The sequence below is a fragment of the Archocentrus centrarchus genome, chromosome 6 (assembly GCF_007364275.1).
Source record: "Archocentrus centrarchus isolate MPI-CPG fArcCen1 chromosome 6, fArcCen1, whole genome shotgun sequence".
NCBI lineage: Eukaryota > Metazoa > Chordata > Actinopteri > Cichliformes > Cichlidae > Archocentrus > Archocentrus centrarchus.
The window spans coordinates 35,743,460-35,804,407 of NC_044351.1; the positions used below are offsets into that span (position 1 = coordinate 35,743,460).

General features: G+C 43.1%; 1 protein-coding gene across 3 annotated transcripts; it reads right to left on the reverse strand.

Moving 5' to 3' along the window:
• Positions 1–5,661: 5,661 nt before the first annotated feature.
• On the reverse strand, positions 5,662–60,412 carry kiaa0513 (KIAA0513 ortholog). Of its 3 annotated transcripts, none has more exons than XM_030731673.1 (13): positions 60,316–60,412; positions 49,514–50,100; positions 30,559–30,658; positions 26,082–26,155; positions 23,809–23,879; positions 22,475–22,682; positions 22,370–22,386; positions 22,185–22,257; positions 19,728–19,805; positions 19,345–19,374; positions 9,158–9,238; positions 8,311–8,405; positions 5,662–8,016 (listed from the first exon to the last, which is right to left on the reverse strand). In XM_030731673.1, exons 2-13 carry the CDS (start codon positions 49,897–49,899, stop codon positions 7,967–7,969), a joined length of 1,263 nt encoding a protein of 420 aa, XP_030587533.1. In that variant the 5' UTR covers positions 49,900–50,100; positions 60,316–60,412; the 3' UTR covers positions 5,662–7,966. The 3 variants fall into 3 exon arrangements, with proteins under 3 accessions (XP_030587533.1, XP_030587535.1, XP_030587532.1); XM_030731672.1 differs by having other exon boundaries at positions 5,663–8,016; positions 22,346–22,386; XM_030731675.1 differs by lacking the exon at positions 19,345–19,374 and having other exon boundaries at positions 22,346–22,386.
• Positions 60,413–60,948: the final 536 nt, after the last annotated feature.

Sequence of the window (60,948 nt, forward strand, 5' to 3'; positions counted from 1 at the left end):
CCGCGGGCCGCTTCCGGCCCCGCCCACTTCCGGTCCGCAAATTGATTTCAAAAATAGCATACAATTTGGCCCTTTAAGTTACTTTTTTGACATTTCGCTTAACTGTCTTAATTGGAGGGGAAGGCGAAATGTCAAAAAAGTAACTTAAAGGGCCAGATTGTACGTTATTTTTGACATCAATTCGCAGACCGGAAGTGGGTGGGGCCGGAAGCGGCCCGCGGGCCGCCAGTTTGGAAACCCCTGGCGTACAGTTTCCATTTTTGCAACAATGCTTCCACTTCCTTGTTGAATTTCTCTCCGGCGGATTTGGCTGCTTTCCACACCTGCTGCGCTGCACTCACAGCTTGTTCCTGTCTAATATCGACAGTAGAGTCATTTTATGAATTGATGATGGCCTATTTTAGAGAATTCAATGAGGCTTTTGAACTGATCCGCCAGACCGGAGGCCACATCGCTGCTGACCAAGCAGTAGTGCAGTGGTGTACAAGTGAACGAGAGTGGATGCCTCAGGCATTGGTGGTCATGCAGCAGTGCTCAATTTACATAGTTCTGACCGACATTTTCTAACTGCTTGAAAAGCGTACGTTGGGTTTTAATCCCCTCCCACCGTTTGTACGCTTTGGAAAATGTTGATAATTGTGAATGATCCCTTACACACAAATGCAAAGGAAGAAGCTAAAAGCACCTTTTTTTCAAATGTAGTTTGTAATTTCTGCCACCTCTCTCTTAACAACAGTCATAGTGAAGATGCACAAATCTGTGTCAATTCTTGTGTGGTTCACGCAAATGTTCTGCTGACTGTGCAAAATAATGTTTGATTATTTTTCTAAAACTAAAAATCTAAAAATAAAAATAACAGCAACAAAATTAATACATTAAATATAAAGAACATAAAATATTCACCTAAGTATATTCATATCATTAACATGAACTATATACCTCAATATTCTGCATTCCAAAGAATAAATAAAGTGGTTGTGTCCACTGGTTCACGTTGCATCCACACTGCCTGTTGTTGCCATGCTGCTTCACAGAAAACAGTGAAGTTGCTGAATTACACAAAGAGTAATCTCCCAGCTGATATTAGAGCTCTGATTCAGATTCAGATCCAGTTAAGTCAAAGAAATTTGACTGGAAGTGTTTTATGTGATGATCCCCTCTGGGGTATTTTAGAGTGAAGGACAAACAATGTTTTGCCTTCTTGTATTGTAACTACACAACAACCTTAACCTCTGCTTCCCACTCAGCCCTCATCCCTAATAGGAAATCCTATTAAGGATGAGGGCTGCATTACAGCATACCTGAACTCCTCTTAGCTTCTTCGAGACAATGCTGATCTAAATGACTTCTTCATGTCTGAATTCTTCAGTCACTTTAGACTACTGTGACCCTGCACAGACAGACACCCCAGAAGTATACTTATTACTTACTAAAAATACTTATTTATCTTACTTCTAACTTAAAAAATACTTCTGGAATCACGTTTCTTCTTTCTTTTAAAACTGCTCCTTGTTCTGCTGTACTTACCACCAAAAAATACACCTTAAACTCCAAAAAAAGATGTACTAAATGTTAGAAAAATACACTTGAATAAAGACGTTTCACCTCTCATCCGAAAGGCTTCTTCAGTTCTCAACCAAATGGTGGAGAGACCCAGGTATTTAAACCCCTGTGGGCGTAGTCCCCTGGAGGTGGTTATGACCCTCTATTGATCATGTGCGTGAACACATGTGCCCAGGTGTGAAGGGGGCGTGGGTCATATTTAATCAGTGGTTTCAGTTGAAACCAATTTAGGACTCCGCTCCATTGTTTCCTGTGGCCTATTGAGGTCACTGGAACAAAGGTGTGAATGGGGGTTGAGACGTCTGGGAAGGGAGCTCAGGACAGCACTGTAAGCGGGGGAAAGTTGGTGACGTAATCCACCTCCTCTGTTCAATGATGGTTGTTCACAGTGGACATAGATGGCTTCTTTCACTCCTCTTTCAAACCATCTGTTTTCCCTGTCCAAAATGTGGACATTGGCATCCTCAAAAGAGTGCCCTTTTTCCTTCAGATGCAGATGTACTGCTGAATCTTGTCCTGTCGAAGTGGCTCTTCTATGTTGTGCCATTCGTTTGTGAAGAGGCTGTTTGGTTTCACCAATGTAGAGGTCCGAGCACTCTTCACTGCACTGAACAGCATACACTACATCGCTGATCTTGTGTTTGGCGGGTTTGTCCTTGGGATGAACCAGTTTTTGTCTTAGGGTGTGACTTGGTTTGAAGTATACTGAGATGTCATGCTTGGAGAAAATTCTTCTGAGTTTCTCTGACAAGCCTGACACATATGGGATGACAATGTTGTTCCTCTTGTCCTTCCTATTCTCTGTAGTTTGTGTTTGGCCTTCATTCCTGTGCATCTTAGCTGATTTGATGAAGGCCCAGTTGGGGTAACCGCATGTTTTGAGGGCTTTCTTAATGTGTGTGTGTTCCTTATGCTTCCCTTCTGCCTTAGAGGGAACACTTTCCGCACGGTGTTGTAGGGTCCTGATCACCCCAAGTTTGTGTTCCAGAGGGTGGTGGGAGTCAAAGAGGAGATACTGGTCTGTGTGTGTGGGCTTCCGGTAAACTTCAATGTTGAGGCTTCCATCTTCCTCGATAAGCACCGCACAGTCCAGGAATGGTAACTTGTTATCTCTGGTGTCCTCCCTGGTAAAACGTATGTATTTATCCACTGAGTTAATGTGACGAGTGAAGGCTTCTACTTCTTGGGTTTTGATTTTGACCCAGGTGTCATCTACATATCTGTACCAGTGGCTAGGTGCCTTCCCTTTGAAAGAACCAAGAGCTTTACTTTCCACTTCCTCCATGTAAAGGTTGGCTACAATGGGAGACACTGGGGAGCCCATGGCACATCCATGCTTCTGTCTGTAGAATCCCTCATTGTATTTAAAATATGTTGTGGTAAGGCAGAGATCTAAAAGTGCACAAATCTGATCTGGGGTGAAGCTGGTTCTGTTCAGTAAGGAATCGTCTTCCTGTAGTCGTCTTCTGACGGTCTCCACTGCCTCAGTTGTAGGTATGCAAGTGAAAAGTGAAACCACATCAAAGGACACCATGGTTTCATCTGGATCCAGTACAAGATTCTGGACCTTGTTAGTAAAATCTGTAGAGTTTTCAATGTGGTGGGGTGTGATGCCAACAAGCGGTGATAAGATGGTGGCGAGGTGTTTGGAAATGTTGTAGGTGACCGAGTTTATACTGCTGATAATGGGTCGAAGTGGGACTCCTTCTTTGTGGATCTTTGGGAGTCCATAAATGCATGGAGTGGCTTCTCCAGGGTACAGGCGGGTAGTAAGTGGGGCGGTCAATGGCTTTTTCCTTTTCAAGTTGTTGCAGGCAGCAAACAACTTTTTTCTTGTAGTTGCTTGTGGGATCACGTCTCAAGACCTGATTAGTATTGTTGTCACTGAGGAGTGTAGTAATTTTGTTGTGGTAATCCGATGAATTCAGCACAACCGTGCACCTCCCCTTGTCGGCTGGCAGTATGGTGATGTTTTGATCCTTGCTTAGGGCTGTGATGGCCTTCTTCTCCTGAATGGTGAGGTTGGATGGAGGAAGTCTTGCACTGGAGAGAGTGGCTGAAACTTTCATCCTGATCTGTTCTGCTACAGGATGAGAAAGTTTGTTATTTCTTATAGCGGTTTCTGTTGCTGTGATGAGGTCTACTATAGGAAGCTGTTGTGGGGCTATGGCAAAGTTGAGTCCTTTGGCTAGCACATTTTCTTCTGGTTTGGTGAGGACCCTGTCTGATAGGTTCTTCACCCACTTTCCTTGGTTTCCATTGCTTATCGTGTCGTCCTGTTTGTTAACAGATGAATGGTATGCCTTGGTTTGCAGAGTTTGAAATTTACGTAGTTGTCTTTCCTTGCCTTTGATGTGTTGTGCGAGCTGGGCTTTGTCCACAAATGTAGAAACTTCTTCTGCGATGGTGTGAGGTAAGAGTGATGAGAGTTTCTGCTGAGTCTGGTGGATTTTGTTCTGGAGTGCATCTATGGTGAAATGGACCTGTCTTATCCTTTCACTTAAAAGGTGGTTCTGTGCTCTCCATAGAATTTGGTCAGCTCTATGTCCTTTTACTGTGGACCCAAGGTGCAAACTCTTGGGAACCAGTCTGGACTGTCTGCATCTCAAGTTGAAACGAAGGTGGTTCCTGTAGTCCGCTAGCTTTCTTGAGTCCCTTTCATACTCCCGCACCAATTGAAGGGTGTTCCTCCCAAAGTGCAAGGCAATATGTCTGTGTAGATTCTCAGTTATCCAGGTCATAGTAGTCTCTGGAGCTTGAAAAAGGCGACTGGACTTCTTTTTGTTTCTTGAAGACGTTTCACCTCTCATCCGAAAGGCTTCTTCAGTTCTCAACCAAATGGTGGAGAGACCCAGATATTTAAACCCCTGTGGGCGTAGTCCCCTGGAGGTGGTTATGACCCTCTATTGATCATGTGCTTGAACACATGTGCCCAGGTGTGAAGGGGGCGTGGGTCATATTTAATCAGTGGTTTCAGTTGAAACCAATTTAGGACTCCGCTCCATTGTTTCCTGTGGCCTATTGAGGTCACTGGAACAAAGGTGTGAATGGGGGTTGAGACGTCTGGGAAGCACCTCCAGGGGACTCCAGGGGACTTTTTCAAGCTCCAGAGACTACTATGACCTGGATAACTGAGAATCTACACAGACACACTTGAATAAAGTGCAACCAAAGCTTTCATACTCTGTCAGATATGTATGGGCCTTTGTTTTCAATTGAGGTTTTTTTTATCATTCAGATTAATTTAGTTATGAGCTTGTTTTTGCTTTTTTTGGCTGCACTAGCTCTCTGATTTCTTCTCATTTCATATAGTTAACTATACTCTTTATCATCTACTATCATTCCTGCACTCTTGACCTTAGAGCAGCTTGTTGATCACTTTTAAAGCACTTTGAAGTGACCTGTGTGAAAGTTAAAGGTCAGCGAATGAATGCTGACATGTAAGCAAAGCACCAACCCAGCACACATGGATGGTTTCCACATTCACATCACAACAACATAAAAGTGCTTTAAGGACACATTTCACACAAACTTTATCTGGTTCATCCATGAGCTTTCACAACAGTCCTGCTGCATGTGGAGCAAATATAGATAGGTGTTAAACTACAAGCATCCATTACTCTGTGTGTGTGTGTGTGTGTGTGGTATTTTCAGTGAGGATGAAAGCAGAGATGTTTGGGTTAATGATGGTCAGCTGTGCCTCTGACAGACGAAGGTCGTCTGCATGAATCTGGAGGTTATTCCATGGAAACAGTAACAAACAGCTTTGAGGAACAGCTGATTCCAGCAAAAACCACCCAAACTTTATGATTTATTGTGCTGCAATCAGAAGAACAACACTACAAGTGTCTGACTGTGTAACTGAATTTGTGCAGTAAACTTTGTAGAGGTGTGATTGCTTTATGACCCCTGCATGAAGTGCCTGATCTGCATACCTCTATTGAGCTCCACAAGGTTCAACAATATAAATAATTAAATATGAAATTAATCACAATTTGGAAAATATATATATAATTCAAACACTTATCTGTATAATAATTTATAATCATTAAATAAATAAATTGTTCCAGCTCATGAGCTTCTAAAAGGTTATTTCATCATATTTTTGTAACAGGAAGGTTTTATTTTCTTTTATGATGGAATTAAAAGTGTAACTATGGAAACTTGTTTCTGCACTGATTTATTTTTTGCCATCTCGAAATCAAAATGTATCAATTTCTTCTTAACTCAAAATTTTGAGTTACTCATGAGTAACTTACATTTTTCCCAGAGGCAGAAACAACTTTCCATTATAATCTTTTTCATTTCAATGTAACACATTTTACAGACATTTATAATTATTTGTATTCATCATTCAGTTTTTTTATGGTGTTTAAACAAAAAAGTCTGATAGTATGAATCACCTTCATGGGTTTTAAAATTACATCATTATTTATTGGGTCATTGTTACCACTGAACACTTTGGGGCACCTTCACTTACACCTGCATTTGTCTATACGTGGATATGTTGAGAATAAATGTAGTGCAAACGGCTCATGCTTGACTGAGAAGCACAACCTACAGGATAATATTTAAAGTCAGAGGAGTGTCCAAAGTTTTGGTATGAGGAAAAATACAATAGTTAAGTCAGTGTGCACAAAGTCTAAGAACATATTTCAAAGGGAAGAATGGGCACATGCAAAGAACTCAGTTCTGCATATGATCAAAACTGCTGTGAAGCAATGATTTACATCTACATCAGTATCTGCACGAGGAACACAGGCGGGATGAACACGGGTCACATTACAGTTAGACATTACAGTCAAGGTCCACAATTACATCTATTATTCATTTATGATTAACTGCATACAGAGAAATATACAGTATATACATAACAGCTTCACTATGAATCTAAAATGGGATTCATCCTGCCTGAATGTGCATCATCATATATTCCTCTCTGAATTCTGCCACTGAGCGCTGCAGACAATACTGCCCCTCAGTGGCAGACTAAAGGAATGCAAGTAATGCAGAGTTCAGTATGGACACACATGCAGCAGGGTCCAGGCAACATGCTCAAATCTGTTAGCATTACACCTCAACCACATGGAAACACACTACTGCACACACCCATCACTGGAGACACAGAGGCGCACAGTGAAGTATTCGAGCAGAGGAGAGTCACTAACGCTGGGTCAAGTGAGTGAGGGCAGAAGAACAGGATAAAGGAGACATCCATGGAAGGCACTTTGGAAAGATAAGGAGTTCCACAGTTACATAGCAATAAAAAGAAAATATAACTGGATTGTAAATGTGTGGCAGAAGGGATGAGATAATCATTTGATATGAAATCAGAGCAAAAAGATAGTTAACTTAAATTCCTTGCTGAGGTGGATTTTTGCCATGTTTGGACCATGTGAGGCTTCCGGTTTTCCTCTAATCCCAGTCTCTATCATTAAGCCTTTGCTGTGACTTCATATTTAGTATGAATGGATTACTTAAGCATTTTACCCCCAAAATGACTCTTCTGACTATTACCACTCCTGGTTAGCTTAGCTTGACATGAAGAAGTGCTGCCTGCACAACACATACAGCTTCTTTAGGAAGTTTACATCTTTTAGGTTTCACTGTAAAAATTGAGTTGATTCTTATTTTTACATTTTCTTTTTGGGTTAATTAAAATCTATCTGCTGATGCTGGCAGCCACAGATCAGCCTCTGAACACTGACACCACAGCATAGCATAAAGCTACCTGCACTGAGGTCACAATTCCCTTTTTTCTGTGGACTAAAAACTAAAAACTTGCCAGCAGACCCAAAACCTGGATATTCAGCCAGCCGCAGTCCTTACGCTCAGCTAAGCACCCCCTTCACTAATGCTTAGTAATTCGTTTTCATACATGAAGATGGCATAAATCTTTGCGTACATCCCCTTAAAGAGAACACATGGGAAAATATTGTAATAAAGTTATAAATTTAAATTTCAAAGATTTTGTGTGTATTTCCAGAAAAAGTCTGATAAATAAAAAGTGACCTAAACAGCAGATTAAAATGAATTCTTATTGCCATGAATGCTGTTAGATACTCTCACATAATAAATAAGGTCACAGAATAACATCATGCCTAACATACATGTCATAGATAGAACACATGAATTCAGTGGATCTGAGGCTGTTTATACTGGATGGTTTACACCTTTAGTTTATGTGTAGCAGACAGATCATGACGGCCTTGTATTATTGCTGGTCCAGCACATGGTGCAGGTGGGAGGGGCTTGCTACAGGTATGGAACAGCTCAGTGTTTTTCAGCAGTGCACCACACAAAAGCAGCAGGAAATGAAAGGAGCCGGTGGGAGAGTCGGTTAGTGTGACGTGGAGCTGGACGGGGACGGCCAACGTGCTGCCGTCAGATCGTCACCTCGAACTCACTCTGCCGCCGTTTTCTCGATGTGGTCAGTCAGCAGCTTGTACTGTTCTGCAGAGGGATCAAACACATGTCACAGGAAACACCTTCACATTATTTACACACAGTGTCTGATCACAGACCACATGCGCATCTAAAATTAAAAATTATGAAATGATGTTTGAGGCAGTTGGTTACGTTTTTGGTTACTGTATAATAATTCAAAAGTTACCCGTTTCTATGAGACGGTAACAAAAACACATTGTTGCCTTAAACTAGAGGATTTGAGCTGATAATCCAGCAGGACAAAGACAACATCACTGCTGAGTGTAGAACATAGAGATCCAGGAGCTCTGCACGCTTTACCTTCGTTCAGGTTCCCGATGACCGCCTGCTTCTTCAGGAAGTCATTGCAGAGCTTCTTACTGAGACCAAACGCCAGCATGTTATGAGTGAACGTGCTGAAAGCACACACAGTACCACCTCCTTTCAGTACAAACACAATCAATATTCACTTTTTACCATCATGCACATTCTCAGGGCTGTCACCATAACTGAAACAAATCAATGATAATATATTTTAGCTTATATAATATTATACATGATAATGGATAAATGTTTGAAAACCTTCATACACCCAGATACAGATGTTTTCTATAACATTAATCACTTTAGTGATGAAAAAAAGAGTCGAACCTCACATTTAGTTTGAGCAGGTTTACATCAGAATTCTATATGGATAAAAATATTGAGCCCCGCCTCTTAATCTTCAGGTGTTTGAGTCTCATTGCTGCAGGTGTATTAGAATCAAGAAGCTAGCCGTCCAGTCGGCAGTTCAGCACTGTAAGGCGGCCCTGATATTCCACAATCAGCTGAGCGATGCTACTGCAACACTTTCAGGAACCACAGCAGCTCAGACACTAAGATCAGATCATGTAACGTTACAGCGTGCTGAGGCTCACCAACTCACTGCTGACTGAGCTCCAAACCTCCTACAGTGTGTGTCTGGAGCTTTATGGATGGCTCCGTATGAGCAACAGAAACGTGATGAGACAATCCCAATGTTATTTAAAGGTTTTGGTTTTTAAGGCTCTAATGAGGAGCTCAGATTAGTAATTGATGCAAACATGTTTATTAACGTACTATCACTTCTGTTTGTGTTTTTATTAGTATTTCTGTGATTATGCAGAAATCACTGTGCTGCTTTGGTTACCCCAGCTGGCCGAAGGCGATGTTCTCATCGATTTTGTAGCTGTCCTTCTTCTCCTCGTCCGTCATGTGACACCACTTCTCTCTGCAGCAAAAACACAGCTGGAGTCAGACTTCAGATTCCTCTGACCTTCAGCTGCTCCACAGAAACAGGTCAGGGGTGGGTGTCAAACAACATCACCTGTCACTGCCTGCTGGCTCGTTACAGCCACAGCAACAAAAGAAATGGAGGATTTTATCATTTTACACTGTGAACTAAAGAAAAGCCAAAAAACTAAACCAATGACATCCAACCCTGTAACTGTCACTTTGTGTCAGGATGCAACACAACCAGCCATAAAAATACAACAACAAACGATTCATTCACAAAGAATCATCATTAAGAAACACACGAACAAACATTCAGAAACCTGGAAATGTTTCCACACGTCAATATAACCAAAACATGAGGACATTATTATTATTTCTGATGTGTTCATTTTCTCTCACATGTAGCTCTGCGTGCTCTCTTATTAGGACACTTCTGACTCATTTAGACGTTTGTCCTGAGTTGGATTTTTTTTTTTCTAATACTGGATAAAATAACTAAATAAAAAACTAAAATCAAAGAGTAATGAAATCTCATCTGAGTACCAACAGCTTCTGTCCTGGAAAAAAATGTAATTATAAGATGAAAGTAATATTAATTATTTCCCTTACACCCAGATGGCTGTATGCAAATATTTATTAGATCTATTATTATTATTTTCATTACTATTATAATTGGTTGTATGGAAGTCCAACATGTACAAAACAGTATTTAGAAAGAGGGTATCATTTATCATGTTTATTTATTTAATAACACTTTGAAGTTTCTTAGATTTATTTTCCTCTCATTCCTTTTGCTGCTGCAGGTTTTTCTTAATCTTAATTTCTTTAATATCTACTTTCTAATAATGTTTTGAGACATTTTAATTTTATTGCTGTATATTTAATTACCTGTGTCATGTATGTAACACCTATCCATGCTGTATATTTTATTAAAATAGAAAAACAGAACAAAAAAGTTATGCAGAGTATGTAATAGATTTGGGTCACCCTGCTATCATTTACATGCAACCATTCCGATAATATAAGTGATAGTTTGGAGTCAGCAATGCATTCAATTTACTCAATCAACTGTAAATATCTCAATTTGAGATATCTGCAGCATATTCGTCAAGGTAGAAGTGAAAGAAAACACGTCTCCAAAGATCAAAGTTGTCATGTTTTTAGATACTGTATGTATTTATCTCACGTCCTGGTAATCAGTCTGCAGTGGAAACAGAAGCAAGCACACATAGTGAAACCATTTTTAAACACAGGAAAAGGGAGCATGCAGATGGAGTCAGAAAAAATATCACATGCAAGCAGATTAATGGTGTGAGCATGCAGTGAGCTGTGAAGGATCTGCTGCTCCATCTATAAATACCATCGCAGACATTATACAAGCCCTCTTTGCACATTCCAGATATTAACTGTGGGTGTGATACTTTCACTCGTCAAAGGGAGGCTCAAAAATCACATCACCAGCAGCGTGACAGGACTGCACCAACAAGCCAACAGAAACCAGAAAAATATCAATTATCATCACAAGCAATACAACATCCAGTCTTGCCGTGATTATTATTATGCAGATCTCAGCACAGCCTCTCATTCCACTCTGGTCATACAGTCTGGGGATTCACTAATCGAGGATATCCTCTCACAGTTCACTGGAGCGCATGTGACAAAACAGACCTAGGGCCACTGTCAGACCTCGAGACTCAACCCAATCCTTGCAGGGCTAAACACCAAGCTGCTCTCACATCAAGCCTCAGTAATCGGTCAATTTCTGACATCTTAGATTTTTGATTCCCCGTCTGTCTCTGATTCACCCATCAGAACATCTGGAGAACACGGCTGTCTTGCAGAGAAACTGAAGGTCATCTATCCTGACAACTATGGAGTGTCAGAGTAATCAGCCTGGCACAATATGGTGATGCATTTTAAAAAGCTACCATACAAAGGAATGTAAAGAAAAAGGACAAATCATTGGCTGCTGCCATTCATTGGCCCAGCATGGCCAACATCTTACTGAAATTATGTGATACATCATCCAATTTTCCACTTTTTTAGTCTGCTATAGGTGGGAGATATGCATCAATGATGGAGCACAATTTAATAAATTAAAAATTTGGGTTTTCAAGCCACAGCAATAAAGGTATCCTCAATGTTTAATTAACTGACAGTATATTTTACTTCTGTTTCAAATGGTGGAAAGTTACATAAAAATTATGCAGATACAGATTGGCTTTTTTTGTACAGATGAGGACAGCATTATTAGCCCTCCCATGAATATAATTTCCCAAGTGCTGTTCCACAGATCAAGGAATTTTTAAACACAGGTTTTCCAAACATCCTAGTTTTATTTTGAAGGCTTACATTATGTTACGTTGCACACAAAAACAAAATCCATCCATCCAGGTCAGAAGTTTCAGCCAACCTGATGCTAACAGTCAACTGTGTGTCCTTTTTGCTGGATAATAGCCTGCAGTCGTTTATTGGACTTTTCAACAAGTCTCACACATGTCTCCTGAGCAAACCCAGCCCATTCTTCTTTGGCAGATCTCTCAAGCTCCTCCAGATCTGGTGGCCTTCAGGCACAGATTTTCTGTGGGATTCAAGTCAGATCTTTGTGTAGGTCAATAAAAAAATAAGAACCCCCCCCCCCCAGGTTTCTCTTCAGCACTGTAGCCAGGCTGACAAAGAGTCAGAGATCTGTTGAGCTGAGTATTCCTTTAAATTTAACTAATAAAGACTTCATGAATTTCTTTACAAATAAATTTTTAAACATTAGAGCAGGGGTATTCAACTCCAGGCCTCGAGGGCCGGTGTCCTGCAGGTTTTAGATGTGTCCCTGATCCAGTACACCTGACTCAAATGACTGAATTACCTCCTCAGTCTGCAGTCAAGTTCTCCAGAGTCCTGCTAATGACTTCTATATGTGATTCAGGTGTGTTCCCTACCCCTGCTCCAGAGACTAATGACCTGGATGACTGAGAACCTACACAGACATACAGAGGTTACAGCTACTGCACTGCACTGGTTTGAATCATATTTATCTAATAGACTCCAATTTGTTTATGTAAATGGGGAGTCTTCTTCACACACTAAGGTTAATTATGGAGTTCCACAGGGTTCTGTGCTAGGACCAATTTTATTCACATTATACATGCTTCCCTTAGGCAGTATTATTAGAAAGCATTGCATAAAATTTCATTATTATGCAGATGATACCCAGCTAATGTAAGGGCCTAGATCACCTCTAATTTCCTTCTTGTAAATTCAGATAAAACTGAAGTTCTTGTACTCGGCCCCACAAATCTTAGAAACATGGTGTCTAACCAGATCCTTACTCTGGATGGCATTACTTTGGCCTCCAGTAACACTGTGAGAAATCTTGGAGTCATTTTTGACCAGGATATGTCCTTCAATGCACATATTAAACAAATATGTAGGACCACTTTTTTGCATTTGTGCAATATTTCTAAAATTAGAAACATCCTTTCTCAGAGTGATGCTGATGCCTAGACTGCTGGGGGGTTCCCATAATGCACTGTTTCTTTTCATTCACCTCTTTTCACTCTGTTTATACCCCACTCTATATTTAATCAGTTATTATTAATCTCTGTCTCTCTCCCCCCTCAGCAGATGACCCCCCCTCCCTGAGCCTGGTTCTGATGGAGGTTTCTTCCTGTTAAAGGGAGTTTTTCCTTCCCACTGTCACCAAGTGTTTGTACATAGGGGGTCGTTTAGATTGTTGGGTTTTCTCTGTAATTATTGTAGGGTCTTTACTTACAATATATAGAGACTTGAGGTGACTGTTGTGATTTGGCGCTATATAAATAAAATTGAACTGAATTTCATCCATTGGTGTTGGAGATCTTATCAAAATGCAACACCTTCTGGAAAGCATGTGATTGGCAGCACTTTCATTTTTCAGCATGACAATGATCACAAACACACTGGCAGTGTAGTAAAAGCATCCCTGAATAGAAAAACATGGATCGGCTTCCCCAGAGACCTCAACATTACTGAAGCAGTGTGATTTGGCGCTATATAAATAAAACTGAAATGAATTGCTGGAGGTCAGTATTTTAGGGGGTTAATAATACTGACCCTGGTCATTTTTGTTTTTTCTGAAATAATTCTGTCATTGTGTGCAATTAGAAAAATTTGTGCTTTCTTTAAAAAAATAAATAAATAAAAATTGTATGTTTACAAATGCTATGTTAAAAAAACACTTAGGTAACTTTTGCCAAAAACTTAAATTTCATAGGGCGGCTAAAAAATTTTGTCCTCATCTGTAGTAAAACACACATTTGCATTTTAAGTTCCAATATTTACAAGAAGAAGACCCTTATGAGTGAAAAAACAAGGGAACAGTTTACCCTGCCCGGGATAGGGTTACCGGGGCCCCACCCTGGAGCCAGGCCTGGGGAGGGAGCTCGAGGGAGAGCGTCTGGTGGCCAGGCATTAGCCCGTGGTGCTTGGCCGGGCGCAGCCCGAAGAGGTTACATGGGCCCGCCCTCCTGCAGGCCCACCACCCGCAGGAGGTGTCGTAGGGGTCGGGTGCAATGTGTGTCGGGCGGTGGCCGAGGGCGGAGGCCCTGGCGGACCGATCCCCGGCTATCGAAACTGGCTGTTGGGACATGGAATGTCACCTCTCTGGTGGGGAAGGAGCCTGAGCTAGTGCGTGAGGTTGAGAGATACCAGCTAGACATAGTTGGGCTCACCTCAACGCATGGCCTGGGCTCTGGAACCAGTCTCCTGGAGAAGGGCTGGACTCTGTTCCAGTCTGGAGTTGCCCTCGGTGAGAGGCGGCGAGCTGGGGTGGGTATTCTTGTATCCCCCCGGCTTGCTGCCTGTACGTCGGAGTTTTCACCGGTGGACGAGAGGGTAGTTTCCCTGCGCCTTCGGGCTGGGGAACGGGTCCTGACTGTTGTTTGCGCTTATGCGCCGAATGACAGTTCAGGGTACCCACCCTTTTTGGAGTTGCTGGGTGGGGTGCTGGAGAGTGCTCCATCTGGTGACTCCATAGTCTTGCTGGGAGACTTCAACGCTCACGTGGGCAATGACAGTGAGACCTGGAGGGGCGTGATTGGGAGGAACGGCCTGCCCGATCTGAACCCGAATGGTGTTTTGTTATTGGACTTCTGTGCAAACCACAGTTTGTCCATAACAAACACCGTGTTCGAACACAAGGATGTCCATAAGTGCACATGGCACCAGGACACCCTAGGTCGCAGGTCGATGATCGATTTTGTAATCGTATCATCAGATCTGCGGCCGTATGTTCTGGACACTCGGGTGAAGAGAGGAGCTGAGCTGTCAACTGATCACCACCTGGTGGTGAGTTGGATCAGGTGGCGGGGGAAGATGCTGGACAGACCTGGCACACCTAAACGTATTGTGAGGGTGCGCTGGGAACGCCTGGCAGAAGCCCCAGTCCGGGAGATCTTCAACTCCCACCTCCGGCAGAACTTCGACAGCATTCCGAGGGAGGTTGAGGACATTGAGTCCGAATGGACCATGTTCCGCACCTCCATTGTTGAGGCTGCTGCTCAGAGCTGTGGCTGCAAGGTGGTTGGTGCCTGTCGTGGTGGTAACCCCCGAACCAGATGGTGGTCACCGGAGGTGAAGGGAGCCATCAAGCTGAAGAAAGAGTCCTATCGGGCTTGGTTAGCCTGTGGGACTCCGGAGGCAGCTGACAGGTATCGACAGGCCAAGCGGAATGCAGCTCGGGTAGTGGCCAAAGCAAAAACTCGGGTGTGGGAGGAGTTTGGTGAGGCTATGGAAAAAGACTTTCGGACGGCATCGAAGCGATTCTGGCAAACCGTCAGGCGACTCAGGAGGGGAAAGCAGTGCTTCACTCACACTGTTTATAGTGCGGGGGGGGGTGCTGCTGACTTCAACTGAGGCTATAGTCGGACGGTAGAAGGAATACTTCGAGGACCTTCTGAATCCCACTGACACGCCTTCTGTAGTGGAAGCAGAGTCTGGGGATGAGGGAGATGACTTGACCATCACTGGGGGAGAGGTCACTGAGGTAGTTAAACAACTCCTTGGTGGCAGGGCCCCTGGGGTGGACGAGATTCGCCCTGAGTTCCTGAAGGCTCTGGATGTTGTAGGGCTGTCTTGGTTGACACGCCTCTGCAACATCGCGTGGAGATCTGGGGCAGTGCCATTGGATTGGCAGACCGGGGTGGTGGTCCCCATCTTTAAGACGGGAGACCGGAGGGTGTGCTCCAACTTTCGGGGGATCACACTCCTCAGCCTCCCCGGTAAGGTCTATGCCAGGGTGCTGGAAAGGAGGGTGCGTCCGTTAGTCGAACCTCGGATTCAGGAGGAACAATGCGGTTTTCGTCCTGGTCGTGGAACGCTGGACCAGCTCTTTATCCTCTCAAGGATATTCGAGTGTGCGTGGGAGTTTGCCCAACCAGTCTACATGTGCTTTGTGGACTTGGAGAAGGCATTCGACCGTGTTCCTCGGGGTGTTCTTTGGGAGGTTCTGCGGGAGTATGGGGTGTCTGGCCCATTGTTGCGGGCCATTCAGTCCTTGTACAACCACAGTGAGAGCTTGGTCCGTATAGCCGGTAATAAGTCGGATTTGTTTCCTGTGGGTGTTGGACTCCGTCAGGGCTGCCCTTTGTCACCGATTCTGTTCATAATTTTTATGGACAGAATTTCTAGGCGTAGCCAGGTGGCGGAAGGCTTCTTCCTCGGTGGCCTCAGAGTCTCATCTCTGCTTTTTGCAGATGATGCGGTTCTGTTGGCTTCATCAGGGGGGGGCCTCCAGCTCGCAGTGGAACGGTTCGCAGCCGAGTGTGAAGCGGCTGGCATGAGAATCAGCACCTCTAAGTCTGAGGCCATGGTCCTCAGCCGGAAAAGGGTGGAGTGCCATCTCCGGCTCAGGAACGAGTTCTTGCCTCAAGTGGAGGAGTTCAAGTATCTCGGGGTCTTGTTCACGAGTGATGGGCGAAGGGAACGGGAGATCGACAGGCGGATCGGGGCTGCTTCTGCAGTGATGCGGACGCTGCACCGGTCCGTCGTGGTGAAGAGGGAGCTTAGCGTAAAAGCGAGGCTCTCGATTTACCGGTCGATCTACGTTCCTACCCTCATCTATGGTCATGAGCTTTGGGTAGTGACCGAAAGAATAAGATCGCGAATACAAGCGGCAGAAATGAGTTTCCTTCGAAGGGTGGCTGGCCTCTCCCTTAGAGATAAGGTGAGGAGTGCGGCCATCCAGGAGGGGCTCAGAGTAGAGCTGCTGCTCCTCCACATCGAAAGGAGCCAGTTGAGGTGGCTCGGGCATCTGATTAGGATGCCTCCTGGCCGCCTCCTGGGTGAGGTGTTCCGGGCATGTCCCACCGGGAAGAGGCCCCGTGGTAGACCCAGGACACGCTGGAGAGATTATGTATCTCGGCTGGCCTGGGAACGCCTTGGGGTCCCTCCGGATGAGCTGGAGGAGGTGGCTGGGGAGAGGGAAGCTTGGGCTTCTCTGCTTAGGCTTCTGCCCCCGCGACCCGGCCCCGGATAAGCGGAAGAAAATGGATGGATGGATGGATATTTACAAGAATAATATATAAAGTGAATCTGCAGTGAAACTAATCTTCATTTCTTCAAGCGTGACAAACAATCCAATGGTAATGCTTTTTAACTGGGGGAACACGAGGCAAGCTAAATGCTCACAGGGACCTGGAGACAACCCGAAGCCACTTTACTCACCAAGTCCCGACAGAGACGTTCTCCTCTAATAAACCTGCGGCAGCATTTAGCATCAAATATGCCAGTTATTCAGTGCTACTGATACTTTAAAGGAGACCTGATATTACCTTTGTTTCATATTACTTCTAACTCATAATGTAAAAAAATAGTCTTTGGTAGTCAAAAGCTCAGACTTCACGCTGCTCTAAACACCTGATTCTGAGTGTTTCATTTTCTACATTGTGGCATCAACTCTTCCTTTTGGTAATTGTACACATTCTTGCAGTTTACGCTCAACATACAAGTAAGTGACGGTGGAGGGAGCGCCTATGCATTTATTTATAGTTAATTTCCTCTTAGTCACAATTTTAGTGCATTTCCTAAACATAAACCAAGTAAAAGTGGCTTACTTGGTTTATTTTTATAAACAGTTTGTATTTTAAATGTGCTTTTATGTTACTAAAAAACAGTTAGTTGTTCTAACATTCACCGAACAGCAGTAATTGTTGCAGTTGCTGTGGACGTTTGTGCCGTCAGCGTTCGGGATTAGATTCTATATTTGGGCTTAAACATATGGACGGATTTGTGAAGTCAACACTTCCTACCAGGAATGATAAATTAAGCTACTCAGTAAATTCACAATTCCTTCACCACAATAACAAGATGAGGCAGTTCTCACAAGCTGCCCCTCAGCAGGCTTCCAGAACTTGGCCAGTTAGAGGAAAGTGGCCTTTAAGATGCCCATTTCAATTAAAGGGGCTGCAAATTAAAAACACAGATTATAATGCAAATAAGCATAAGACATTCTCTTTGAGAAAAAAATGTAAAGCATGTTCTTCACCTGATAGTTTAGCTTCACTGAATCAACCACAGATACCAAAGACTGTGGTGCCGTTTACACGAAGCCGTTTTCACTGGAAACGGTGTCGTTTTGATGCGTTTCAGCCTTTCGTTTACACGATGGCGTTTCAGAAACGATCCGCGTTTACACGAGGACATGTGAAACGATGAAAACGATGTAGTTCCCATGCCAGGCCACAAGGTGGCGTTGGTTTTCTCTTTGCAAAGTTTGTTTACGCAAGACGCGCATGCGTGGAGTGACACAGTAGGTAGTGCGGCAAATTGTTCATTACTTACAAAACGGCCAATGTGAGAGGTTTTGTGTGGACCGATGATGAGGTTGGATCGCTGCTGCACACAACGCTGAATTACAAAACGGTAAAAACACAGGAAAAGCATAAGAAGCACTCGTGAATCCGCGAGTACTGTTTATCAGTTTGCGCGTGTGCGAAAAACTGGCCGTCGCAACCATAGTGCGCATGTGCGAGTCGAGCGTTTTCAAATCACCCCGGTTTCAAGTGTTTACACGAAAACGCAAGCCGGTGCGTTTCTGAAACGCTCCACTCTGGACCCCGTTTCAGAAACACATCGTTTTCACTCTGTTGTCGTGTAAACAGAAGGGCGAAACACATCAAAACGACACCGTTGTCGTGTAAACGCAAGGCCGAAACGCATCAAAACGACACCGTTTCAAAATGAAAACGGTCTCGTGTAAATGGCACCTGTACTGTGTACAAAGAGACAACATGAAAGTCAAGTGAAGCCATAATATGGAGGAAATGGGCACTGCTACTTTTTGCTATGTAAAACTAAAGCCTATGCTACAGAGACCTTTCATATCAAGCACAGCAAACTACAGGGGAAAAGTACATTTAGCTAACTAGACAGCTAAGATTTACTAATCGTGACAACATATTACACGGTTAGCATTTATTTAACAAAAACTAAGCTAAAATGCAGAAACAGCTTGTTTTATGGCCACAGTGTGTGACCACCATCTTCTGATGGCTGCTTCCAGCAGGATAACACACCACGTCTCAAAGCTCAGATCATCTTAAACTGGTTTCCTGAACATGAGTACTCAAATGGCCTCCACAGTCCCCAGAGCACCTCTGGATGTGGTGGAACAGGAGATTCACAGCATGGACGTGCAGCCAACACATCTGCAGCAGCTGTTTGATGCTGTCATGCCAACATGAACCAAAATCTCTGAGGCATGTTTCCAGCAGCTTGTTGAAGCTCTGGCCTGAATAATTAAGGCAGAGTTGAAGTCAAAAGGGGGGTCCAACCAAGTACTAGCATTGTGCACCTAATAAAGTGGGCAGTGAGCGTAGTTTGGTTTCTGTTTCATAAGTTAGCAGGAAGTGGTGACGTATGATCTGCGGTCTTTATAAAGTGTATGTTAGTATGAAGTATGGCAGCAGCAGAGGTAGAGTTGGAGACCCGGATTGCTGCACCCAGTAAACCCCTTCAGGTTTAGTAATCATGAAGATCTGTAACAAAGCTGTAAGACAGCTGCTCCTGTCATCTCCACCTCAACTCATCTTTGCTTTTTTAGGGCAGCGGACAAACAGAGGGACAGACCTCACATCTTTCTCTTCATCCTGCGTTCCCCTGCCCGGCAGCAAGGCACAAGGAAACAAAGGGTTAAAGTCAGCATGCAGAGAAAGAGAGAAAAATAGCAGCTTATAGAGAGGGAGAAGGAGAGGAGAGAGGAGGGGAGGAGAGAAGAGAGAACAGGTAGAGATAACACAGAAGGGAAAGGAGGAGGAAGAAGAGAGGAGAGAAAAGGAGAGGGGAGTACAACTAACAGTACTGCAGTACTACAGGTTTTTGAATATTTTATTTAAACAGAAAGTGACACAGCAGTAGTGACCCACTTAATTTCTAGAGATTAAAATTTCCATAATCTACACAACTCTGTAAGATGCTATTTAAAATGTCGCCCATTGTTTCCTCAGACTCACCTCGTGGTCGGTGATCTTTTCTTCCTCTCACAATGGACGGCATCAAAAAACGCAGCGTTCCAAAATCTGAGTGTATGCCTGAGAGAAAGAACAATGACACGTTTCATTCTTCCTGCCTGAACGTCTCCACCAAACTGAGATGATGCAGCAAATTACAGCTAGAAACTAGAAAAAGCATTTCCTGAAGAAAATGCACTGTGAATGCTGCAAGCTAAAAGATTGCAGCTGAAATGCTAAGAAATGCTTCAAAGAGCTGAAACTTTATTTGCTGAATGAGCTTCAACAGCTGAACTGCTGAACAGCTGAATAGCCGAAAGGCTTGGCTTTATTTTAAAGCTTAAATGGTGTCTCTAGCTAAATGTATGCTGAAGTTATTCTATTTCAAAACACAGCTGAACAGCTGGACTGCTGGACAGCTGAACTGCTGGATAGCTGAACAGCTGGATAGCTGGAAGGCTTGGCTTTATTTTAAAGCCTAAATGGTGTCTCTAGCTGAAATGCCAGGAAATGCTCCAAAGAGCTTAAATCTGGCTAAAAGAGTTTAAGCTGGTGAATGAATGCTCAATGGAAGATTTTTAAAGTTTGGAGTAAAGTGGGACTTGAACCTGCTCTGTTTGCTTCTTGTGCATTGATGGTCCCCTTTTCTACCACTGAGCCAACAGTAGTGTCACACAAGCAGTGAGGTTTGCAAGCATACATATTGGAGAGCTCTGCCAAGCTGAATGCTTGTAAATGCGCCAATTGAAAACACCTGCCAGGTGCACTGCTTACCTGCTGAGATGCATGCACTCTGTCAAATTTGCCTTGGCGCACCTGTCAAATAACTACTTCTAAGTCAAAAACCGTAGCTCCTATCAAAATCCTTTTTGGACTGTGAGCGTCACAAGGACCTGCTCTAAACAGTGGTGTAATTTTTATTTTCCTGGGCTCAAAAGTGTGGCTGTGGGAGCAGTTTAAAAAAGGTGCTCATTTCTGCTTTGGAGAAAATCACCTCTCTGAAATTACTATGGAGGTTAATGAAGGAGTTGGAAGGTACTCCCTCTGTTTGAATGCTTACAGTTTAAAAAGTCTACATTTGACAGGGTTTAGAGATACATTGTTTGAAAGTAGAGAGGCAGCTCTACATTTTGAGCATAAAATGATGGCTGTAGCACAAACAGTGTGGACACAGCAGCAGTTTAAATATAAAATTTCCACCTGAAAGTTTTGAAGTCTCCCACTCTACTAATCAGGCTCCCACTCTAGCAAACGCAATACACAACCATTATAAACTCTGAAACGGCTGAAAAAACACCTTAAACTTAAACGCTCACTGTGCTTAAACCGTAAAAGATTTTGAAACACCAAGTAATAGCTGAATAGCTGAAAGGCTTGGCTTCATTTTAAAGCTTAAATGGTTTTTCTAGCTGAAAGTATGCTGAAGTTATTAGCTTTTAAAGCCTGAAAAGATCTGAAAAGGATTTGAAACTTCCCCATTCATTTTGAATGGCAAAAATGAAGATTATAAAAAGTTAAATATCTTAAAAAGTATAAAGGTTACAAAAAAGAAAAGTAATAGCATAAATCTCCAGAACAGGCTGAATGTTTTGATACCAGAACGGTGTCTGTAGCCCAAACGCCGCTTGAGTTTTTAGCGACCGAAGGTTTTTGGAGTAGAAGAACAATACTGTGAATGCTTTGCAGGATTCACAGTAATAACCTGTCACTGCTACAGGCTAAATAAGACTGTTGCTAATCTGTGGTATGATTCACACTGCAGTGCTAACCATTTCTAACATCTGCACATCTGGGGTCAAACTGTGAAAGTGGGGGAATGTTAACACGTAAAAACAGCTTTTTGAAAGTAGCTGTAAACCAAACAGAGCTACAACCAAAGTGCAGCATGTGGCAGTCGCAGTGTCTGAATTCATAAAAGCGCTGGCGTGTCATCCTGTCTGTGAACACGACGGCTCAAAAAACTTTGTAGGGGTGCAGAGGTTTGACCTCTGACCTCTCCTTCAAGGTCAAATAAGGTCAAATTTTCATAAAACTATTCAAACTATTCTTAACAATAACAGCAATGATAGTTTTTCATATCGTCACTTCTTCATTTATGGTGGTGCTATTTCACTGTCACCGCTTTTTTATAATGTCCATTATAAAAGTTTATATTTTATATCATATTATTTGATTAGTATTTAATATCACCACCACAGCAATGCTTTATCTTTGTCACTCTTTACTTCAGTCCTTAACGTTTTTGCTTCTGTCACTTTCGGTTCAACATTGTTATTTTATGATAATTCTCATTTTATATGATTGCTTCATTTCATAGTCACGGTTCAAAATGTCATGATGTCGCACAGCTGTAATGCCACAGTCACGCTTTCATGGACTCTCTGCAGCCCTGTGAAAAACTCTGCACCCCATGATTCACGACTCGATGCAGTCATGTGAGCACCCGTGACTGTTTCTTACCAGATAGGCTGCTGCTTCAGGTGAGTGTACAGGTACACCTTTTCTCCTTTCTTTTCTGCTGGAACTTCTGACACTGAGGAGGAAGAGGAAACATAACAGATTCAGGTTCATTTCTAGCATTTGAGCAGCAAAGAGAAAAGGTGATTTCTGAGGTACTACACCTGGGGATTTGGGCTTTGTCTCACCTGGACTTTCCCCATCACTACAAAAGAGATTGTAAGAATAAGGAACAGGACAACATATGACAGTGTTAATGAAAGGGAATCAAAGGAGGAGGTACATATGCTCACTCTGACTTCGGAGCCATTGAGCTCCTCAGCTTGCTCTCCAGGCCCCCAAAGAAGCCTTTGACGTCAGTCCTAGATGTGTGTTTAAGGAGGCGCTCAGCAGCATCTTTCTTCCCCGACAACCAGGTGTTAGCTTTGTTGAGATAAGAGTCCAGACCAGCTGGAGCACCGCTGCGATCCAGCAACTCTGAAGGAGACGGCTGAGATTTCCCTGAAAAGGAAAGTTCAAAACATCGATCTCAACAAGGCATCAAAAAAATGTTTTTTATAGTTATTAAAATGGGCCTTTTTGTGCTTGCTGTAGTTATTCTGACATGTAAAGGGCGGGTCAGGCTGGGCAGAGAACAGTGCCTGACAGCAGCTACCTGCTGTTTAGCTTCTGAAGCCAAGCTTATTTTCATAGGTGTTCACTGACACAGCAAGCTAGGACACTCAGCACTGTGCATACCACCCTGAATTTTCCACGAGGCAAAACCAATGTCGTCATACTCAATCACAATAATTTTGCTGCTTCGATCATGAACAAATTTTTCTATATTACAGTCACATTGCACTCTCATTTTTTGTAGACGATTGTGACTTATCCATAAGGTTAGACACAAATATGTGACTCACAATGCTAAAGAATCTTTTTACAAAATCCTGGATGCAGATCATGATCCAGATCACCACCAAAATGTAGACAATTACTGCTTGTACCACCCCCATTCATTTTCCATTTATAATTTCCTGAGTTATGCTATCAGACAGACACACCAATGTGAGCGAATACATCAGCTCCCTCTGCCGATTGATGGGCGTGGTTAAAAACAGGGCTGTGAGAAATTTCATGAAGTAAAGCTTTACTTTGGCCAGGAGCATTTCATGAGCTGGAAATGAAAACAGTAATCAGTGTGAAAGACTGTGTTCACAACAAAAAAGCAGAAACATGCTGTTACTTTGTGTTTCAGTTTGCAGGCAGACCTCAGCTTGTCACTTTGTGATGTAGTGAAAGTTTTTATAAGCAGAAAAAATATTTAACTCAGCAGATGTGCGTGCAGACACGCTGATGCAATGTAGTGTGTCACAGTGGTGTACTAATCACTCCGTGCTTCCTGCTTGCATAAGCACAAACACCACCTTAATTTGTGGTGCTGCTGCAAGAGAAACCACAGAGCCAACCCCTGATGGCAGCATTCCCTGAATCAGCACTGAGGCGCTGCTCGCCTTTTGCAGTAAAGAGCTGCAAAGACGGCTCAACAGCATGTGGTGTTCCTCTCAACGAGCGACAGTTTAGAGTTGCTCTAAGGTGACATACACAGCGAGATGATGTTTACAATAAGTTCATTTGATCTTACCAATGTAATAATAGGTGAAGCACATGGTCATGAGGTTTTTTGCTGGGCTGTAATCGTCCATCTGGTAACACCTGTAATAAACAGCATTTCTTTACAGATCATCCTATTAAATAATTAATGTATAAATGAAACATTATGTACAGTACGCAGAGGGATATTTTTAGTACACTTGGAATTTAAACAAAGAGCACCAAAGCTGAATTTTCTGAAATCTGGAGAGTTAGACAAAAACCCACCCAAATTTCACTTTGAAAATGGCATTAATATTTGATAAACTCTGCCTCAGCATTTTAATCAGTTTGTTACCCTGTACAGTTTTGAGCAAACATCTTGTGCCACCCCTTGTTTCTTCATATTTTTTAGGAAAATGGGAGATTGAATTATACAAACTGTTTTTGCCTTAGGTACTGTATTTCCATTCACATTTACATGTTTCATTAAATCTCTTGCTGTGACCTCCTTTATTCTGAACTCTCTGAGCAGCTTCCTGTAATTGCTTTAAGCAGTCTTCAGGAACGGTTCTCCAGGCTTCTTGAAGGACATTCAGAGCAATTCTTTGAATGTTTCTGCCTTTGGTTCTGTTCTCTGTCAGGATGATCTCACACTGCTTCAGTAATGTTGAGGTCTCTGGGGAGGCCGATCCATGTTCTTCTATCCAGGGATGCTTTTACTACACTGTGTTTGTGATCATTGTCATGCTGAAAAATGAAAGTGCTGTCAATCACACGCTTTCCAGAAGGTGTTACATTTTGATAAGATCTCCAACACCAATGGATGAAATTCAATTCAATTTTATTCATATAGCACCAAATCACAACAAACAGTCAACACAAGGCACTTTGTATTGTGGGTAAAGACCCTACAATAATACAGAGAAAACCCAACAGTCTAAACGACCCCCTATGAGCTGCACTTGGTGACAGTGGGAAGGAAAAACTCCCTTTTAACAGGAAGAAACCTCCAGCAGAAACAGGCTCAGGGAGGGGGGGGGGGGGGTCATCTGCTGTGAGGGGGCTGAGGGGAGAGAAAAGACATGCTGTGGAAGAGAGCCAGAGATGAATTAATGATTAAATGCAGATTTGAGTATAAACAAAATAAATAAGGTGAATGATTGCAGCCCCAAACTTGACAGAGCCTCCACAGTGCTTTACAGATGGCTGCAGACACTCACTGTTGGACCTCTCCTGACCTCCGTGCACATTGATCCATCCCTCCATCAGACCTGCTGCCACTGATGTTCAGTGCAGTTCTTGTGTAATGTGGCAGAATGGCTTCCTGACAGCCGCCCTTCCCCTGAGAGCATTTCTGATGAGGCTTCAGTGAACAGCAGATGGATCAGCTGAAGGTCCAGATGATCTCTCCGGTCCTGTCAGGTCTCTGCTGGAATTGTTTTTCATTTCTTCAGGACATGACTTTTCATTTTTTTAGGCCTGCAACTTCTTTTGCACAGCATGCTGAAATTTGCCAAGTTTTCAGCTAGAAGCTCTTTGGAAATCACCTTGTTGGTGTAAAAATACTATTTTATGTTGTCAAAATGAGTTATCTTTGACATTTTTCATAGATTCAGCTAAAGAAATGGGAACAAACTGTATGAAAGGCTACTGGTAACAAAGTACCTAAAGCTACAACTTAAAATTGGTCCTCTGCTAAGTTGTCTGTTATGTATAGACACAACACTGGTCCATCTCTTGAGTTAGGAACTTTTTTTATGCTTGAAGTATTGCAGTATGAAATGGTCATGCACGAGGACTGGACTGAAAATGAGTGAAAAGCAGCCAATGTCCACAGAGGAACTTTGAAACACCTTCAGGAGAACTGATGCTCAACACTGCCTTAAAACATTAAAAATCTGGCTGCTTGGAAGCAAAATATAAATACATGAGGGGTGGCTCAAGACTTCTGCACAATACTTTAATTTCAATGTTTACCTCTTAGCTTTCTGCATTTCATGCCATGGTTTAATTTTCTAATATAACTTTAATTACCTGAAGTCACTTTTAATGTCACAATGTACTGAAAAATATAATTATTGTTTATTAAATATGGAATAATGTTCTTCAAATTACCTTGAAAATACATTAAGTCTATAAAAAGAAACTAGAGCCAGCTGGAGCAGCATATGCCAGAAGCAGGCCTGATTCCAGCTCTGTTTAAAAACTTATAGTACACTATTTATGTGACCACTTATTCAACATGATGGCTTCAGTTAAAAATTCAACAGTAGCATATTTATAGACATTTAAGTCAAGTACAGTAAGACCATATTTACTCACTCAAACAGTACAACAGCAAAAGACTGCACCAGTCTGTAGAAGGTGGCTTCACTCACACATTTTGAGTGGCAGCGCTGTGAAAAGAGACACACTTTTGTCATTCCAAGGAAACGTAACGACACACAGAACTTTGGATTTCATGACATGAGGAGTTAAAGACCTGCAATAAAACATATCGCACATTTTTTAAATGTTATTTTAGCCATTATGAACACATCAGCGTCAAACAGGAAAACAATTCAAAGGTAATTTCAAACTTAAAGTCAAATCAAAACAGACTTTTCATCATAAAAAAAATATTAATAAATCTGCTGAGATGCTGTTTTTTTTGTTTGTTTGTTGGGGGGGGGGGGGGGGGGGGGTTTCTTTTGGAAAAAGTTATAATTTCAAACACAAAACAAAGTTCACTGTAGGGTCTTGTGTTATTCTATCATCAGTGGTTTGTGCCTGTGTGTCCCAAACCTGCTCTACACATGGTTCATAGGTCCAGTCCATAGAGAGGGGGTCATTTTATCATTTACTTTTAAAAATGGACTCTTTGTATCAGATGACAAATGTCCAGAAAACAGGAACAAATTTTCATGTAAAATTTGTTTGACGTTAGCGAGCTAATCCTCGCCAGCTAGCTCAGCATTTGTGTTTTATTTCTGCAACATGGAGTGCCCAAGATGCTGAAATTAATAAACATTTTTATTTTCAACACAACATTGTAATATGTTCAGCTCAGGCTGAATGAACAGGGTTGAAGTGCAGAGGCAGTGTGGGGGCAGCAAAGGGTCATGGAAGCCTACTAGTCAGATGTCTGAAGCACGTCACCTGGCTCCTTTCCACGTGGGGGAGCAGTGACTGAACCCCTCACCCCAGGTGTGTTAATATACACCTGAATGCTCCAGATCACCAAACTGGCAAACGTTATACAGGTGCTCACACATGCTGATAATCTATAAAGAGTGTCCGTCTGCATTTTGACTTTTCTAAATAATGACACAGTTGTTTTTCATCTAAGGCCATCTCTAAGTAATCTTAAGACCTACTGGTATTTATACAATGTCCTGATATATCAAACCTTAGCACTGAAAGAGGGTGACTGCAGATCCAGGCTCTAACGGCATTGTTTACACAACATCAAATCAAATCATAGTTTATTTGTCACATGCATGGTCATACAAGGTACAACTAGCAATGAAATGCATCCCAACTGTTTAGGAAAAGGTTATAAATCTTTCTTTAAAATAAAGGACATTTGCTGTCATGTTCTGTTATTAATGCAGCTACTCCCCCCCCCTTCCCTTTCCTGGTCATATCTCCTGCCCCCCCCTCCACACACACACACACACACACACACACACACACACACACGTAGGGTGTAGGGTGGAGAGGCTACATGCAGAGCCACGCGGCCACTTGCCTCTCTTTTTTTAATTGCACTATAGTCATTATAATTCACAACACATACACACATACTACAAGATATACATAGGACCTTTGGGGCAGGCATGTTACATAGAGGTTGATGAGATGGGGCCGCTGGCTCCATTCAGATCCTCTTTACTGTCTGTCCCCAAATTTTATTTGCACTTTAGACATGGAGGGTTTTGGGGGGGCAGTGTGGGCGAGCACTGACGTCCAGCAGTTAGTGCTTGTGGCACAACTGCCCCCTCAATTTTAACTGCACCCTACACACCTCATTCATTCACAACATAAACACATACACTTACAAGTTGGGCGGGGGGAGGGGGGGCGGGTCATCTCACACCCCGATTTCTTACACCTTGCCCGGGGTGGGGGTCGGGTGGTTCCTTGGGACCGGGCTGGCGGCGTCTTGGGGTCACTGTTGGCCCTGGGGTGGTTTCCACTCGCCCCATCTTCAGAGGGTGGGTAGCTATGGATGAATGTGTGTCTTTGTATTCGTCACAGTCTTCGTGAGTATGGGTGGGCGAGTGGATGTGTACGTATGGTGTATCTATGTTTATATGTGTGTGTGGGTGAGTGTGTTTGTGCATAAATGTGTACACGGGTGTGCTTGCGGGTGTGCGTGTGTTTGTATGTTTGGCTGGACTTGGGTCTGGGCCTGTGCCTTGCCTCCTGGCCGCTCCTTGCTGGTTGCCCCCCCCCCTGCCCCCCTGGGGTGTGGGTACCTCCGGGTTCCTGGGTGGGGCTGGATGTTCTGATGTGGGTGGTGACCTGCTTCCCTTGGGGCTGTGGCGCGGGGCTGCATTGGCTTCTTCGGCGTGGGGGGGGCTCTGTGGGGGCTCGGGCGGCCCTCGGGTGCAGGGGGGCTGGCCGCTGGGGGGGGGCTGGCTTCTCGTTGCCTCAGGTTCTCTGGTGTCCTTGCTCCTTGACTGCGGGGACTCCGTCTGAGACCCTCCTCCCCCGTCTGCTGGGAGGGGTGTACGGTTGTCTTTAGAATGAGTGGCCGCGGGTCTTCGTAGGTCTTGATGGGCTGCTGGTGGCCTGGGCTACCTGGGGTTCTCTTTGCCTGCCTCTAGCTTCTGGTGGGCGGGGCTGCGGCTTTCTGCCTTCATTGGTAAGCACATTTCATGACACAAACACATACACCCACATAATAACACAAATGGTTGGTTTGTGTAACTATGCTTCTGCTTTTATTTTGTTTTCCCCACACAATCTTTAATTTTGCAAATATTGTCAATATCTTATGTTTAACAAGTGACAAACTATTTGGTTTACCTACTTGCACTCTTTCCTGTTTCTTTTTTCTATTTTTCTCTTCTTTTTCCCTGATAAAAATGACAGTCTCTGGCTTTCCAGGAAATTACTGAGCCTTTTGCTGTTGTATATTTGTGAGATATATTTGTGAGATTGATGCTTTTTGTAACAATCAGCGGGCTCATAGTTGCAAACATTAAAACAGTCAGAAAGAAGAACATGTCATTGGTCGGGGCCTGCTAATGGAAAAAAAATAACAGACTTATCGCTGATGCCACTGGTGAGCCATTTCCTGGTGATGTGAGAACCTCAAGAAGGCCAGAGGGAATTAAATGTACACAAGCAGTTTTATCAGCACTACCCAATTTTACAGCAAGGTTTTTATAGTTCACTTGAAACATTCACTCTTGTGTGTTTCCCATTTTTGACTCTAAACAAACCTGACAGCTCTGCACCATCTAGAACTTGGATCTCCAATTTCTTGTCACAGGTCAATGTGACAGAACAGGTGCCAGAGAATCTCTGAACTCCAGAGAGAGAAAACTGAGGGTCCAGAGAGAGCTTGAAACACTGGTAATCACAACGACTCTTCACAAGGAAATAAAAACGTGCAGATCTCAGAAGAGCTACAGCAAATGCTCAAGTAAGGAAAGGACTTAAGGAACCAGATAGAGACTGCAAACCTCAAGACCTTCAACATGATAGACTCTGACTGACAGCTCCGGAAAGAAAAGGCACTGAGAGAGAGGAGCAAGTGGCAGCTGATCAAATTAATGAGGCACTTTTCTGAAGACTGGAGGAGGTCCAGGATATAAATACCTAATCTTTGGTCAGAGAAATGCTATCAGCTGGCAGCAGGACACTGGCTGATAAGCTGAAAGAGCAACAAAAACAAGTGGGCCTTTAGAGCGCTGCTGTCAAATGTTTTACTCATACAATATGTGATATATTGTGGCTGGAGGTCAACCATCCCTGAACTGATACGTTTTGAAGTTTCAGAAGAATTGGCCAATGAAGGGCGCCTGGGTGGCTTAGCGGTGAAGCCGGCAACCACATACATATGCTGCGGTGCGGGCGGCGTGGGTTCGCGTCCCGGCCTGTCGCCAATTTGCCCGCGTGTCTTCCCCTGTATCTTTCCCCCATTTCCTGTCTCTCTCCACTGCCAACAAAAGCCGCTGTGGCCAAAAATGCAAAAAAAAAAAGAATTGGCCAATGAATAAGGAAGGACAGTTCCTTCATTTTTTGAGTAGCGGACATTATAAGGAAAAAAAATGTTACAATCAACTGTCTAAAAAGTCAGTGGTACATTAGAGTGCTCAGCCTACAACATGGACCCCAGTAAACTGAATGCTGTTTCTGAATCATCTGCAGCAGATGCACAGTTTCCATCTCTGCTCAAGGTTGTTTTCCAAGAAGTCAAAATGACAGCAGCAATCAGAGTGCTCCAATATCAAAGCTCTGCAGAAACTGGCTTCCTTTAGATTCCTCCATTTGCCCAGAGGCAGTTCATCGTTTTCTTCTCACGACGCTGACTACCCTACAGCTCCCGAGCAATAATGTGGACTAGCCTGTTGTGGTTCAGTACTCCTTTGTTTTCTCCTTGTATTCTGCCATGTTTTATTCTTAATGTCCCCTAATGCCCCTCCTCACATCAAGATCATGTTTTTAGTGTGACAGTCACTTCTGAAACCAGATTCCTCCAACTTAGAAGAGAATAAAGTAGAAACTGACCTGTTTTTGTTTGCTTAGTGCTTATGGTATATTATGGGTATGACATGGGACCATTTCATCATTTCTCCACACTTACCTGAGCGCTGACGTACTTGGCAAACCACTCCCTGCCTTTTCCATTCTCTCCACTGCACAGCTCTCCAAAACGAGCCTTCTCTTCTTGGTCAAAGTCCTCTCTGTGAAAACATGGGTGAAAAAAAATCATTACAGGCGTGATTTACAGACCCTGTGAAAAGACACTTCACTTCAAATCCAAAAATCCAAGCAAAAGTACAAAAGAAATTTGGACTGACAAAGCTTGATAAAAGGTCATACACACATACTAACACTTTGTAGTATATAATATGCAGACATCTGGCAATCACTGATTTTACATCAATGAGCTAACAGCCAGTTCTTAAAGCAGTGTTCTAGCCAGGTGGTTGCTCGCCTGGTGCTGCGCCGGGTTTTTATTTTACCACTTCACTATCTTAACTCTTCGCTATCACTGCAAGCATGGGCATGGCCATTAGCATTAGCAGTCTCCTGATAACCAAGGAGGAATCCCCCCTCCACCTATGTATTTGCTACCTAGCGACCTGCTGGGGCAAATTAACGCTCTACAGGGTCCAAGCATTGGGGACTTTTGTAATTTTTTTTTTTTTTAACATAACATCCATCCGTTCTCTTCCAGTTATTCTGTTCAGGGTCACGGGGGGGGCTGGAGCCTATCCCAGCTGACATAGGGCGAGAGGCAGGGTACACCCTGTACAGGTCACCGGCCTGTCGCAGGGCTAACACAGAGAGACAGACAACCATTTACACTCACATTCACACCTATTGGCAATTTAGAATCACCAACTAACCTAACCCTAGTAACTGCATGTCTTTGGACTGTGAGAGGAAACCCACGCAGACATGGGGAGAACATGCAAACTCCACACAGAAAGACCCAGACCAAGGTGGATTTGAAGCCAGAACTTCTAGCTGTGAGGCAGCAGTGCTAACCAGCATGGTAATTTTAATCTTTCTTATTAGCCTAATGTTCTTCTTAACCATTTCTCCATTTATATGAAAACAGCAACAGTAGAATTAAGTAAAACAAGAACCAGGCAAATGTACACTTTTCAGTTTAAATATGGTTTAAAGTTTGCCTTGTCTCAAAAATAACATGGGCTTAACAATATAGTCCCATTGCACTATCCAAAAAAAGTTAGGGGGTCACAGTTTGTTTCATAGCCTGAGGGAAGAAGCTGTCAAAAAGTCTGCTGAATCAGAACCTCTTATCTTCTGTCAGGAGAACAGACTGTGAGATGGGTGGTAACGGTCTTTTAGGATATCTGACACCCTATGGATGCAGCGCTCACTGTAGATGTCCAGCAGTGAGAGGAGGAGGGTGAAGCTCTAGGTCATAATACTCTCAATGGTACCCCTGTAGAAGGTGATCAAGTGGATGGTGGGGAGACCTGCTTTCCTGAGTCTCCTAAGTGGGTGGAGCTGCTGTTGGACCTTCTTGACAATGGCTGCAGTGGTGGTGAAGGTCAAGTCCTCTGCCAGGTGAACTCTGATAAACCTGACACTGCTGACCCTCTCCACAGCAGATGGTTTGCAGGACTGTAGGCCTGTCTACACGGTTTTCTGAAATCCATCATCATCTCCTTTGTTTTTTCTATGTTAAGGAATAGGTTGTGGGACCTGCACCACAATGTCAACTGCTCCACCTCCATTCTGTATGCGGCCTCATCGTTGTTCTTATTGAGGCCCATCACAGTCATGACGTCTGCATACTTAAGGATATGGCATGGTTGGCAGTGTAGTCATGGGTAAACAGGCTGAACAGGAGGGGGCTCAAAACACAACCCTGAGGGGACCCTGTGTTCACCATGATGGAGCTGGATGTTCTTTTTGTAGGTTTTGACCATCATTACATCGCCAGTACATCTGTCAATGTAGCTGATGACTTACAAAGGCATTTATTAATAAATGGATATTTAATAAGGACCCATGGCCACCCTGTGTAAATCAATAACTTGTAATGGTTACATAAAAACTACATGCATGAAATAACCAATCAGAATCTGAAAGAAAAAAAAAAGCTTAAAAAGTTTGCTGACTTTGCTCTGTTGGGGTGATATGGTACTATGAGGTCTTTAAGATAAGATGGGGCCTGATTATTCAAGACCTTGTAGGTGAGGAGAAGGATTTTAAATTCTATTCTAGATTTAACAGGGAGCCAATGAAGAGAAGCCAGTATGGGAGAAATCTGCTCTCTCTTTCTAGTCCCTGTCAGTACTCTAGCTGCAGCATTTTGGATCAGCTGAAGGCTTTTCAGGGAGCTTTTAGGACAGCCTGATAATAATGAATTACAATAGTCCAGCCTAGAAGTAATAAATGCATGAATTAGCTTTTCAGCATCACTCTGAGAAAGGATGTTTCTAATTTTAGAAATATTGCGCAAATGCAAAAAAGCGGTCCTACATATTTGTTTAATATGTGCATTAAAGGACATATCCTGGTCAAAAATGACTCCAAGATTTCTCACAGTGTTACTGGAGGCCAAAGTAATGCCATCCAGAGTAAATATCTGGTTAGACACCATGTTTCTAAGATTTGTGGGGCCGAGAACAAGAATTTCAGTTTTATCTGAATTTAGAAGCAGGAAATTAGAGGTCATCCAGGCCTTAATGTCTTTAAGACATTCCTGCAGTTTAATTAATTGATGTGTGTCATCTGGCTTCACTGATAGATAAAGCTGAGTATCATCTGCATAACAATGAAAATTGATGCAGTGCTTTCTAATAATTCTGCCTAAGGGAAGCATGTATAATGTAAATAAAATTGGTCCTAGCACAGAACCCTGTGGAACTCCATAATTAACCTTAGTGTGTGAAGAAGACTCCCCATTTACATGAACAAATTGGAGTCTATGAGATAAATATGATTCAAACCACTGCAGTGCAGTACCTTTAATACCTATAGCAAGCTCTAATCTCTGTAATAAAATGTTATGGTCAACAGTATCAAAAGCTGCACTGAGGTCCAACAGGACAAGAACAGAGATGAGTCCACTGTCAGAGGCTCTAAGAAGATCATTGGTAACCTTCACTAATGCTGTTTCTGTACTGTGATGAATTCTGAAACCTGACTGAAACTCTTCAAATAAACCGTTCCTCTGCAGATGATCAGTTAGCTGTTTTACAACTACTCTTTCAAGAATCTTTGAGAGAAAAGGAAGGTTGGAGATTGGCCTATAATTAGCTAAGACAGCTGGGTCAGTGATGGCTTTTTAAGCAGAGGTTTAATTACAGCCACCTTGAAGGTCTGTGGTACATAGCCAACTAATAAAGACTGATTGATCATTTTTAAGATTGAAGCATCAATAATTGGAAAGACTTCTTTGAACAGTCTAGTAGGAATGGGATCTAATAAACATGTTGCTGGTTTGGAGGAAGTAACTATTGAAGTTAACTCTGAAAGATCAACTGGAGCCAAAGAGTCTAAACAAATACCAGCAGTGCTGAAAACAGCCGAACATGAAGAATAATCTTTGAGATGGTTATGAATAATTTTTTCTCTAATGTCTAAAATTTTATTTGTAAAGAAATCCATGAAGTCACTACTAGTTAAAGTGAAAGGAATACTCGGCTCTACAGAGCTCTGACTCTTTGTCAGCCTGGCTACAGTGCTGAAAAGAAACCTGGGGTTGTTCTTATTTTCTTCAATTAATGATGAGTAGTAAGATGTCCTAGCTTTACGGAGGGCTTTTTTATAGAGCAACAAACTCTTTTTCCAGGCTAAATGAGCATCTTCTAATTTAGTGAGACGCCATTCCCTCTCCAGCTTTCGGGTTATCTGCTTTAAGCTGTGCGTTTGTGAATTATACCACGGAGTCAGGCACTTCTGATTTGAAGCTTTCCTTTTCAGAGGAGCCACAGTATCCAAAGTTATACGCAGTGAGGATGTAAAACTATTGACGAGATAATCAACCTCACTGGGAGCAGAGTTTAGGTAGCTGCTCTGCACTGTGTTGGCACTGAAGAGCATAATAATGAAGGAATTAGATCCTTAAACTTAGTTACAGTAATCTGTGTAATCCATTAAAGTAAATGTAAATGTTACTAAGAAATGATCAGACAGGAGGGGGCTTTCAGGGCTACTCCTCCTCCTCGACCTGTGCTTCGAGCATTCTGACAGTTACTGTGACTCAGGGGTGTTGATTCATTTAAACTAACATATTCCTCCTGCTGTAACCAGGTTTCTGTAAGGCAGAATAAATCAATACGTTGATCAATTATTAAATCATTTACTAATAGGGACTTGGAAGAGATATCTCCCATGGCAAACTGGTCCTGGGTGAGGGTCCAGACAAAGAGCGGTTCAGAAGACCCTTACAGATGCAGCCACCTAAAGTTGCCGCATCCAGCCAGACGTCGGCCAGCTGAAGTCCAGCCCCCAGCTGGCCGACGTCTGGCTGTCGTCAGGCTGGAAGTCCCCCTCCTTCTCCTGGGCGTATCTACTTTCCAGCATCAACACACCCCTTTCCCTCAATTGTAGACTGTCACCAAAAGGTGGCGCCTTCTTAACAAAAACGTTGAGTTCTGTAATTCAAAAAAGTTTTGGTGAAGTATCAAGTTTTGAAAACCTAAAATAGATGCCTAAAATTTTTGTCAGTATGACCTTTCACACATTTCCATTGCGAATCACCAAAAGATTCCTTTGTTTCACTTAATCTTTTAACTAAATAAGTAAATAAATACAGTGGGTTAAAAAAGAAGCGGTGCTGCGCTGAGCCAACCCGGTCTCACGGCATTTCATGCAGTAGTCACGAAATTTAATCTATTGATTCGTGCTCATGAACACGAATTCCCTCTTTTTTTCGTGTTACTCGGCACGACTTCTATTCTGCCTGAAATGCAGTGGGATAAAGTTCGTGCCTCTGAGCACGGCTTCTAAGCTGCAGTATAGTTTTTTTTGTTTTTTTTTTTGCCCCTGTCCCCTTTTTTCCCCCCCTTTTCTTTTGAACTGGAAGCTCAGAAGCTGAATTATGCCTTTAATTGCGATCCTTAAGCGCCACTTTTCCTTTTGACATGAATTTCTCCTTGTTTCATTTAATCTGGGGTGCTGCTTATGGTTGTAACAATGACAATTGTGGGGCTTTTTAGGTCTAAATTTATATTTACGTGTTTATGGTTAGTGCTATATTCGGTGTCCAATTTTTTCTTTGAGTTCCGTGGTCTGAAGCCGTTTTCCCTCTGTGTTAAATCCATGAACCAACGATGAATAAATAAATGAACTACAGTACCCATGACCCCCATCGGCCGTGACCACGGTCACGCGTATTCCCGTTGCTGTCCAGGTAAATTGCATTAGTTCACCCGCTTCGGATGTTATGAGGTAATTACTGACTTTATTAGCGGTTTTCAGGCCTGTAGATATGGGCCAGCAAGGGCCGTCTGCACCTCGTAGTCAGTCGAGAAGGTAGTTATCGTTCTAACGGAGGATCACTGACAGAGGGATGAAGGACTACAGAAGAAGGACTACAGAAGCCATGCTCGCTGACTTCCGGCGGATGCTGCAGTGTTCAGGTAAGAGGATTTCAATGGACAGCGTTTATATAGTGATATTATTAAGGCAGTGAGTTCAATAAGCACTTGAAATTAGATTAATGTGGTGTAAGAGAGCGCTGATATTCCAACTCTGAGATGCATTTGTAGAGATTATTGCGGGTTTTGCCATCTTTTGTGCAAATGTTAGCGGATATCGTAGGAAAGCGTTCACTATTAAACAATGTTATGACAGAAATATGAGCTTCTGGACTTACTAGTTAAGTAAAATGATTATTTTCAGCCACAGATTCCAAATAAATATCCTGATGAGCTTCAGTGCATCCATATTCAATATCTGCGAGTACAGTGCTTCATTTAATCTGCACTGAACTGACCCAGGGTTATCACAATGTAAAATAAAATGATACTGGTCTGAACACAGTTGCTGGATCAGGTGACCCTGAAGCCTCTCTTAGTTATGCTGCTATAGGCCTAGACTGCTGGGGAGGTTCCTGTGATTTGTTTATATTCACTGTAAACCTTATATTAGCAAGTTTCTTATATTCACTATTTAAACAAAGAGCAGTCTGTTTATACTTCAGACTGCTGGCTTACTTGTGGTTCCAGGATACTTAAGAGTAGAATGGGATGCAGAGCCTTCAGCTCTTCTGTGGAAAGAGCCTTGAGGTGACTGTTGTGATTTGGCGCTATACACATAAAACTGAAATGAATTGATCAAAGTCTGGCTGCCTTTAATCCTCTGTGACAAACCTGAGGATCCATGAAACCTGCCAGCACCTGAGAATGAGCTGAAACTTACAGTGTATTACAGTGTATTACTTACAGTGTATTAGCTTCCAGACTCTGGGAATCCTGTCAGTGAGCAGGGACTGAGTCACTGTCCTCAGCTTTAAACAAACCCAGACTCCATCTCAGGTTTTGACTCAGCCTGCTTTGGAGTCACTAATCTAGAAGCATCAGGCTACTTACTTTCAACACCATAATTTTGTTACTGATTCATTAATATGTTTTACATTGTTGTTGTTTATCAGTGGAGGGAGCAGATTTTTTGTGGAAGAGGAGGTTCATCTTTAATACTTCAGGCTATATCAGCTACCAGTTTGTAAACCTGTTTAGTGCTGCAGCAACAATCAAACATTTCCGCTTCATACATCATTGTAGTTTGTGTCTTTACTCTTTCAGAACTGAATTGGAAATCCAAAGGTGCTGGAAAGCTTCTTCTCCAACCCTCAAAGCCAAACTTCACCCATGAGAGCTGACAGCTTGCAATCATTTTGAGAAGTGACATTCTCAGAAATAAAGGTGAGCAATGATACTTAATGTGTACTTTTTGATTATCATGTTTAAAGGTTTGTCATTGCTCACAGTGGCCTTGTATTCATTAGGCATTTCCAGAATAGTATCCAGCAGTTTCTTGTGAGCTGAGCTGAATCATTTTTCTTTTAATACATGTTTAATATTCACTTGAGTATTACTTGTTGTACATACCTGTGGCTCTGAAAGAAAGGCTCTCCTGAAGGAGAAGAAGAGAGCCTTTAGATCAGGAAATAAGGAGGAGCTGAGAGCTGTGCAGAAGGATCTCAGAAGGAAAATCAGGGATGGAAAAAACACCTACAGAAAGAAGATGGAGGACCAGCTACTGCAGAGCAACATCAGTGGGGTTTGGAGAAGCTTGAACTCAAGTTCAGGCCACAAACCAAGCCCACTCTGAGACTTAGAGTGGGTGAACAACTTGGACCACTAGAACTACCAGCATTTTCACACTACTCCTTTTTCTACCAAGCGCCTCCAAATGGCAGTTTACATCTCATTAGGCCACCTTTTGTTATGTACACGGGGCCAGTAGATCGGAATGTGTGTGGGATGGGTGTGGGGGTGGGGATGGGTTACCAATGATGACCCAGGGTCGCCAGGTGTATAAAAAGCCAGGTCACAACACATATGTCACCTTTAATAAGAACATATTTGTAATTGAGATCCCAGATTTGGAAGAGATGTTTTGTGTTCTCCGTGCTTCAGGTTCACAGCAGATGGAAGGAAACTCAAACAGCCACTAATGTAGCCTTTGTGCTGACTGTAGACTGAGTGATCTCTTCAAATTGTTGTATTCCTCCTCTTTCTCGTCACCCACTGCTTCAGATCTTGCTGACACCATCAGACTGCAGCAGTTATGTTATTTAGCCATGAAACATGTCGTCACCCTCCCTTGATTTTTTTCAGGCTTTTCAGAAAACACAAAAAACTGAACCGAATGTTGAAAATTTAATTTAGACAAAAATAAAATTAAAAAAATGTCTTTGACCATTTTTTTGGAGGGTGACGATATATAACCTTGTTCAGCCTGTTTAGGAATGCACTGAGATCAATAACCTAATTTCCAATGCAGATCTGGAGAAACAGCAAAAACCAACAGGACCCTACACAGCCACAGATGCTGCTCCAGAGCTAGAAGTTCTAAACCATAAACACCAACCTGGGAAACTCGCTAAGTGTGACAGGTCCAACGTAACCCCAGATACAGCCCAGCCACAGGGTGAACCAAATCTTTCAGATAATGACAACAGAGAACCAAACGCACCTCCCTCCTAAACTCACCAATTCAATTCAATTCAATTTTATTTATATAGCGCCAAATCACAACAAACTGTCGCCTCAAGGCGCTCCAGCCTGCACCAACCTGACATTTCTCCTTGCTGAGTTAAATAGATGAATGGAAGTTAAGTGGTTACAAACATAAAAACCACGGGTCCACAGACAGAAGCAGTGAGCTGAAATCAACAAAAAGCTACCCGAGGGGTTGTATTGAACTACTATATATAATTTAATCATTTGTCCTGACTGGTTTCACCTCAGATGTTCTTTCTCCTTTTGGTAGATTTCTCCCACCTCTGTTTTGATGCCAAGAAGAAGAAGAAGAAGAAGCTGCTTCAGAGAAGTGTGCTTCATGGTCTCAGTGCACAGGCCGCCAGTCACAATCACACAGCAACATGTGTTTTCACTGCCACAATCAAAACATTGAACAAAATCTATGTATTGTTGTTTGGAAATGTGTCACATTACTACATGCTAAGGTGTGTTATTAAAGAAAAAAATGAGTTCTATTTTCCTGGTTTGATGATATCCCAAGCTTTTGTTTCAAAACGTTTATTTTCCACTGGACAAAATATTTACTGTTACACATTTTTTTCTCATAGGGATTTTTTTTTCTTTCCATATTTCAGTCTCTGGTTCTTGAGAGTCATGGCTCTGTCTGGTCTTTGACAGAGATCCTTAAAAATATTATTGGAAAGTACCTATTAATTTTACTTTCAAACAGCTTTATGTGAATGTTATCTTTTCATTTATAATTTTTAATATATTGATCACAGTGTAGTGTACCGTAGAGGCATCCAAAAATGATGAGACTGGGCTGCTTGTGTGTGATTTGGAAGGTTTGTGTCTGTCTGTGACTCTGCAGAGGTTAAAGCTGTGATCCAGTCTCAGTCTCTGACTGAAGGTTGCTGAGACTCTGATTAGATACACAATGTGAAGTTCACAATTCTCTAAACAAATAAAATGGTAATGACAAACATGAACAGCTGTACTTATTTCAGAGACACGAATGTTTACAAACATAATATTTATTTTAAGGATTGGACTTCATAAAGCGCACTGATGTTAGAGTGTGTGTTCATATTTAAATCATTTTGTAGGCTGAAATTGTAACGGTGGACCTGAGATGGTCCAGAGAAAGTAAACACATGTTAAGGGAATAATATCAACAACAGACTGAGACAGACAGCTGTGAAATGCGCACACAATGACGTCACGTCATTCACTGCTAGCTACACTGCTAGCTACATCGTATCATTCATGATCATCTGTGTAAACAACGTTTGAAGAAGCCGCCACAGCTCTGCAGCTGTAACTGTTTCAAATCATATATTTTTGCTCGTTTGAACTCTGAGGATGTTTTTAAAACGGTCTTAAAAGGCTGTTTCTATGGTGGTTGTCACGGACGCCTCAGTAGCTTCTTAGGCTAACCTGGCGCGTCCGGTTCCTGCTGCTAGCTGTCTGCCGCAGGAAGGCTGCATCCCATTTCAAAGAGCCGCCGCTCCGTCGTAACTGTGGCTCAAACACCACTTTATCCTTTAAGAAAAGGCCTTTTATAGCCACTGATGACACACACACACTAATGCACGTCACTGTCACAGTGTGACTTCACGAAAACCTCTAAAGTATTGTTTATAAAATGGAAAATGAACCGGGCATTGATCTGATGATGGAGACTGGGGGCTCTGCAGCTGACGTTTCACAATCCTGATTGACTCGCTGTACATTCATATAATTAATCAGAGCAGAGTTTAGACTGCACAGTGCGCTGCGCTCACTGTTACTGTGTCAGCTGCTACCTTCATATATGTTTACTGCTGAGGTTTGATGAAGCAGGTGGAGGAGAGTCAAAGAATGCTCACAGCCAGCTCATCATTTCCATGCAAGAAGCCTGCTTTGATTTTAGTTTGATTTATAATCTCTAACCAAATGTTAGATATGACTGATGGGCTGCAGACCTGCAGGGTGCAACATAACTTTGACCCAAGGAACCCAGGATAGAGCCCATCCCCACCAAGACCCTGGGTGGATCAATGGTGAAAATGAAGACTGATAATCAATATGGATATTAAATAATAATCCACTTATTATGTAATTTCCTAAATATTTGTTAGATTCAGCAAAAGTAATATGGATGACATTTAGTCTGAATTACTAACCCTAACCCTAGCTCAACATACAATAACGACTGCCAGTATTATTAGTTTGAGAAGCAGAGTCATTTTGGTCGCAGTTTTGATTATAAAATAAAAGGGAAAATATAAACAAACAAAAAGCTTAACATTGTGAAGACTTGGAAGAACAATGTGACGCTGATGAGAGGATTAGGCTTCCCAGGTCATTCCCAGGCCAAACCGGCTGGTGATCAGAATTATTTTATTTATTTTTTTACCCAGTTTCGCTGGCGGTACAGCGCTCACAGCCTGTCCGAGGTCCCGGGCTGAACTTCAAGCCCAGCCCGTCCCTCCAGACAATACTCACCGCTCCACTATAATGACCGCTTTAATCTCATCTTTCTATTGTTTTTAATGGACAGTTCCGCTTACAATTACAGTTCAATGATGTGAGGATCCTTGGTACAGTATACAGCGGGCTGTAAATGAATGCGCTTCCCCTATTACTGCTCCTCCTGGTGGATAAACAAGACATTACCACCATTTTCCCAAAATGCTGCTTAGGGGCGTTCCCACCAGTGGCCGGAATGCCTACGTCATTAGCGGGGGATCACGTTTAGGCCAAGGTTCGGCCAAGGTCGCGTCACGGATCGGCCGGCCATTTTCGGTGGCTGCATCTGTATGAATGAAAAAACAAGGGAACAGTTTACCCTGCCTGGGATAGGGTTACCGGGGCCCCACCCTGGAGCCAGGCCTGGGGAGGGAGCTTGAGGGAGAGCGTCTGGTGGCCAGGCATTAGCCCGTGGTGCTTGGCCGGGCGCAGCCCGAAGAGGTTACATGGGCCCGCACTCCTGCAGGCCCACCACCCGCAGGAGGTGTCGTAGGGGTCGGGTGCAGTGTGTGTCGGGCGGTGGCCGAGGGCGGAGGCCCTGGCGGACTGATCCCCGGCTATCGAAACTGGCTATTGGGACATGGAATGTCACCTCTCTGGTGGGGAAGGAGCCTGAGCTAGTGCGTGAGGTTGAGAGATACCAGCTAGATATAGTTGGGCTCACCTCAACGCATGGCCTGGGCTCTGGAACCAGTCTCCTGGAGAAGGGCTGGACTCTGTTCCAGTCTGGAGTTGCCCTCGGTGAGAGGCGGCGAGCTGGGGTGGGTATTCTTGTATCCCCCCGGCTTGCTGCCTGTACGTCGGAGTTTTCACCGGTGGACGAGAGGGTAGTTTCCCTGCGCCTTCGGGCTGGGGAACGGGTCCTGACTGTTGTTTGCGCTTATGCGCCGAATGACAGTTCAGGGTACCCACCCTTTTTGGAGTTGCTGGGCAGGGTGCTGGAGAGTGCTCCATCTGGTGACTCCATAGTCTTGCTGGGAGACTTCAACGCTCACGTGGGCAATGACAGTGAGACCTGGAGGGGCGTGATTGGGAGGAACGGCCTGCCCGATCTGAACCCGAATGGTGTTTTGTTATTGGACTTCTGTGCAAACCACAGTTTGTCCATAACAAACACCGTGTTCGAACACAAGGATGTCCATTAGTGCACATGGCACCAGGACACCCTAGGTTGCAGGTCGATGATCGATTTTGTAATCGTATCATCAGATCTGCGGCCGTATGTTCTGGACACTCAAGTGAAGAGAGGAGCTGAGCTGTCAACTGATCACCACCTGGTGGTGAGTTGGATCAGGTGGCGGGGGAAGATGCTGGACAGACCTGGCACACCTAAACGTATTGTGAGGGTGCGCTGGGAACGCCTGGCAGAAGCCCCAGTCCGGGAGATCTTCAACTCCCAACTCCGGCAGAACTTCGACAGCATTCCGAGGGAGGCTGAGGACATTGAGTCCGAATGGACCATGTTCCGCACCTCCATTGTTGAGGCTGCTGCTCAGAGCTGTGGCTGCAAGGTGGTTGGTGCCTGCCGTGGTGGTAACCCCCGAACCAGATGGTGGTCACCGGAGGTGAAGGGAGCCATCAAGCTGAAGAAAGAGTCCTATCGGGCTTGGTTAGCCTGTGGGACTCCGGAGGCAGCTGACAGGTATCGACAGGCCAAGCGGAATGCAGCTCGGGTAGTGGCCAAAGCAAAAACTTGGGTGTGGGAGGAGTTCGGTGAGGCTATGGAAAAAGACTTTGGGACGGCATCGAAGCGATTCTGGCAAACCGTCAGGCGACTCAGGAGGGGAAAGCAGTGCTTCACTCACACTGTTTATAGTGCGGGTGGGGTGCTGCTGACTTCAACTGAGGCTATAGTCGGACGGTGGAAGGAATACTTCGAGGACCTTCTGAATCCCACTGACACGCCTGCTGTAGTGGAAGCAGAGTCTGGGGATGAGGGGGATGACTTGACCATCACTGGGGGTGAGGTCACTGAGGTAGTTAAACAACTCCTTGGTGGCAGAGCCCCTGGGGTGGACGAGATTCGCCCTGAGTTCCTGCAGGCTCTGGAGGTTGTAGGGCTGTCTTGGTTGACACGCCTCTGCAACATCGCGTGGAGATCTGGGGCAGTGCCATTGGATTGGCAGACTGGGGTGGTGGTCCCCATCTTTAAGAAGGGAGACCGGAGGGTGTGCTCCAACTTTCGGGGGATCACACTCCTCAGCCTCCCCGGTAAGGTCTATGCCAGGGTGCTGGAAAGGAGGGTGCGTCCGTTAGTCGAACCTCGGATTCAGGAGGAACAATGCGGTTTTCGTCCTGGTCGTGGAACGCTGGACCAGCTCTTTATCCTCTCAAGGATATTCGAGTGTGCGTGGGAGTTTGCCCAACCAGTCTACATGTGCTTTGTGGACTTGGAGAAGGCATTCGACCGTGTCCCTCGGGGTGTCCTTTGGGAGGTTCTGCGGGAGTATGGGGTGTCTGGCCCATTGTTGCGGGCCATTCAGTCTTTGTACAACCACTCCCTGGAGCTTGAAAAAGGCGACTGGACTTCTTTTTGTTTCTTGAAGACGTTTCACCTCTCATCCGAAAGGCTTCTTCAGTTCTCAACCAAATGGTGGAGAGACCCAGGTATTTAAACCCCTGTGGGCGTAGTCCCCTGGAGGTGGTTATGACCCTCTATTGATCATGTGCGTGAACACATGTGCCCAGGTGTGAAGGGGGCGTGGGTCATATTTAATCAGTGGTTTCAGTTGAAACCAATTTAGGACTCCGCTCCATTGTTTCCTGTGGCCTATTGAGGTCACTGGAACAAAGGTGTGAATGGGGGTTGAGACGTCTGGGAAGGGAGCTCAGGACAGCACTGTAAGCGGGGGAAAGTTGGTGACGTAATCCACCTCCTCTGTTCAATGATGGTTGTTCACAGTGGACATAGATGGCTTCTTTCACTCCTCTTTCAAACCATCTGTTTTCCCTGTCCAAAATGTGAACATTGGCATCCTCAAAAGAGTGCCCTTTTTCCTTCAGATGCAGATGTACTGCTGAATCTTGTCCTGTCGAGGTGGCTCTTCTATGTTGTGCCATTCGTTTGTGAAGAGGCTGTTTGGTTTCACCAATGTAGAGGTCCGAGCACTCTTCACTGCACTGAAGAGGATCCAGGGGACACAGGGGTTTAAATACCTGGGTCTCTCCACCATTTGGTTGAGAACTGAAGAAGCCTTTCGGATGAGAGGTGAAACGTCTTCAAGAAATAAAAAGAAGTCCAGTCGCCTTTTTCAAGCTCCAGAGACTACTATGACCTGGATGACTGAGAATCTACACAGACATTTTGTACAACCACAGTGAGAGCTTGGTCCGTATAGCCGGTAATAAGTCGGATTCGTTTCCTGTGGGTGTTGGACTCCATCAGGGCTGCCCTTTGTCACCAATTCTGTTCATAATTTTTATGGACAGAATTTCTAGGCGTAGCCAGGTGGCGGAAGGCTTCTTCCTTGGTGGCCTCAGAGTCTCATCTCTGCTTTTTGCAGATGATGCGGTTCTGTTGGCTTCATCAGGGGGGGGCCTCCAGCTCGCAGTGGAACGGTTCGCAGCCGAGTGTGAAGCGGCTGGCATGAGAATCAGCACCTCTAAGTCTGAGGCCATGGTCCTCAGCCGGAAAAGGGTGGAGTGCCATCTCCGGCTCAGGAACGAGTTCTTACCTCAAGTGGAGGAGTTCAAGTATCTCGGGGTCTTGTTCACGAGTGATGGGAGAAGGGAACGGGAGATCGACAGGCAGATCGGGGCTGCTTCTGCAGTGATGCGGACGCTGCACCGGTCCGTCGTGGTGAAGAGGGAGCTTAGCGTAAAAGCGAAGCTCTCGATTTACCGGTCGATCTACGTTCCTACCCACACCTATGGCCACGAGCTTTGGGTAGTGACCGAAAGAATAAGATCGCGAATACAAGCGGCAGAAATGAGTTTCCTTCGAAGGGTGGCTGGCCTCTCCCTTAGAGATAAGGTGAGGAGTGCGGCCATCCAGGAGGGGCTCAGAGTAGAGCCGCTGCTCCTCCACATCGAAAGGAGCCAGTTCAGGTGGCTCGGGCATCTGATTAGGATGCCTCCTGGCCGCCTCCTGGGTGAGGTGTTCCGGGCATGTCCCACCGGGAAGAGGCCCCGTGGTAGACCCAGGACACGCTGGAGAGATTATGTATCTCGGCTGGCCTGGGAACGCCTTGGGGTCCCTCCGGATGAGCTGGAGGAGGTGGCTGGGGAGAGGGAAGCCTGGGCTTCTCTGCTTAGGCTTCTGCTCCCGCGACCCGGCCCCGGATAAGCGGAAGAAAATGGATGGATGGATGGACTTGGAATAGAGAGACCTGATGTTTAATAATCCACATTTAATTGTTTTATTTTTTGGTGCAGTTGATGAAGCTGTATTATTTATTGTTTTTGAATTTTCATGCTTAAATAGCTTTTTGCTGATTTTAGCTTTGTTTTTTGGTGGTCTGGGAGCATTGATTGATTCATGTCTATTTTTCCCATTTATCTAACAATGAACATTTTGAGGCTCCAGAAAACAGAGCCCAACTGCAAACTGTCCTGTAACAAAATTCAAACTACAAATCATTTTCTCATCTTGTGTATTTACTGTTTGCCTTTATGAGGCAGAGCATGTTTAGTTGTGCATTACTGACTTAGTGTCTACAGGATGTGGCTCATCATCTCGCTATTGCATTAACAAACAATCAGAACTCCACTAAGAGGGTGATGAAGATAATGAGAGATGACTGGACTGTCCCAAACAAAGGTAAAGAGGGCAAACTGCAGAGTCAGAGGTTCCAGTGGCAATAAAATCATTCTTTAGGATGAGATGCATTATGACATGGCAGAGGACGAGGTCACTGTGTGGCCTCTCTGTGGGTCAGTGTGCAAAGAGCTTAGTGGTTAACAGAGAGCAGCCTGATACAGATACAGTGCTTGAGAGGGTCAGAAATAAACATGCCTGCGACAAAACACCAAAGAAAGTTCAACGAAATATGAAGCTATTTTATAAGGGCCTTTCACCAATTTCACATTTCATTCCAGATTTCTTACATCAGCTGCACTGTTGGACCCCACGGCCCTGCTGGTGACTCATGAGAGGCTCAGCCTGTAAACCATGGACCCAATGTACCAAAGACACAGGCCCCAGTTTACTTCCTACTTTTGTTAAGATATGTTGATGTGCTAATAGCAGACCAACCCATGTGTGTATTTGGTCATGTGCTACAAACACTGCTGCTTTTACGTAAATGTGCTCAGAACTACAGAACCCCCCTCTGTGGGACTGACTGCCTGATTGCCATTGTTAGGTTAAGTTAAACATACCAAGGAGAGCTTTTCCTTGACTGCTTCACAGTGCATGCCCTGGGCCCACCTTGGACAGAATTTAGCACTCTCATAAACGAGGAGATGCAGCTGTGGGGCACCTTCATCCTACAGCTCTTTCCTGCATTGATAATTTGGTGGCTGCCATCCAGACCCACACAACATCACTCGCAGGTGCTGCTGGGGTGTGTCAGCAGGTCCTCTATGACCTACTTTGGACTTTCTGTGCAGTAATTAAGTTCCTGTATATTCTTTCAACATTTCTAGAGGCATAACGACAGGGTGTAACTGTGAAAACACAAACACATCCAGACCACATCAGATCAGGTCCAGATCTAAACCCACCACACCTACAGACATGTCTACAAGCCTTGGCTACACAAGATAAACGACGAGGATTTACAGACTCTTTAAAAGGTCTTTGAGCTAGACCTCATAAACATGATGAAACCTCAAGACCTTCAACATGATAGACTTTCATAATTAAATCAAAGGTTTCAAAAATCATATGCCTTTTCACCATCCTAACTTACATTTTAAGAATGTAAGTTACACCCTTTTTAGCAAACACCATCCACACAACCTCACATGAGTCACGGTGCATTCAAAGCCTACACTTTTGTGTGGCGTTCAAAGCGTTTCAGCCCAGACTGTCTCACCCTGCTGTGCTGACTTCATCTGGTTCAGAAGTGACAGCGATCTGATAGTTTGCTCTCCAGACCAGAAAGTCCAAACAGTTTTGAAGGATTACACGGTGGATTTCAGGATGATTATTTCTCTCACTCTGTTTTTTCCAGGGATCCCAGTTTCTACATTTATAATTTCTGGCATCATTTTGATCTGATCTAAATCAAGAGCATTTCAGTAACTCACATGCACACATTACCCACAGTGCAGTTTGAATGCAGACGATCAGAAATTTAGGTACATTACATTTTTAGCGGCCATATTTGTAACTTTGTGAATATTTTTTTTCAAACCTGTGTCTTCAGCCGGTTTATCAGACTGTGCTGCTCCGTAGACATATAATACATCAATCTGGCTGCCACGTAGTTCAAAGGGGAGATGCAGCAGTCTATGTAAGATTCATAAATCACTGTATTTTCATAAACCACTACATTTTCAAGTAGCGTGATTGGTTACAAAAGCTAAAAATGTAATAATTATACAGTATACCTTAGTACGTAACGGTTCTATAATACTTTTTTGTATCGTTGTGAGTTTGAAATATAAGAACTGACAGGATTACTTAATTTAAACAAGTCAGCTGTCCTGTCAAAGTCTGACTTGAGATGAGAAATGCAGATGATCATTTAGTCTCTTCTACCAAATGCTGTGCTTCATGAATATCTTAACTTTATCTCCTGGGAATCCACACACAAAGGATACACCCTGGACAGGTCATCAGTCTAACACAGGGCCAACACAGAGACAAAGGCAACCATTCATGCTCACATTCATAGCTACAGCCATTTCTGTATCACCAATTAACCTTCAGCATGTGGGCGGAAGCCCGGAGAGCACACTTTCTGCACATTTGCAAATTCAGGCTGTCATACATTCAGCTTCACAATCTCATTTATCATACAAATGTAGTGGAAATGTATATTAAATTCACAGGTGAGTCGCAGGTAGTGTTCAGGGCCAGCTGATGGTGAGTGCTTGGGCTTCATGGGCATAGATGGAATTACCAGCAAATCCCTGGTTTGGATTAGGAATGCACTGATCCAGATTTTTCCATCCGTTCCCGAGTTTCAGATATCAGGACTGTTTACAACATGTCATCTACCTGCTTTCCTCACATTAAGGTCTCACTGTCACTGTCAAATTAAGGCCATAAAGTATTTTTGCAGGGGGGTGCTCCTGAAGACCTTTTATGACACTGTAGTAGCATCAGCCATTTTCCATGCAGCAGTATGTTGGAGCAGCAGCTTATCTACAGCTGAGAGGAAGCGGATAGACAAGCTCATCAGGAAAGCCAGCTCTGTCCTAGGATGTCCTCTCGACTCAGTGCAGGTGGTGGGAGACAGAAGGACTCTGACCAAAATAACATCACTGATGGACAAGGTCTCCCACCCCATGCATGAAGCTGTTGCTGAGCTGGAGAGCTCCTTCAGTGACAGACTGCTGCATCCTAAATGCACAAAGGAGCGTTACCGCAGATCCTTCCTCCCAGCAGCTGTAAGACTGTATAACCATCACTGCTCCCAACAAAAACCACAATAGCCTACACAATGTAGGATAATATATAATATATTGTAAATAGTCCAGCCTGTTAAGGTTCAACACACAGGCACATCATGCACATTGTATATAGTATTATTAGTAGTATTATTGTTATTATTATTATTGTTATTATTATTATTGTTATTATTATTATTATTATTATTATTATTATTATTATTATTATTATTAAGGTTAATCTTGTTTGTTGTTTTTATATGTATATATTCTTTTTCTTAATAGTGTAAATTATTATATTTATATTTATAAAAACTTCGGCTGCTGTTACACCCAAATTTCCCCTCTGTGGGACAATAAAGGCTGTTTCTTCTTTTAAAAAGACTAATGTGGCATTCTTTCATTAAAATGATGCAAGAGACATAATTCATAAGGATTCTCCATATGCTCTTAACCCTTTCATGTTTTAATTTAATTATAATTTACTTTAATTATAAGTGTTGCTGAAAAAGGCTTTCTTCTCTAGATTATTCAGACTAATAAACATAGAAACACTGCTGGGTTTGTGAGTGTCATCATTAAAGTGACAGTTCACCTCAAATCAACAGTACAGTAGATAAAAACTGTTCACAACAGCCATGGTCATGCTTTCTGGACTGACGCTTCACTGAGTTTTACAAATGGATGTTTTCTGACACTTTGAACACCACACAGTGAGTGCCATCTACTCCAGTTATATTCAAAAGAAGGAAGACATCCTTCCACAGTTTCTACCAAAACAAGGAGAATAATGAGCACAGCCAGAAGAAATCTGGAGGTGAACTGTCCCTTTAAGAGTTACTCAAATGCAAAAAGAACACAGAAAAATTAAAAAGTGTTGCTTCTTACTTTCCATGAAACACCTTCTCCACGTAAGTCTTCATGAACTGCCTCCTCTCCACCGTCTCGGCATCAGCATCCTCCCCACTGTGAGCTGATGAAGATGATGACCTTCTTAGATCCCACTTATGAGAGGGTGGGTCCATGTCATTTTCACTGTCTGCCGACTCTGTAGCATCACTGTCTTCTCCTTCCTCTGACTGGTGGTGGGAGTTGGGCTTGGTTGGAGCCAATGGCTCTGGCAGTAAGGGCTGCTGGTGGACTCCCACGGAAGAAGCTGGCTCTGGGGAGAAAATGTCTGTGTGGCCTTGGTGTTGACCTCCATCTATATTGAGAGTCTTGGTCTCTGAGGGTAGGTCAAAGTCTATTAGGTTGTCCACTGCCACACCTTCCATGGTGGAAATGAGCCTGTCCTTTGTGACTGTGCAGCAGTGGTTTTAAACAGAGCTATTTACTGCTGTGCAGGAACATGAGAGTGCTGCTCACAGATATAGGGGCCAGTTTAAGTTTCAACCATCCTTACTAGGTTTGGATTTTTCAGATCATCCCACCCGCTGAGGGTGCTGACCTCAAGTGAACTCACAAACCAAATGCATCTGTGGACGAATGAAAGATAAATTAGGACTGTTACAGTGTGTTAAAAATGGACCAGAAACAGAAAAATGCCAGTTATGTGAAAATATTTAAAAAATGAATTAAGACAATAATTCAAAAACTGCAGAGACCCAAATTCTCTGCCAAACTTGAAAAAGCATGTTTTACGCTTACAAATACCACAAGGTTTGAGAATGGAAAAGACCACTAACAAAGTAATACATTTGGTTGTGTTTATGTTATAGGCACAAAACCAAATGCAAAAACATTTGAGACCCTCCAGGACTGGAAACAAGTTCCAACAACTGCAGTTCCTCTAATGTACGCTTGAGGCCTTGAAAGTGAGCCATGTTAAAATGCACAGATTAAAAATGTTAGCAGTGAGTTTGTCCAAACTTTTGACTGGTACTGTATTTGTGTCTGCATGTTGTTAGCTTACTACTCCACCCTCTCATCCAAATATGGTCACTTCTGGATCCAAAAAACTAACATGGTGGTGGTCAAAGCCTATAGGGTTCATAGGGCAGACTCCAAAACCAATAGCGTGGTGTCTATGTCCATCTTTTATGTACAGAACATACCTCGAGCAGTTAAACAACATACTCCTAATACATCACGCTTCATAAAAAAATGTCCTGTGTTACGAATACAGAAAAGTACAATCTTTCTGTTGCTGCTGTGCTGAAGTCTCTTACAAATGTCCTCAGTAACACAGTTATAGATCAGCATTTACAGTGAAACTAATTACACACTCTGAAGCAAGATGGCTTTACTAATAGTCTTTCTATTATTGATTTAGGAATTTCAGCCACATTTATTGCAGATCACTTCAGGTTCAGTTGGTATAATGTGATTGTCTAGTATTTAAGTCCACTCCATTGTCTCCATGCTGACAAACCTAAAAAGTTAAATTCAGTAGTAATTAACATCCCAAGTGGGCAATTTGGATGTAACAGCATGATGACTTGAAATATTTAGGAAAAGTGATAACAAGTAAATCCGAGTCCTGAGTAAATATAATAATAAAAAATATATACAACAAATACATTGAGATCACCCGAAAGACCCTCATTTAAAACTGGTTTTAACTATGAAGCTTGCAAGTTATAAAAAAGCAGAGAACTAACATGTTTTTCCCTGAGTGCATTCTTAAAGCAGCATTTCTAAAGGACTCCAGGTGCTTATGCTACTTTGATGGAGGTGCTGCCTTAAAGGCCAAACTCAGAGAGTAAAAGGAAATTAGCACCTCAAATCATAAGAAAGACTGCAGCTCGACTGTCTTCATCCTTACTTTGCAGCAAGCTGAGAGCGATTCGTGTCAGTGGGAATTTTCAGGTGAGTGTAAAACTGCAGAACTGCACCAACACACCTCTACTGGGCAGTGATTCTGTGGTCAGGTCTAAGACTACTTCTCTGCTCTGAAAAAGGCCATGAAGCCGTAAATATAAACTTAGCCAATAGGAAAATGTTATGTAAATGAACCAATATAAGTTTACTTCTAAATTTAAGATCATAAAATAAAGCAAGTGTGACATCTGAGTCAACATGAGGCTTATACAACCTGTGCACTGTGAGAATGCACTTCTTAGTCAAACAGGTGAACATAACTTCCTGTTGTTTCTGATTGCAGTCATTCTGCACACACTGTTTTAGCTAAGCACAGCATATTACGTTTTGTGGTCAGACATAACCCCCCCACAAACTTCCTGATAGGACACTCATGTGTTCCCTTTCTCAGATGCTTGAAGGAGGAGAAGATCTACTCATCACAGAAAGTTGATCCTGATCTGGATGACTGAGCATTGAACAAGACAGATCTACTTATCACAGGAAAGAACACACTGCAGCTCTACAATGTCATTTAGATTCACAGCACAGACAATTTAATACAGAAATCTCAGCTTTAAACCTCAATGTCGTCACTTTTTCCAACAAATCAGCTTGGTTACCATGGAAATAACAAGAAGATGAACTCATTGATAGAAATCCACAAAGAAAAAAGGCAAAATCTTAAACTTCACCTCCGACACCCAGCTTCAGCCTGGGACTGCATCACACTGCCTACTCCTGCAACAGCTGGCATCTTTCTCACACACACACACACACACACACACACACACACACACACACACACACACACACACGCACACACACGCACACACAATACGAGGCAGGCACCCCGGGCCTTTGGTTGTGCTGCAGCTCTGAAGATGAAGTGGTTATATAATGCAGCATTTAGTGAGTAAGACAAGGGGTGAAACACTTATATGCACATAAACACCCACATCACAAAAAAGAAACCAGACATGTTTGGCGTGCAGATGCTGCTTCACTTTTGTCATTCTGTTCCATCATTTCCTTCATAGTAGAATGCTGGCTGGACCCAGTGGACCTGAGGACACTTTCCTCGCCTAATAAAACATAACACTGGGGGGCATTCGTCGATGTGGCCGCAGTCCGTGTGTCACTCCACATTAAGATTCACGGTTTGCTTTGCAACTCTGTGCTGAGATCACAGCTCAGAATCAGAGTAATAAATAAATAAATGAGGGTCAGGGTTTTTAACCGGGGCTTTAAAGAGCTCGACACAAGATAAAAAAAATTTCACTTTCTTTTTTATGATATGACAATACTGCACAACTCCTGAAGAGTTACAAGGTTAACTTAGTTTAGTTAAACAGTTATTTTATACTTACACTTTCCAGGGCACACTTCTGTGCTTACATGTAACTTGTGCTGTCACTACTATTGAACTGCAATGCTGCTGCTGGCACCTTGTGTCAGTAGATTCACACTTCAAATTAGGTAATGTGTCATCAATGCCCTGTATTTACTAACACTTAGAAATGCTGCTGCCTGCAAACATCAATAAAAAATTTTTCAGAGCTTTTTTCTATGTTGTCAAAAATATAATTATTTTTGACATATTGGTATAATTTCAAGGCTTCCACCCGTATTGGCTGGGGTCCTTGAAGAATATGGATAAAAGGGACCCCACTTACCAATTACTACCATTTATATTTTTTTTCCAAGACTTGGCATGGGGCCACCTCTTTTATTGGCAAACACTTCCTGTGTACAGGAAAGTCTTATGACTCACTGCACATTTTTCATTTAGTCACACAATTGTTGACATTCTACTCCTTATTTCTGCAGTGGTACTGTGGATGGTGGTGGTTTCCAAAGGCACTTGACTGATAGGATGATATCCGATCCATCGAGCTTCTTCTGTGAGGAATGCCTGGCTTTCTGACCCTTCAAGAGTCTCCATTAATGTTCAGTAGGGTTGAGGTCATGTGACTGTGGAGAATAGTTTATGATAATCATCACTCCTTGGTTTTCTTTAGTCCTCTAGAGTCCTCCAGAATTTGGGATGTATCTGTGCTGCAGTGCAAGCCCTGCTCTCCAAAGAACAAACAGAGGGTGGAGCGCATCACTGAAGAATGGCCTGCTGCTTCTCCTTGGTCAGGGGCGAGTTCATATGGCTGGTGTTCAACTACAGAGTCCAGATATTTTCACCTCCACTATAGCTTTGAATGAACAGAGTGATATCATGCTCTCTCCTGTTGGTCTTCCTCCACACCCTAACACAACTAAACTCCTACTTAGATTAATCATTGGACTTTTTCCATTAACCACTGTGAAATGCTGCTATGTCTCAGCAGTCCCCAAGGGTCTGGTCTCATTTACCGTGGTTTAGAGAGGCTACATGTCCACACAGACCACTACCGGACATCCTTCTGCTTTCAGGACTTTTGCTGATTGGAGTCTTTTTTTTTTCTTTAATAAATTTTCTATCATTGAACAAAGCTTGGCATATTGATCTGACACTGAGCTCACTTTTGGCTGGCTTGATTATGAGATGGATTAAACTGATGCAACTTTCAGCACTTCAAATATTTCAGGACATATATCAGGACGTCATGCACTACCCCTTTAGAATCTGTCAACATGGGGTGGCTGATAACAGTGTGGTCAGAGCCCACACCATATGGGCATTAATGTCCAAAGCAGCAAGTCTCCGGTTCACATCCCAGCAGGTGAGAACATTTCATTCCCATGTAAAAGCTCTCTTTTCTGTCTTTCTTTCTGCACTATCCTCATCACTGCAGGCATAGAAAACAAGTTGTTTCTAAAATAGAAACCTTCAGTTTAACCACAACTTGTCTCTGAGAAAGCAACTTAACTAAAATTAATAATAAATTCGTTTTGTCTGAAAAGTAGAAAATTGCTGGTCATCCAAGTCTTAACCAGCTGATCATGTTTAAGTAGCAAAGATCTTGCACTGGTTACTGAACACATGTCCCACAGTTCAACAGTTGTGCTGGCGATGCTCAAAGTGTGAAATGCTGCCTGTCACATCGTCCCCTTGCAGCTTTTGTGTGGACGCTGGAGAAAGCAGCAAAGTCCCCTCGGTCAGCAGTCGTGATTCCCTGTTGAGGATGGATGGCAGCGGTACAGTCACCTGCCGGCCAGTGACGCCATTTGGCCTGATTAATGTGTCCTGTCCTATGACAACAAATGCAACCCCCCCACACCCCCACCTACACACACTAGCAGTTAGTGACTCAATAAATCAGTCTCCACTTTGCAAAGGATGCAGTATTTCTGCTTCCATGAACAGAAAAGGGAGCCCCCAGCTCCCGTCTTCTGAAAATACACAAACACACAGTGACATCCAGCCCTGCACACACACATTCTGCCCCTCCAGGTAGCATGCACAGAGGGAGGTGGTTCAATTATGATCAAAGGTACTATAAAGCTCAAGCGCTTCACACCAGCATCACAGCATCCCATCTTTTTTAGTGTGTGCTACATGACTCACACAGGGAAGCCAGAGCCGTTACGCAACGTGGCCCCGAACCTCTCCCACCCCCAGGAAATATTATTCAATTCAATACAAAAAAAACAGCTGAGCAAAAATGAACAAGGCACCGTTCGTGGATCTGGCTTTATGGGCCTCATGCACCAAATCCAATCCATCAGCTTTCTCTGTCATGTCAGGCACGCATTACAGAGCACCAATTCAGTCCGTGCACAAGGTGACTTTAAGGTCCCTTCTCAGGCCACTAAGCCTGAAAAATGTTCAGCCTCAATTCAGGTGAGAACCAATACCCAGCTTGGGAATTCCCTGACCCACAATGCTTTGCAATACAAGAGGGTAAAATTTCCGTGTCCCCATTAATGTGCCTTCTGGGATGTCTCAGTTACCAAAACAAAAGCAGTGAGTACATTCATAGGATCTTCACTTTCCTCCTTTTCTTTACATGACGACATCCACTCTGTTACAGTAACACCCTTTCTTGTATTTCATGTATTGTGAAATAATATAATTTTCCAACTTCCACAATGTTTGAACCCAATTCCCCCGCAACTGTTAATAAAGTTTTCTTGTTCTTACTCATGCTTAGTTTTAGGTTTGTTATAACTGTCTGTAGTGTCTGCTATACTATCTGACCTATTTACTGTCTGTGGAAACTGTGGAATTTCCACTAGATTTATTACATTTTGGTGGGTTTTGAAAACCAGGCATTAGTAATGACCACAGCTGAGAGTACTCAGATTACTTTTTTTAACATTGTATTTTTTTTTTTTACTGTAAAAAATAATTTACATTTCTAATGTACCAATGCACCAGTATACCAGTTCAAAGACTGCTATGTGCACATTGTTCATCTTGAACGTGATACAGATTATCTGGGAATAATGTGTATTCTCTTACTGGTTGGTCAATGGTTGCTGGTGGTCACTAGATGAGATCGATCGTAAACAGGGTGCTGCACCTAAAACCTCCTTCTGATTACTTTGGTCTTTAGCAGTTGCCCATAGTTTGCACAGATGACACAGAGGGATAGTAAGACTTGAAAAAGTGCAACACAAACCAGAAATAGAGAATGTTTTTCATCCAACTAAAAGTTGCACTTTTTGAAACGTGCTGGCTGCAGCAGTGAGGAACAACTTTTACTTTGAAGGTTAGCATTCTCCATTTTCACAGGTTCCTTGAAGTTCAGAGAGTAGTGGTAGTGGTGAGTGTGGTGAGTGTTTGCAGACAAGTTGATGTCTTTGCATGCAACCTACAAGCAACTGTGGCAACCTGCTAGCAACCAAACTGGCCACAAGAACATTTCTGGTGCAGCACTGTATACCTCTTTGCAACCATTTTCACACTGCCACAGCCAGCAACCTCCAGTAACCACTCACAACCAGTCAGGGGCATAGCCAGCAAAACAGATGGACGTAGCTTTCTGGTCAGAAAAATTAAGCCTATGCGGAGGTGCCTATTTGAAAGTCACCAGATAGCTATGGCTGTCCGGTCCTATAAAAGTCCATGGGGAAAAGGCTTTCTTTTATGACATCTGTAAACATTTTTCTGCTGAGTTCTCACCCACAGTTCTAATCAGAGGATGCAAAACAATACAACACAACACAACAAACACCAAACACTTTTCCCAGGGCAATGAACAGGGAGCACAAGAAATTGTGAAAGACAGACAAAATGTAACATAATTAACCACACAACAGCAAAATGACAGGCTGACCATCATGCTGGGAATGCTAAAAGGCCAGGCAGCATAAAGGTGTGGTAACAGCTGCGTTCAGGAGGAGTAAAGACTGATGGAGGAGGAGAAACAGTAACAGATTAAAAGAAAACAACAAAACAAATCAAAAAGCCCAAGAGTGGAGTTGGTGTGTTTTAAAATTATGCTTTATTTATTGTTACGATGACATTAAAATGTTTTATATCGTAAATATTCCTGATAGAAAAATTAGTGAACAGAAATCTTTTATAAAAACCCACTTATGGAGAAATATTGATGACAAAAATACCATGAAACAACCACAATAATACAAAACACTACAAAAGTTTAGTCATAGCACACAGTTCTAATAATGTGTTAGTTTTGCATGTATCCAGTTTGTTTAAGAATCAAATCGAATAGAATGCCTTTATTGTCATTATACAGAATGTAAAATATTTGTGTGTGGTTTTACGTTAGCAAACTTTTACAGTTAAACTGTTACCATTTAACCTCACCTGCAGTATAAAGTGAGAGATGTGTTATATGGAAGAATATAAACATGATCTCACAGCAGAAGCAGGGTGGCAGAGCAACAGCTGAACTGCACAGTCACGTGTTCAGCTGATGAGTGATGAGCAGAAGTGGCTGATGGCAGATCAGTGAAGGAGGAGAATCTCCTCACCACAGCCAGCAATCTCAACACAACAACTGTTCTCAAACCAGATTAGGGGTGTGCGATATATATCGTCTACGATAATATTGTAATGCCATGTAAACGATGTGCGAGCTGACGTTATTGAGTATGCTAATGAGGATAAAAACAACAATCAAAATGCCTCGGGTTCACGCGCTCACTACTTTGTGCTTTAGTACAGGCTGCTGTGCGTGCACATCGAGAGTGCCCATACTGCCTGAACAACACACCTAAAGCTGGAAATGAGTGAACACACTGCACCATAATTCCTGGGCGAGGAGGTGGTTTGCTGTTTGCAGACTTTGTAAGAAAGCGGATAGCTCGACAACGAACCTGTTCCATCATCAACGAGTATGAGGACTATGAAAAGTTTCGGGAACTGTTGTCCAAGATAAACCTGAATATTTGACTCAGGTGTGTTGAAGCAGAGACACATCTAAAACCTGCAGGACACCGGCCCTCGAGGCCTGGAGTTGAAGAGCCCTGTGCTAGGGGAATGTGTTAACACAACACAAGTAGCAGCCACTGACATCAGAAAATGTGATTATATACAGATATCAGTCAACAAGACCAATGCCAATGCCAGCATCTGGCATTCACATCATTTTCTCTATAAAATAGCTAAAGATATCCTTCACAGCTGACTACACACACTCCCCATTTACATGTATATGACACTACTGCATGTCAGTAACTTCTGCCTGCTCTCGTATGGCAGGTCGTTTTAACATAAAATCTGATTCACCACACTTACATTCCAGATATCTGAAATTGATTTATGACTAGACGTATTAGTAAATTGAGATATCTCTAATTATGTTTTGACTAGTCAAAATACCTATTTGAGATATCTCTAATTACATTCTGACTAGTCGAAATGACGGCAGATTTAACATTCATTTGTTTGGCGGCTTCAATTCAAGATATCTTCAATGAATTTCTGACTATCTGAAACTCACATTTCAGATATCTACAATTAAATTATGACAATTAAATTATGACTAGTCATAAAGTTAATTCAAGATATCTTGTTTTTTTATTCTCACTAGTCATAATTCTAATTAAAGATATCTTAAATGACACCCTAATTTAAGATATCTTAAATGTATTTTTAGATAGGTGATATATAATTTTGACTAGTGCAAATTAAATTCTAGATATCTTGAAAGCAAATAATGACTCGGCAAAACTAAATTAGAGATATCTAGAACTGTAATTTTGACTAGTCAAAATGCCTTTTAAGATATCTCCAAATGAATTACAGACATCTTGAATTGGACGGCTTTTCTATTTAAGATATCTTAAATTAACATTCTGACTAGTCAGAATGTTAATTTAAGATATCTTGAATTACGGAGCATTTTGGCAGAATGTTTATGAGGCAGTTTATTAAAACGGCCATAAAATCAGAGATTCTGTGCAGATGTCTTAAGCAGTCTTTAAGTACACGATTCTCGCGCTCTCCGCATATCCCATACTGAAGAGCTCTTTCTATATTGTTATATTTTATTACAATTTTGTCCACAATGGCCAGCACCATTGCAGCCACCTGAAATTCTACACAGGCAATTGTTTGGACAGCTCAGTACAGCACAAGGGGGCTTACATGCAATCGTTAAATTCAGACATCTAAAACGTAATTTAGACTAGTCATAATTACATTTGAGATATCTTAAATTGTAATTACAGATGTGTGACCCATCAAAATGTAATTGAAGATATCTTGAATTATTATTCTTACTAGTCAGAATGTAATTGCGGATATCTTAAATTACCATTCTGGATAGTCAAAATGTAGTTTTAGATATCTGAAATGTAATTACGGATAGTCAGACAAACAGATTTTATGTTAAAACGGCCTGCCATAGCTCTCTCCTGTCATTGTCTCTCTGTGCTTCTCTTTTCTCTCCCTCTCCAACCAGTGCAGCAGATGTTTTCCTCTCCCTGAGCCTGGTTCTGCCAGTGGTCTCTTCCTGTAACAAAAAAAAAGGTTCTTCCTCCCCACTGATGCCAAGTGCTTGATCATAGGGGGCTTTCAGATTGTTGGGGTTTCCATTTAATATTGCAGGGTTTTTACAATCTAAAACACCTTGTTTGGCAAAGAAAAACAAACTAATTGTGCTGAAAAAGCCAGAATCAGGAAACTGTTGTTAAAAACCGGGTTTTAAAGTGGTTTCACACTAAGTTGCTGCGATCTCCAGGTATACCAGCTATTTCAGCTATTTCTCATAGCTGTTAACCCACAGGCTGATCTCACTGGTCTTTAGCCAGTCTGCTTAGATGCTTAACTGAAGATGAAGCTTTTTTGGTAAACCTGGCATCACAGCAAAGGTGTGCGTCTCTTCCACATTCTTTAGTACAGTAATAATCCATTCTTGAGATCGCATGTGGAAAAAAATAAAAGTCTGTTTATTCGTATAATTACAGGAAAAGTGGTGGATGATACAGCTGCCGGATAATAATGTGTCTCTACACCCTTAAAAAACGTGTCCTGTTTTACTTTGAAGCCATCTTCTTCCATTAGAAAGCACCTTAAAGCGCTGCAGCTCTGAACGAGGCTTACACCGCCTCCAATCACATCTGTCAGTTCATTAACATATGAAAAGTTATGAAGCCACGGAGGAAGCAGGAGCTCATCCTGCCAGCTCCTCATCATCGGGGCGCACTGACAGCTGAGAGGAAGCAGCGCTGAACAAACACGCACGTTTCCCGGAAGGCTCGGAGCTCCGTAGATTAGAGGGGGGCTCTGTGGACCCATTTTAAGGCAAACGGGGACTCCCAGCATCATTCACAGAGGCTTGTGTGCAAGCGCAGCCAAATCCACATCCAAACCCGTCTAAAGGAAAAGCACCGAGGCTTCCAGGAGCCCGAAGCTTTGACCCGAGAGTTATTCAAACGACCGCAAACCCGCTGCGAAACGGCATTTACCAACCATAGAACAAGCTTGGAATACGAGAAGTGATATTTGACAAGCTGACAACAGAAGTAAAAGGTGTACGTACATGAAAACATCCGGTACCAGACGGAGAAATGCAGCCGCCGTTCACCGCTGCGCGTACGCGTCGCTCAGCGCTCCCCTCTACGTCTTCTTCGTTTTCTTTAGTGTCAGTTGCTAAACAACTTTAACAAGCATTACCGCCACCTTCTGGACAAGAGTGTAGCTCAAAACCATTAAATTCTCCTCACCTGTGTTCACTAAGGGTCTCCGTAGCTCCAGAAGAGCTGTGCTGCAAACACAGTTAGCATGCAGAAGAGCAGGTGTAACAACAGGTTCACAGTGTAGTTATATAGAAACACTGACTGTTGCACAAGACCAATCATACAGTGACGTTAGCTCATTCCCAACCACCCCAGCATGTGCTGGAAACACAGGTGTGGTGCTGCATACCTGCACAAATAAAGCATTCACAGTTAACTTTACTAGCCATCAAGTATCAAATATAAACCCTCATCTGACATCAAAACGGACCATGACATATACAGACTGCACAAATGGTGCTTGATGCAGAGGTCTCAGACTCCTATCCCTGACAGAGGACAAAACTAATTGCGGGCACTTGTTTTGTGGACTTTGAGAAGTCATTTGACTGCATCCCCCGGGATATGGATATCCTGTGGAGTTGCTGCTGGAGTAT

Coding starts and splice junctions, on each gene's coding strand:
- kiaa0513 (XM_030731672.1), bottom strand. CDS start 49,899: ATGGAAGGTGTGGCAGTGGACAACCTAATAGACTTTGACCTACCCTCA. Junction 26,156..30,558: donor CCAAGTACGTCAGCGCTCAG/GTAAGTGTGGAG, acceptor CTCTTTTCACAG/CGCTGCCACTCAAAATGTGT. Junction 19,375..19,727: donor AAAAGATCACCGACCACGAG/GTGAGTCTGAGG, acceptor GCTGCCGGGCAG/GGGAACGCAGGATGAAGAGA.